Source organism: Phalangium opilio, unplaced genomic scaffold (assembly GCF_054372755.1).
Source record: "Phalangium opilio isolate 3A_F unplaced genomic scaffold, DU_Popi_V2 ptg000043l_1, whole genome shotgun sequence".
In the NCBI taxonomy this organism is placed as follows: domain Eukaryota; kingdom Metazoa; phylum Arthropoda; class Arachnida; order Opiliones; family Phalangiidae; genus Phalangium; species Phalangium opilio.
In genome coordinates this window covers 1,422,761-1,494,644 of record NW_028324167.1, presented here as the reverse complement: position 1 = coordinate 1,494,644, position 71,884 = coordinate 1,422,761, and the positions used below count along the sequence as shown (strand labels likewise).

General features: G+C 38.7%; 2 protein-coding genes and 1 long non-coding RNA gene across 3 annotated transcripts in view; 2 read left to right on the top strand and 1 right to left on the bottom strand.

Moving 5' to 3' along the window:
- The first annotated feature begins 27,019 nt into the window (after positions 1 to 27,019).
- LOC149677292 (uncharacterized) lies at positions 27,020 to 27,392 on the top strand. The gene is made up of 2 exons (XR_016366408.1): positions 27,020 to 27,170; positions 27,251 to 27,392. It is a non-coding gene; the product is annotated as an uncharacterized LOC149677292 (long non-coding RNA).
- Positions 27,393 to 32,497: 5,105 nt separating this feature from the next.
- Positions 32,498 to 33,620, bottom strand: LOC149677291 (uncharacterized). Its single transcript, XM_089837441.1, has 2 exons — positions 33,287 to 33,620; positions 32,498 to 32,968 (listed from the first exon to the last, which is right to left on the bottom strand). The coding sequence occupies exons 1-2, from the start codon at positions 33,390 to 33,392 to the stop codon at positions 32,772 to 32,774; spliced, it is 303 nt and encodes a 100-aa protein (XP_089693567.1). The 5' UTR covers positions 33,393 to 33,620; the 3' UTR covers positions 32,498 to 32,771.
- A 29,022-nt stretch (positions 33,621 to 62,642) lies between these two features.
- Positions 62,643 to 71,884, top strand: part of LOC149677290 (uncharacterized) — an 18,156-nt gene continuing 8,914 nt past the window's right edge. Inside the window, 5 exon segments of the mRNA XM_089837248.1 lie at positions 62,643 to 63,791; positions 63,839 to 64,535; positions 65,565 to 65,750; positions 71,072 to 71,160; positions 71,544 to 71,884. The exon segment at positions 71,544 to 71,884 is cut by the window's right edge and continues 1,582 nt beyond it. Coding sequence (XP_089693374.1) covers positions 62,643 to 63,791; positions 63,839 to 64,535; positions 65,565 to 65,750; positions 71,072 to 71,160; positions 71,544 to 71,884 — 2,462 coding nt within the window.

Below are 71,884 nucleotides of genomic sequence, written 5' to 3'. Positions count from 1 at the left end.
ATATCACTTCTTACATTTAATTTTAAAATCATTCGGAGATATTCCCTGGATGTTTCACTACGCAGACAGGTCTTATAATATTTAGAAGAACCGATAAATAAATCACTTGGTTTTCCACTTCACCCTCCCTTTAACTCTACGGTGATATAGTTTATGAACATTTCGCTTAATTACTCTGGCCCTGATTATTGTAACACCAAGTATTTGGTATCATTCGAAAGGAGAGAAACAGGACTACAACATACTCAAAGGACATCCCCGTATCTCTTATAGACGCAGAGTTATGAGCCTCCGAAGTGCATGGGCAATCGAAAGGAATAAAATGTTTCTACAGAGCTTGTTTATCAGCGTCACTCCTCAAAGTCAGTCTTTCTACGTATAACGGCTTTTTAACTAAAGCAACAAACTCCAACGATCTTCTTGAACTGAGAGAAAGATTTGAGCGCGGAAAAAAAACCTAGATTCCAACTTCTTCCCTGTTGTATAAACTCTCTTATCTCGGGTTCGCAACGTGTTTCTGGAGAGTACGAGAATTTTAAAACGCAACTTTTATCTCTTTCAGTTTGAAATGGACGCGGGGACAAATCTAGTATACGAATCAAGACTGTAGTCTAACGATCCCCAAAAACGTTTGAACGGTGGTGCTGGTGCTAAATCCCACCGCGCTCTGTTTGCGGATTTGAAATGGTGGTATTCTTGGCGGGATAACTTTAAACTCGCGCCTAAAAAAACCCGCACCCACCAACAACCGCTGGCCCGATAAGGGAAGAGAGATTGGTGACCAAAAACCGAGAACCCAACCGACGTTGGTGGGGATCAAAGATGCTAATTTGCGAGTACGAGGAAACTGGAAATCTTCAAGCTTAAATTCGAAATGAAACTGCGCAAAATAAGGGGCCGCAGTATGATATAGGGCTTCGACAGTTACCAAAAGTCCTTATTGCTCGAAACCATATCTTCCTTTGCGTCTGTCTTTGTTGACCACATACCCTATCATTATTCCCTCTTAAGACAACAAGGTACTCAACAACAACACAGACTCTCTCTACACCCGACATTTGAAACCAGAGTTTATGCGAAAGTACCATGTTGGGTGCACGATGATCAACATTTTGTCCTATAGAGCTATTTCAGTGGGGGAAAAATTTCGTCTGCTACGAAAATTGGGCCTGCCTTTGAGAGTGTAGGATTGCTCCAGAGTTCACTCTGTCTTAAGATACGAGATGATGAGGAGAAACTTTCATTACTCTCCAATAAAGACTCATCCCCAGAAATTTTACCCACTAAAATCAAATTCCCCGACTTTTCCCTGACTATGCTGTAATTTTTAAAATTCCCTGACTTTTCCCTGACGTTTTCAGTCCATTTTTAAATTCCCTGACTTTTCCAGGTGTTCCTTGACCCGTGGCAACCCTGTTCAATGACCGACATTACTCTGAATTAAATTACAATTAATTGGTTACAATTTTGCCACACAATATTTTGATACACTCCTTTCGAGGCTATTTTTCAAATAACTTAAAATAGGTTTATCGCAATACTTAAAAGCTTTTTAAGTAGGCATAATAGTTTGTTGAAATGTTCTTGAAATGGAAACATTGAAAATCCATTTTCAGCCGATTTCTCCATTCGGTTTTAAAGTTAAGTCTTGAAATGAAAATAAAACATTAGAAAATAAATTTAAAGGATTAAATGATTTCGGGGAAAGCCAACATTCAGGGTTTTTGAGTTTCACGTTAATCCCTATTGCCCCTGTAGAAATGTTTACACTGCCTTACTCTCACGTTCAGGGAGAAGCAACCCACCAGGAACCAACGCTACAAAAATGAGATAAATATCTAATCCACCTTATGTAATTGGGTTTCATTCGAATTATTGTAACATTAATGGGTTTCATTCGAATTATTGTAAAAGCAATGGGGTTCATTCGAACTATTGTAAATGTAATGGGTTCAATTCGAATTATTGTAAATGTAATGGGTTCAATTCGAATTATTGTAAATGTAATGGGTTCAATTCGAATTATTGTAAATACAGGAATGTAATGGGTTGAATTCGAATTATTGTAAATGTAATGGGTTCAATTCGAATTATTGTAAAATTAATGGGTTCGATTCAAATCATTGTAAAATTAATGGATTCGACATTAATTTGTTTTTCCAGATTTGATGTTTTACCAATGAGATAGGAATATATGTATTAAATCTAGAGTGAAAATTCAAATCGGCTTACCGCGAAACACATTGTTTTAATCAAGCACGTCTATCTATTTATTAGATTAAAAAGGACTAGAGTTTTTATTAGTAACTCGCGTATTTTATTTAACACGTTTAAAAAACTATCTTGACAGCTTTTTACACAGATTATAGCAGCAGGCGGTAATAAAAAGTTCAAGCGATTAATAGGTGGCGCCACCCGTATTTGATAAAGATTCATGCTCGACAAAAAGTGTATCGCGAAACGTCGATCTCGAGATCTCACGTTGTGACTCTAGGTTTAATACATATATTCTATCTCATTGGGTTTTACGCAGCATGTGATATTCGAATTTCGTCAATAGTAGAGTGGGATATAGACCGAGTGGGGAAAGGTAAAGCCCCGCCCATTGACATGCGCGGTAACCACTGGATGTTTTACTTCCAACAGCAACACGTAGATGGCGGGAAATTCTACACTTTGGCGCGAAATTTAAAATGCCTCGTTTTACAACATTGGTGTAAATATAAATAATGTTAGTCCAAATCTTAATAAAAAGGTGAATATTTGTGTTAAAATATAGATTTTAAAATAAAAAAATGTATTTCCCACCATGATTTAAACACAACATACAAATTGTTTATTACTAAACAATAAAAGTAAATATGTTTAAGTTCATGAGTTTTGCAATATTAAATGTATAATTATGGGAGTAGTTGGTCTTTCGGATTTAAATTTATTATTTCTTAAATAAATATGGGTTGTAACTGCACATTTTCGAGTTTCAGAAACACAGAAGTGAATGTATATTTCCCAAATAATCCCAACGTTAGGAAATTTATCAGTGGACCGAGCAATGATGCCTTAAAATGAAAGTACCGGCACTTCCGTTTTTGCATGGTAATGTCTTGTTTTATCAATGAAAGAATAATAGTTTTCTAATAACCAATTCGTTTGAATGTTGCTGAACTTCTACTTAATTGACTCCAAACCCATCCGCACAGCAACTCAAACTAAAGATTTGGGTACTATATTCGACGCTAAGTTACGTTTTTGTAGGCAGGTCACCAAGACTATTAGCTTATGTCGTCGCTCCTTAAAGATTTCGCTTAAGTTTTGTGGTCAGATGAAATCTCTGCGTCATTTCCACATCTTATATTTCAGCCTAGTTCGTTCCAGCAGGTTGCTGTCTGGTTGGGTTGCCTGGGGATAGCTGAAGCCAATTTCTATTATACGATTTTCGAGTGAATTCCGTCACCAGTGGTGGGCGGCTGTCAACCCCGTCCCCAATGCACTGGAATAAAAAAACTTAGGCTTTTGGCCTTTGCACGGCGCCCGTGGTCTGCTAAAATTAGAGGCAGTTAAGAATTGTGCAGCTGCTGGACACTGGCTAGAGTCAGTGGACTGTAAAATATGTGTTTTTCAATCTCAAAGGCCACACGGAACATATCTTCACATTCGAGACTATAATTTAGACGGGGAACACTATTTTACCCCGAAAATATTTTTGCCGAACTTTTGCCGAATTACCCCAAAATCTAAAATAGTAGAAATCTCCCATGCATCGTCTGCTAAAACATCCTAAATGACTTATGGCTTCGCCTTCGGCTATTCGGGGTAAAATAGTGTCCGTTTCGGCACTTTTCGGCAAAAAAGAGTGGGGTAAAATATAAAAATACGGGGGGCTACACTAAACGTCGAAATTAAATCAAGTTAATCCTTTAAATGCATTTCAGAAACTAAATAAGCCTAACTAAGCTACCCTGTCTTGCCCCAACGACACTTATAGGGATTTTTCGGCAAATATCAAAAACTCAACTAAACATTGACATTAATATGAATTGTTTATTGAATCTCAATTTATAAGCTAAATCTACTCTGCCGAACCACAATCCAACGTTAATTTCAACTTAATTAAGCATAATTAACGTAAAATTCGACCAAAAACATAAATTTTTGGGACAAAAATTAAAATAACTTTTAATTGAACTACATAATTAAGATTAAAACAAAGCTAGAAGCTGGTAAAGCTCCTTTTTTACTATTTGACACTTAAATTAATTTATATTATCTTTTAAAAACATTAATATTCAGGAAATTCTAAAGTTTGGGGTAAAATAGGGTTTTTTCGGCAAGGATTGAATTTTCAATTAAACAATGATATTAATGTGAATTGATTATTGAATCTGATTTTATAAGCTAAATCTACTCTGCCGAACCACAATCCAACGTTAATTTCAACTTAATTAAGCATAATTAACGAAAAATTCGACCAAAAACATACATTTTAGGGACAAAAATTAACTTTTAATTGATCTACATAATTGAGATTAAAACTAGGCGAGAAGTTGGTAAATCCCCTTTTTTCCTATTTAACACTGAAATTAATTTTTATTATTTTTAAAAACATTAATAAGCGGGAAATTCCAAAGTTTGGGGTAAAATAGGGATGTTTCGGCAAAATATTACGGGGAGAAATGAAAAAATATGCCGAGTCGTTGAAGAAGTGCGAAATTCCAAAGTTTGGGGTAAAATAGGGATTATTCGGCAAGGATTGTATTTTGAATTAAACATTGACATTTATGTGAATTTTTTATTGAATCTCAATTTATAAGCTAAATCTACTCTGCCGAACCACAATCCAACGTTAATTTCAACTTAATTAAGTATAATTAACGTAAAATGCGACCAAAAACGTACATTTTTGGGACAAAAATTAAAATAACTTTTAATTGATCTACATAACTAAGATTAAAACTAAGCTAGAAGCTGGTAAATCCCCTTTTTTCCTATTTGACACTTAAATTAATTTATGTTATCTTTATAATACATTAATATTCAGGAAATTCAAAAGTTTGGGGTAAAATAGGGTTTTTTTGGCAAGGATTGAATTTTCAATAAAACATTGATATTAATGTGAATTGTTAATTGAATCTCAATTTATTATCTAAATCTACTCTGCCGAACCACAATCCAGCATTAATTTCCACATAATTAAATATAATTAATATAAAATTAGACCAAAAACGTACATTTTTGGGACAAAAATTAAAATAACTTTTAATTAAACTACAAAATTAAGATTAAAACTAAGCTATAAGCTGGTAAATCCCTTTTTTACTATTAAACACTGAAATTAATTTATATTATCTTTATAATACATTAATATTGAGGAAATTCAAAAGTTTGGGGTAAAACAGGGGTTTTTCGGCAATATATTATGGGGTGAAACACTATTTTACCCCGAAGTTATTTTTGCCGAACTTTTGCCGAATTACCCCAAATTCTAAAATAGTAGATATTCTCCCATGCATCGTCTGCTAAAACATTCTAAATGACTTATGGAAACAAACTGCAAGTGTTTATTAAACTCAGGTCACGTGTCACCAAAGAGCCGCTATGGAACAGTTTACCCGTCATTTTCTACTCTGAAAAATTGGTTGCTGTAATTTTCACCAACAGCCGGGAGTGTGGCGTACTCCTGTAAGCTAAGCTTCTGGGAGGCAAAGTTTGAGGGAATAAGACACATGTCGGCGATCCTACCCTATAGGTGCCGACTGCCCCGTGTCCGCCGGAGGTGACTTGACCCCCACACCCCATCCGTCACCTCCCAAGTAAACCTCATTTCCTTCCCCTGCTTACACACATAATGAAACCTGACTAATCACATCCTTGCCGAGGTCCTCTGACCCGCTTGCATTGAAACCTCCAAAAAAAAAAAAAAAGAACATTTCACCAACATGGAAAGTTATGTAGAATTAGAACCCTTTGAAGAATGGCGCAAACATCCTCTTCTGTTAGATTTAGTTATTTATTATATTGAAAAATGTAGCGGATTTAATCGAGATGGTGCCTTAAGACTTCATTAATAAAAGGCTGTTTCTATTTAGGCCCAAGTTTTGGACTTAAAAAAGCCAGGAACACTATTTAGGACCACCCTCTCTTAATAAAAATCAATATTTTACTTTGAACAATTGAATTTATTCTAAAGACATGTAAAATTATCAAAATAAAAGAACTAAATTTTGTACAAAAATTACAGACAATTAAAAATATAAACAAACAAATGAATTAATAAAAGTGATAAATAAAAATAACTAAAATCATGGCGTTGCTTTTGCCTCCTCTTCATGTTTAAGAAAAGACATAAGAGATTCAGATCTGATTGGGCAATGGGACATGAGAGCCTGTCATATTTGAAACTGTGATTTCAGGACCAGTTAGGGTTAAATTATCCGCCATTAAATCTTCTTCATCCTAATTGGTGGAAATACAGTGTAATTTTACTAATTTTATTGTTAAGCTGCTAAAAAAAACCAACTTACCCAATTGTTCCTTTCATCTTGTTCTTTAACGGGAGTTGACTGACAACTAAAAGAAAAATAAAATAAAATTAACTTATAGATTTAACAGATTTACAATACAATTAAATAATTTATACAAACTCAGGACTGAAATTTGACAATCTAGATGCGGTATTTGATGCCATGCCTGACTTGGGCGTATAATTTTCTTTCAATAAATCTCCCCATCTTGTTTGAATTTCATTTGAGGTTGATTCAGAAGGGTCAGCTTCGGTAGTTGTTGAATTAACTAATTTCATAAAAATCGTTTTCAGTCCTTCTTCTTCCGTTGGGTCACTACTCTTATAATCGTTTATGAATCTTCCCCTAAACATTTTTGCTGCATTTTCTTGACTTCTTGAACTAACGCCCAATTCCTTCGCTATTTCTCGAAAATGAACAATTTTGTGAATCTGATCGAGGGGCACTTGTAAATTTAGGTACCGTTGGTACAAGCACCTTGCTATCATCTTATTTCCTATTTTCTTATGTCCGGCTTCGAAAACCATATTAGTTCCTGTTAAAACTTAAACAACCTTCTCTAAATGGCCTAGCAGCTAAAATAATTTGATAACATACGAAACGCCTATCATTTCAACTCGGTAAAGGGGGGGACCTTTTTTATCGCTTTTATCTATAAAGGTTTCACTAAATTTCGTTATTGATTTTTATGTGATTATAAATCGATGAAAAAACTGTCTGACCATTTCATTATGCCTTTAAAAAAACCCTGATAAAACAGATTTTTTTATCTCACTCTTTACCATTCCGAGTGACGATGACGTCATGGAGAGGTATTACACTGGGCGTATCTGTGTGTATATTTGTGTATGTATGTCGATTTCGAGAATGATGATTTCTTCGAATGACCGACCCTTCGTGCTATGCTCAATCCCTTGGGTTATAGTCAATTAACTAACACATTTTGTTAGGTCTCAATACTAGTTTTATTTTATCAGCGATCATCGATTTTCAGTATATTTTATTCTCCTTATAGAGCCGAATACTCAAACCTAACTGTATATTTTTAATAGAAAGTAAAATGCATCCTATGAAAAACATTAACATGTACAAAAATGGGCCAAGCCTCGCCTCGTGCCCTTTCCGCTGTAAAACGTTCTGAGATCCCATGTAGAGCCAAGTCTGCCTTTTGATCTCATTCAATCGCCAATTGAACAATTATGTTATAAATTAAGTCCTTTTCCTAGTTAATAACCAATATTCTTTGACTCTATCATTATTATAAATCTTTGTTCGTATCAAAAATATCGTGACTTGGCAATCGCAGGTAAGTAATATTAAAAGGAAGTCGAGGGGAAATTCACTAAATCGTTGCCGATTTTAAAATAATCGAAGGGATATTCACTAAATCGTTTATGGTCGAGGGGATATGTACAAGTTTATAAGAAGAGTCATGCATAACCTTATATACACGCGCTTGCCAAGTCACGATATTTTTGATACGAACAAAGATGTATAATAATGATAGAGTCAAAGAATATTGGTTATTAACTAGGAAAAGGACTTAATTTATAACATAATTGTTCAATTGGCGATTGAATGAGATCAAAAGGCAGACTTGGCTCTACATGGGATCTCAGAACGTTTTACAGCGGAAAGGGCACGAGGCGAGGCTTGGCCCATTTTTGTACATGTTAATGTTTTTCATAGGATCTCACTTCTTTTTGTAGACCCTCTCGTTATACTTCGGTAGTTATATTAAAACAAGACCCTCTCGTGGTACTTCGTTTGCCAATATAATCGCTAACGTTTGTCCATATTTACGCTGAATTACCCCTTTCGACCCGCAGAGAATATGTAATAAAGATTGTACGCGATATCCTATAAATAAAGAACTAAAGAACAATTTTATAAAAATTTCGGGATGTTTTAATTTTTCTGTGCTTTATAAAATAAATGAAAACTAAATCCTGAATTTTAAGTTTCTATCTCCTCTAGAAGTACCTTAGAATTTTGATGATCGGTGAGTGAGTGAGTGAGTGAGTGACAAAATAAGGTAAATTTCACCTGCGATATTTCGAAAAGTATATAGGGTAGGAACTTGAAATTTGGAAACTAGAGCTAGGATTGGCAGTCCTCGCGGCAAGCAAAATTTCAGACTTTTACCTCTAACCATCACGAAGTTACAGTGGGTTTAAAAGTGCCACGAGTTGCTTCGAGAAAAGGATGTCAGTGCTCGACTTGGCTGGGAGCACGGCAGTGCTCCCAGATATGCGTAATGTTATGCAGATATTTCACAATAAAATACTTTTACTAAAGGTATTTTGGTGAAAAAACTAAGATAAGCAACTTCTGCAGAATCTCCACGTACTACGTCACAGAGAGAGTCAGGGCGAGACCAATCAAATAATGAGAAAAAATCGAAAGAAAACGGCGGGATCGAGGCAACCTTATATAGCGCTTTCTTTACGAACCTTGCACCTCGCGTACCTATCCTATTCATTTGTATTTTTGCTCGTGCGTTTTGGCGCGCCTTTTTTACTACTACAGGGAGCTAACTGCCGTGCTCCCAGATATGCGTAATGTTATGCAGATATTTCACAATAAAATACTTTTACTAAAGGTATTTTGGTGAAAAAACTAAGATAAGCAATTTTTTAAAATATTCAATGTTTAATAATCATGTCTACAAAAGTCAAAATTTGAATTTCTGTTACTTCCGGCAATTATCTCTTACTTTTTCTCATCTTTGTCGCAAAGACAGTTTTTATTAATCAAAAATGTCTTGATTAGAATCAAGACCTAAAAAGTATCGATAAGTCTGAGGTTATCACTTGTCTGAAGGATCAGATATTAATTTTTCTATTTAATTGAAACTTAAATGCATGCTTAAGAAAAAACAACGTTCCATTACCGTTTTCCGTTGAAATAAATTATTTTACTGGTAATCAATTTCAAAAATTTACTTATCTCGGCTTTTCGACCACAATTCCATTCCCCGAAAACATTTTATCATTACATTAATTACTTTTGGGAGAGTACGTGTATGGTTTTGCGTTTTAAAAGGTTCCTAAAGACGTAACATCCCCATTCGTGACCGGCACGCTTCGCAGTGGAACATTTTAATTATTCTAAAACCAATGGCGCCAAATTCAATAGGGACAGTTAGATTTTTACTCGCGGTTTTGCAAAATGATGTAATATCAAGTGTACTTTAGTCAACCGTCGTATTGTTCTTTCTCATAGTTCAGGGCATGATCAGTGTTACTGCCCAATTTCTCTCTCTAGTTTCTAACAATGGTTAGAGACTATTTGATATGGCACGGACAACGTTTTATACATTTGTAAATTTTAAGTAGCACAAAAGGAAAAAAATCCAATTTTTTTATATTTTGGTTTGAAATAAATAAACTCATGATAGTAGTTATAACGAACAAAAAGTCAAGGGAATGGCACCGGTAATGAGCAGCAGAAAGAGAGGAAAGTTTGCTTCAAGTTAGCAGAGGGACATGGTAGTGAAAATGGTAATCTTGAATTTTGTTCGTTCAAACCTTAATATATCATGAAAAATTCAAGTGAGGAGGCGGCACTACCTAGAAAGATTGATTTTGGCAGATAACAGCGAAACATTATGTTCTACACACACTGGGACTATGAGAGAGTTTCAAGGCCGAGGTCGCACATGATGAAATAGTTTGCTCAGGTCCTGTTAGTCTCGAAAGGGTTATATAGTGCTTGTAACTTTTAAAAGGTTCTTGTCATGGCTAAACAGACCGCTATTACAGTTTTTTATTGTTTTATAGGTTATTTTGACACGTTATCTCCCAAAAGTAATTAATGTAATGATAAAATGTTTTCGGGTAATGGAATTGTGGTCGAAAAGCCGAGATAAGTAAATTTTTGAAATTGATTACCAGTAAAATAATTTATTTCAACGGAAAACGGTAATGGAACGTTGTTTTTTCTTAAGCATGCATTTAAGTTTCAATTAAATAGAAAAATTAATATCTGATCCTTCAGACAAGTGATAACCTCAGACTTATCGATACTTTTTAGGTCTTGATTCTAATCAAGACATTTTTGATTAATATCTGTTCCTTCAGTCTTCATTTTAATAAAGAATGTTAAGAAACAGTTTTACATTTTCAAAATCTGCACTAAGCAGAAACATATATAAAGGGGACCATAAATTTAGCTCAATCAAACATTTATTTATAATAATACGAAGAATTTTCCATCTCCTCAAGCGCTTTTTTTCTCTTTGTAGCTTAACTTTCAAATTTGCGACTCATAGTTTTTACTCGTCTAAACCCACTGACCCTTGCGATGATTTAGGATATTTTGAAGTTTGACAAATATAGGCCTGAAAAATCCATGCGTGCTCAAACTAAAACCGACTCATTTAAGAGAGCAAAGTTCATAACTCCAGTTTGGCCTATCACTCACATTTACATCGCTGCATTATCCCCTGCATAGCGTTTGAGGGACAATGCGTCACGTTATCAGTTAGCGTTAGGAAAGGTAAACAAGAAAAGTCCATTAGTGTGGTTTATTGAAAATTCAAAATGAGTGTATAAATAATATAATTTGGTAATCAGATTGTACTTGTTGTATGTTTGTACTACGTATACATTTTATATGGGATATTTTTACGAATCAGGCCTAATGCGCTCTCGCAAATATTCATGTTTTAAAGAATTAGGTACAATCACGTTTTAACTTGTAAGCATCGATATCGAAGAGCATTTGGGTTTTCTATCTATTTTACCGCGAGATGGCATTGCGAGCTGGACCAAAACGTGCGCGAAAATGAACATTTCAAATTTCAAGCTAGGGAAAATGCTTATTAGCGAAGCGGCAACTCTATAGACCTTGGGGAAAATGAACATTTCAATTTCCTTAAGTCCAGCTAACAGCGCTCTCGGGTGAGAGAATTCGGCAACATAAGTTGAAAAAAGAAAAATGAAAAACGGCGTTGCGCAGGCCTTGATTAATGTAGGCAATATATAAAGTAACAGATTAAGTAAAGTAGAGTGAAAAGACAGTTTAGATTGAAAGACATTGAGTTGATTGGATTTAATAAACCGTTTGAATTCGGCTAACAGCTAAAGCAAATCAGACTGATTCTTTGATGTTACGAACGGGAACTATATAGTGTTTTGATTTTTCAGTCGGTCGGAACACTAAAAAAAATTTACCTGTCCTAAATTAAAGTCAACGGAGTAAGAGAATAGAACGATGACATGCATGCAGCTTAGGCTAGGTATACTTTTCTCTCAGTAAACATGTGTGAATTCATCTGAGAAGGGTGGTTGTAGCCATGGAACCTAGTGTAGGCCATGAACCTCTTTAAAAAGGGGGTCCACAGAGATTTTGGTTAGAAAAATTGTTCACAACTTAATATTCCCTCGAAGCGTGACGGTCATATTTACGTATTGCCAACTTCTTGAACAAGAAATCTGGGGCCCTTAATTCACGCGGGGCCCTGGGCTATAGCCCATATAGCCCATGCCTTAAGACGGCACTGGTTTGAAGTTTACTTTGCGAAGGCATCCGACGAATTTGGGCCTTATTTTGGCTCCGACATTGGAGCTGGTTTTATCGCTGCCACCGACGAATAGAACGCTGCTCGATAACAGGGAAAAGGTCCCGGCTGTCGAACCACGTTGCGTGTAAACTCCATCCACCGTAATCGAAAACTAAAATAAGATCAACACACCTAAATTAAAACAAATTTAGTAGGCAAAAATAAAACGCTTCGCTATACTTGCAGTTGCACCATAGAGAGCATAGAGTAGAGGAGTAGGCACTTTAGCCTTAACCAATACACAATCTTGCCAAATTTTTACTGTTCATTTCCAGATTTTTCCCATTGGGTGATTACTTATTTTACTTACACATTGATAGTAACCACGAGTCTACCAATTATCCGAGTGCTGGAAGTAGCTCCAAAAAATATAACGAGAACTGAACATAACAACTGTCTACTCCTCTACTGTATACGAGATTTACGAGAGGTATTTCCATGGGCGCTGCCATAACCTGTCGGCGGCCTTTAGTTAGTGTCTACGACTCGACGTTGACCATCTTTGTGGACTTGACTCAATACAGCTCCTATCCCAAATGAAGATGAATCCGCTGATACGATGGTCTTCAAACAAGGATCATAGACTGCTAATACAGGGTGATTGATCAAGAGCTTTTTGATCAGTAGGAAGGCTTGCTCTTGTGAAGGTCCCCACGACCATTCATTCTTTGTACTCAGCAAGTCATGTAAAGGCAATTCTTTTTTTCGGTTTTTAGACAGCGAGACGATCGGTCGCTTTTCTTGCGCTCCGCTAAACTGTCGTTCACAACCACGCTCCTCTAGATCTTTCTATTCCCACCTCCACTTTCCCCTGGAAAAAATCAAAGAGTGACGCAATGAAAAAAATGCGGCAGTTCAGATCGTTGAGTTCTGAAGTATTTTTCAAAATAAATTAAAAACAAAAATAACGTTTTTTATATTTTATTTCCAATCTGTCAAGGAGTATTTTGACTTTTACGCACGCTCCCTCGAACTTGATATTCCTTAAGTTCTTTACGCGCGACCCAGTGACCCCTAAACTTAAAAATACACATTTTGAGAAGACTTCTTGAAAAATATTTGAATTTTCTGTAGATTTCGAATTTTGGAAAAGGCCATTCAGTTACTACCTTGAAAGAAATTGAATATCTCTTATTTAAATTTATAAAATAGATCTCTATCTGTTCCGAGGGAGTTACAATATACTGGCTAAATATATTTTCACTAAGTTTTAGTTCAAGCAAGAAGTGATATCTATTTTACTAGGGAGAAGTTATAAGATTCCTAAGTGTTCGCGCGCCATAGTCCCAGTCCCCCTTTCAAAATACAAGGGGGGGGGGGACGTAAAAGTAGGCCAGGCTATCATAGAGGGTAGAACTAGAAAGAGGGGGAGTAGAAGGCTTGGCTGGAGTGTTTTCGCTTTGAAAGTTTACCTCTAAGCTTGCGGTGTGCGCGCGCATCTTTCTCTGCCCTCTTATTGGTTGAAATACGGCGAACCGGATATTAGGAGGGAAGTATAACAAATAAATAAAAAAGAAAAGCGAGAACACCCAAAATGCCTTATCAAAGCCGCTAGCTTCAACTCCCCCTCTTTGGGTCTATTTCACCTCTCCTTTGTCGGAAAATACGTAATTTTCGTCATTAGCGTCGTGCTGACGTGAGTTTTCAAGAACCAACGAGATGCTGGTTGTAATTTAGAGTCGGGGATTAACTCCGGACCTACGTTTGGACTGGAGATTTACGAGAGGTACTTCCATGGGCGCTGCCATAACCTGTCGGCGGCCTTTAGTTAGTGTCTGACATTCCCTGTCGTCGAACGCGCTCCGTAGCCTTGGCAGAACAACTCTCCAAAAAGGGGGCGGTAATCTCGTAAATCCCGTATATCCTCTTTGATATGAACGGATAAAAATACTTCGATCGGTCGTGCAAATAATTGAGGGTTACTTTTTACTAGGTTAATAGAGAACTCTTAAAACACGAGCGTACATTACTAACGATAGCAAAATTTCTACCATATTTAAAGACTAAAACGAAATTTAAAAGTACCGCTATCAAGGGCTTATGGTCTGTCTCGAGTTCCACCTGAATTCCGGTTATATAAGCGCGGAATCGGTTACACGCCCATGCTAACGCAGTGGCTTCCTTTTCTATTTGCGCGTAGCGCTTTTCAGCATCGGACAATGTAGTCGAGGCATAAGTTATACGACTCGACGTTGACCGTCTTTGTGGACTTGACTCAATACAGCTCCTATCCCAAATGAAGATGAATCCGCTGTTACGATGGTCTTCAAACAAGGATCATAGACTGCTAATACAGGGTGATTGATCAAGAGCTTTTTGATCAGTAGGAAGGCTTGCTCTTGTGAAGGTCCCCACTACCATTCATTCTTTGTACTCAGCAAGTCATGTAAAGGCAATTCTTTTTTTCGGTTTTTAGACAGCGAGACGATCGGTCGCTTTTCTTGCGCTCCGCTAAACTGTCGTTCACAACCACGCTCCTCTAGCTCTTTCTATTCCCACCTCCCCTTTCCCCCTTATGACCAGAAAACGGAAAAAAAGCAACGCGAAGCCTCGGCCTCTCCCCAAACCGACGATGATTCCCACTCTGACACGGAACGAGGACACACCACCGACGACTTGGAACCTTCGGTCGCCTCTGCTCGGGTCAAACCGTTGATCTTACAACCCGCCGTTACCCGCGAAGGGCCGATCGCCACGGATATACCAGGCAGCAATGTACTTACCTTCCATGATGTCGACTTTATTTACCTATGTAAGTATTTCGAAGACTCCATCGGCGAAGTGAAAGACCTCCGGGTCTTGAAAGGAGGCGCTCTACTGGTGGTGCCCGTTTCGCAAACGCAACATGATGAAATCCTCAACTGGTCGACTTTTCGATTTCCTCCCCGGGACCGAACCACGAACCAGGCAACAAAGGGGTTATATATCGGGTCCCCGATAATCTCGATGAAGCCCTCATTAGCGATGCACTAAACCGACAGAACATTCCATGCGCCCAAGTGTCCCGCTTAGGGACCACCACCACCTACTTGATCAACTTTGGACCAGCAGAGATTCCTTCCGAAATCCGAATGTACTACCGCCACTACAAAGTCTCCCCGTACCAACGCCAACCGCTCCAATGCAAAAACTGCCGCCGTTTTGGACATCCTCTCAAGTACTGTAAGAGCCCTTTCCGCTGTGTCACGTGTGGGGTCAGCCACGCGGATGCTCAGGATTGTAAGGGCCCGACGCAGTGCGCTAACTGCGGCGCCATTGACCATATTGCCACAGCCACGCATCTCATAAACAATGATTTTATAACCTTCACCATAAGTAACATTAATAACCCAAAAGTATACCACTTCCCATCCCATGGCATTGTTAGCGGCGCAAGGTGCAACAGGTAGCGAGATAAAATTCGTCATATATAATGATTAGTTTAGCTAGCTCTTCAAACAAAATCCGCCTAGATACGCTGAAAAATTACCTGGCTACACAATACTTCCTATTAGCTGCCTTAATCGTTGACTGAGTGTCAACTTATTGTTTTTATATTACTTATGATTTAACTAAAGGCGTAAGGACACCTTTTGACGAATAATTTCATCACATTTTTGGTGATTAGAGCGATTTTAGTGGCGTCTAGTAAACTTGCCACATCCATTATAGTATTAATTATTCTTACACCCAAATTATAAATAAATTAATTCTAATTAATATTGATAATTTACAATTAAAAATACCACCCCGGGACAACTTTTGGAAAACAAATTTCCCATAGATTTCCAGGTTTTCTCCCCATATATTTCCGTGAGTTTTCCAGGTTTTCTCCCGCATATGGGGTATCTTATGGAGCAAATGTAAACGAAGTAGGGAGGGGGGCAAATAGGACTAAAACATAATCAAAGGACATCCCCGTATCTCTAATATAACAAGAGTTATAGCCTCCAAAGTATAGTGTAATGTTAATCTTATGGAGGGATTGCTCACGAACATTTTGCTTAATTACTCGGCCCCTGTTTGACGCAAATTTCCCTGATTTCCCTGAATTTTACTAAAAACTCTAAATTTCCCTGAGGTTTTTGTCAACTACTTATTTCCCTGATTTTTCCAGGTTTGTATGAACCCTGCACCTATTATTTTATACACAGAAAAATATAAATTTTTTCCCCTTATATTCTTTGGTTTTAAAACTCAAATACTTCACATTCTCTCAACCAAAACACCAAGTCAAAATTATCTTTGCTTCAAATAGTTGCTCAAATTATTTCAAACTACGAAAAAAATGTCCTTTAAACGATAAAAAAAACTTAAGGCAACCACACCCAATGTAATCGTCGCTCAAAAAAATATAAAAACTTTGAAATTAAAGCGTTCAAAGATTCAATTCCACGTGATATGGAGCGATTCACCCTTAATATTCAATAGCTATAAAGCCCATCCCATTCTGACTTCAACTTATCTCTGCAAAGCCCAAGTCAAACAGATAAGGTACCTAAGACTACATAAAACAAGTCCTTTAAAGAAACAATAACAAAAGAAAAAAAAACCGTCATCAAAGTGCCATTGAAAGAAAAAGTCACCTTTGAAAAATAAAAGAAATAAAATTGGACTCTTGAAAAAGGGAGATAGCCTTGCCTGATTCCTGATACGGTTCAAAGAGTGAAAACGTGGATGTTGCATTTACAGGGGATACACCTTAATTTAGTAGGGAGAGGTAAGGAATGGATCCTTAAAAATACCCTCAAAATGGCGGAGAATATTACACCACCGAGTGGCTATATGGGCCTGGGACCTTTAGAAAGCCCTTTATACCAACAAATTCTATAAATTAGAACACGAAATCATACGGCATACCCTCAAAATGGCGGAATTTAAATTAAAACAGGAAATCATACAGCATACCCTCAAAATGGCGGAATTTAAATTAAAACAGGAAATCATACAGCATACCCTCAAAATGGCGGAATTTAAATTAAAACAGGAAATCATACAGCATACCCTCAAAATGGCGGAATTTAAATTAAAACAGGAAATCATACAGCATACCCTCAAAATGACGGAATTTAAATTAAAACAGGAATGCATACAGCATACCCTTAAAATGGCGGAATTTAAATTAAAACAGGAATGCATACAGCCATAAGTTCATAAGATATGTTCCATAAGTTTATCACTGGCTACAAACTGGAGCTTGTCATGAAGTGACAACGTAGGTCGTAGATTCTCGAAAAGCGACGGCTGATAGTGCTGTCAAAGGCTTAGTAATGCAGACTAAATAGGAAGATGGAAGTCATGCAAAATTAACCGAGTGTAGCCATTCAATTCTCGCTTGCCGTTCCCGAACTATCTCGAGCTGTAAGTCTCTAGCATAAGCATTACGAAGTATGGGTAGTGCAGTGTTCAGTTTAAAATATATCAGTATCAATTAGTTTTTAATAAAATTTTCATTCGATAAACAATGTAAATACCTATAATTAAAAATTGCCTGCAATTATAATCGGTCTCGAACTTGAGGCGGCCATATTAACTAGAAGAATGTCGGAGTTCGCGCCGGCGGTTGGGTTTGGCTACGTACACAGGCACTGGTGGTAAATAAATTTCGCGTTTATGACGTCAGTCAATTCGAGTAAATGGCGAGAAATTACGGGAATTCGAAATTTAAAACACAGATAAGAATATTTAAAAGCACTAGGCCTATCTTAGCATTTGCAGTGACGAAATTAACTATGCGTTTTGTTTTTTAGGCTTGGGCACACCAAGTCCTTTATTATATAATTTATTCAATTGTTTTGAATAAATTTTTGTCACAATAAAAAAATTGATGTTGAGTCCATAGACAGGGTACAATTTTATTGTGTAAAGTAGGCTTTAAGGCAACTCCCCTTGCCCCTGTAAAGTAGGCTTTAACGCAACTCCCTTTGCCCCTGTAAAGTAGGCTTTAACGCAACTTCCTTTGCCCCTGTAAAGTAGGCTTTAACGCAACTTCCTTTGCCCCTGTAAAGTAGGCTTTAACGCAATTTCCTTTGCCCCTGTAAAGTAGGCTTTAACGCAACTCCCCTTGCCCCTGTAAAGTAGGCTTTAACGCACCTTCCTTCGCCCCTGTAATGTAGGCTTTAACGCAACTCCCCTTGCCCCTGTAAAGTAGGCTTTAACGCAACTTCCTTTGCCCCTGTAAAGTAGGTTTTAACGCAACTCCCCTTGCCCCTGTAAAGTAGGCTTTAACGCAACTCCTTTGCCCCTGTAAAGTAGGCTTTAATGCAACTTCCTTTGCCCCTGTAAAGTAGGCTTTTACGCAACTTCCTTTGCCCCTGTAAAGTAGGCTTTAACGCAACTTCCTTTGCCCCTGTAAAGTAGGCTTTAACGCAACTTCCTTTGCCCCTGTAAAGTAGGCTTTAACGCAACTCCCCTTGCCCCTGTAAAGTAGGCTTTAACGCACCTTCCTTCGCCCCTGTAATGTAGGCTTTAACGCAACTTCCTTTGCCCCTGTAAAGTAGGCTTTAACGCAACTTCCTTTGCCCCTGTAAAGTAGGCTTTAACGCAACTTCCTTTGCCCCTGTAAAGTAGGCTTTAACGCAACTCCCCTTGCCCCTGTAAAGTAGGCTTTAACGCAACTCCCCTTGCCCCTGTAAAGTAGGCTTTAACGCAACTCCCCTTGCGTTCACCAAGATATCAGGCTATTCTTTAATTTAAATTACTCAGGTTAAGTTTCAAAAGAAGATGAATTTTATTTTTTTCTGACACCAAAATTGGCAGCTTCTTTGCATAATTCCCGTTACTTATAAGGCTACAAAACAACGCTCCCCTGTGGGCTCGAACCACCAGTCTTTCGGTTATCAGCCGAACGCGCTAACCATTGCGCGTCACGTATTTTGGCAAAAGATTACAGAAAAAAGTACAAAAATAATGGTTTCAGTCGTTATATTTGAAAATATACTTGATTTGGAAGAAATCTTTCTAGATTCTAACAGTTCTGAATTTACTAACTCATCGATAAGTTTTCTTCTTCCTCTACATCTGGCTCTAGACTCTCTTGCTTCTGAACTTTTCACACACACAGACTGTTAGTATGGTAACTTCATAGAAGGAACTGCTCTTGAATTTAACCGTCTTTTAGGCTTCGTTCCCATCAGTTCAGCTTTAAAATCTCTTACAAAATCTTCGTCTTTGAAATGTTCCGAGCATATTCTTGCATAAGTTAAGTAGTATTAATTTTAGGATTGTAACATTTAGAAATCCATATTCTTCTGATTTTTGAGTCCTTTGGTAATGTAAAGTAACTGATATGATTCTTGTCCACATTTTTAGAAGTTACGGAACATTTATTATCACATCCAGTTATTGCACACTTTGCTCCACCGTACGGCATGTTAAATATTTTATTTAGGTCATTAAAACAAGTTAAAAAATAGGAACTAATCAAAATTAATTGATTTTATCTAAGCCTTGTCCATAACTTATAGCCTCTACGCTGTATATTTGAGCTATGGTCGTCTGCAGAATCTCCACGTACTACGTCACAGAGAGAGTCAGGGCGAGACCAATCAAATAATGAGAAAAAATCGAAAGAAAACGGCGGGATCGAGGCAACCTTATATAGCGCTTTCTTTACGAACCTTGCACCTCGCGTACCTATCCTATTCATTTGTATTTTTGCTCGTGCGTTTTGGCGCGCCTTTTTTACTACTACAGGGAGCTAACAGTTCTGACCCTGAAACTTCTCTCAATGTTCCTAGTCTTTGGGCTTTGGCTGTAGACGCCATGTAAAATGAGAAGCACACGACCCTCCTCTCAACCTTTACAAGAACCAACTAATCAAAAAAGAGCTTTAGGGGGTCAAAGTTTATATAAAATAGTACTCTGTGGTGGGGATCCAAACTTTTAACGGCTCCTATATTGAGGCTATTGTACTGAAGATCAGCCAAAGTGGGTTGCTAGTTATAACACGAGGAACATAAGTTACACAGCAATTATGTCTTTAATCATAACTTTATTACCACAAGTAATTGTAATTTCTTTCCATAATACGCGTTTAAATTATATTTAAGAAAAAAAACTAGAGGTATCTCTGGTGGAAGAAAACTATGGCTTCATATTTTTTTTCCTTATTTAATTCATGACTTCCGGTTTCTATATATATATATATATATATATATATATATATAGACTCGATCAATAGACAGGTTTTTTTTTACTAAAGGGGTAGAGAAAAACTCCTCCCTCTATCTTATGGACGAGGGGTAATATTAAAAGTTCATAGATGGAATCAAAAAGTATACTTCTCTCAATGTTCCTAGTCTTTGGGCTTTGGTAGTAGACGCCATGTAAAATGAGAAGCACACGACCCTCCTCTCAACCTTTACAAGAACCAACTAATCAAAAAGAGCTTTAGGGGGTCAAAGTTTATATAAAATAGTACTCTGTGGTGGGGATCCAAACTTTTAACGGCTCCTATATTGAGGCTATTCGCGTGTGTTCCCTGTGCCGCGGTCGTGAAGTTAATCATAGGCAGGGGGGTCGACACTATGCTGAAGAGTAAAGGGGGTTTCTTATATTACACGGCGCGAGAAAGCTTCACTGAAGTATACGTTTTGCTTTATCTATGAACTTTTGGTAATACCATAAGTATTACTGACAAAGATGCAAAATGTACGCGTGAACTTTAACTCTAAAGATGTAATTTTTGCGATGTTAAGGGAAAACATTTATTTCATTTACTTCCTCACCGCGCCTACTTTAAAAATATTTTTAAGTAACCTCGATATACCAGATAAATAGCGAAGCAATAAACTTAATATTTTACGTTCCTCCGCTCGCAAAGCTTTAATGAACTTGATATATTTGAACACTAATCTCATGCTGGTGCATACCGGGATTCGAGGGGATAATCACCTGAATAATCAGGAGTACAAAACCGTAGAAATCGATTACTTGATTTCTAGAATTCTTAGAAAATCATCAGTAATCACAAGCATTCTTGTGGGTAATCAAAGGTAATCCGAAATCTCCGATAATTCCTGGAAATCACGTGAAATCTTGAGAAAATCAAAAATTATCACACGATTTACTAGTAATATTTTGTAAACACCTCGGAAATCACACATTTTGTGAAATAATCACACATAATCAATCGAGGAATTCGAAAATCCAAAATAAAAATCATAATCAGTTGAAATAGAAATAATCACTGCATTCATCGTAATTCACGAGGAATCCAGTTCACCAAAAAGTCACCGGAATTCATTTGAATTCAAACAGAAATCACAAGTTATCTACGGCAATAACAGGAAATTAGTGTAAAGATTATGGAAATCACCGAAAATAATCGTAATCACGGAAATCAAGGAATTCGTTCAGTAATCATCGGAATTCACATAAAAATTTAGAAATCAGTAATCAGGTGTACAAAATTTTGGAGAATGACTAGCCCCTGTCCGTGATTATTGTATCGAGAAAGAAATCACCAAATTTTCCCATTCCTTATAGGGTTTGAAAGAACCACGGTGTACGCTGAGTTACTGACCCCTCGCTATTAGCATTAAGGTCAGTGCAGTGTTGTCAGAACTGTCATCCAGAGAAAATATAGCAAGATAAATAGAATTGGCCTCTGTCAAGGAATTATAAGTAAAAGTAATGACTGACTGATTGATTGATAATCAATGCCCAACCCAAAACCAAATTCCTTTACAATGGAAGCTGAACACTTGTTTTGCAGGGACGTTCATTTACTCTTATAGGGAGGGTGAAGTGCAAAATCAATTTTTTTTTTCGATTCTTAAACTAATTATATTAATGATATTAAAATTAGGTTCAGATTTTATGGATAATTTGAAATAAGGACCTCCGACAAATCGCGTAACGCCCTGCCTTCTTGTTAACAAAATTCTCGTGGCACTCTCCTTTGCGGTAAATTAATATGCCCTCCTCTTCCATCTTACAAAATAGCGGCCCAAAAAGCAATGTTCTAAAATGTCCTAAAAGGCATAGCGGGGTTCTTTTACTGCTGGCATTTATTCAAAACATAAGTTTATAAGATATATTCCATAAGCATGACACAACCTATACTTGGCAATGCTAGAGACTTACAGCTTGAGCTAGTTCGAGAACGCCAAGCGAGAATAGGGACTTTGCAATTCTGGCTTAACTCCGCCCCCAGCGCCATTATGGTATATTTTTTTAACAGAATGAAAGCTACATAAGCCCCTCCTCCTGGTATGTTTTTTAGCACTAGTGGAAGGTAGCCTGACGTAGTACTGCCAAGTCCCCATTGAAGACTACACTCGGGTTTTGCAGGGCTTAGACCTTCCTATTTTGACTGCATTACTAAGCCTTTGACAGCAGCACCTCACCAGGTATCGCTTTACTTTGAATCTATGACCTACGCCACTTCATATCAAGCTCCATTTTGTAACCAGTGACAAACGTATGGCCAACATATCTTATAAACTTATAATCAAAACCATAAAGTTCAGAGATACTTTGTTGAACCAAGAAGCGATATCTAGTTAACTAGGGAGAAGGTATATATTCGCCACATTCCAGCTTATCTCCAGTCCAAACGTAGGTCCGGAGTTAATTCCCGACTCTAAATTACAACCAGCATCTCGTTGGTTCTTGAAAACTCACGTCAGCACGACGCCAATGACGAAAATAACGTATTTTCCGACAAAGGAGAGGTGAAATAGACCCAAAGAGGGTAGAAAGAGGGGGAGTTGAAGCTAGCGGCTTTGATAAGGCATTTTGGGTGTTCTCGCTTTTCTTTTTTATTTATTTGTTATACTTCCCTCCTAATATCCGGTTCGCCGTATTTCAACCAATAAGAGGGCAGAGAAAGATGCGCGCGCACACCGCAAGCTTAGAGGTAAACTTTCAAAGCGAAAACACTCCAGCCAAGCCTTCTACTCCCCCTCTTTCTAGTTCTACCCTCTATGATAGCCTGGCCTACTTTTACGTCCCCCCCCCTTGTATTTTGAAAGGGGGACTGGGACTATGGCGCGCGAACACTTAGGAATCTTATAACTTCTCCCTAGTAAAATAGATATCACTTCTTGCTTGAACTAAAACTTAGTGAAAATATATTTAGCCAGTATATTGTAACTCCCTCGGAACAGATAGAGATCTATTTTATAAATTTAAATAAGAGATATTCAATTTCTTTCAAGGTAGTAACTGAATGGCCTTTTCCAAAATTCGAAATCTACAGAAAATTCAAATATTTTTCAAGAAGTCTTCCAGGGGCGTCGGAAGCCGGGGGCAGGGTGGGCTCAAGCCCCCTCGATTTTTATTCCTAGACAACAAAATAGGCTGGTAGAGGCGACGATTACATTGGGTGTGGTTGCCTTAAGTTTTTTTTATCGTTTAAAGGACATTTTTTTCGTAGTTTGAAATGATTTGAGCAACTATTTGAAGCAAAGATAATTTTGACTTGGTGTTTTGGTTGAGAGAATGTGAAGTATTTGAGTTTTAAAACCAAAGAATATAAGGGGAAAAAATTTATATTTTTCTGTGTATAAAATAATAGGTGCAGGGTTCATACAAACCTGGAAAAATCAGGGAAATAAATAGTTGACAAAAACCTCAGGGAAATTTAGAGTTTTTAGTAAAATTCAGGGAAATCAGGGAAATTTGCGTCAAACAGGGGCCGAGTAATTAAGCAAAATGTTCGTGAGCATTCCCTCCATAAGATTAACATTACACTATACTTTGGAGGCTATAACTCTGGTTATATTAGAGATACGGGGATGTCCTTTGATTATGTATTAGTCCTATTTGCCCCCCCTCCCTACTTCGTTTACATTTGCGAGTGGTTTAAGGCGCTGGTTTAAGGCAGCAGTCTCTTTGGGGGCGTGGGTTCGAATCCCGCTTCTATCAGCCTATTTTGTTGTCTAGGATTAATAATATGAAGCTTTTGCTTAATAGACTGAGTTTCCTTTTGCTTCTAGGTAGAGTGGCCGAGTGGTTTAAGGCACCAGTCAATTCGGGGGCGTGGGTTCGATTCCCGCCTCTATCAGCATTGAGCGCTATTATCCAGAGACCAGATTGAAAATTTTATCGGACCGGTCGGGTCGGGCTTTTCAAATTTTGCAAATTAAGGGGCTGACCCGGGCCGGGCTTTCGATTATTTTTTCAAAATTCGGGCCGGGCCTGACTTTGTTCTGCTTTAATTCATAATTCAAATGAAAGATAATTTAAACGAGTATGAGCTTCTTAGAACAAATGTGACGTTGTGACGGACTATTATTAATAAAAGTGAATAATACGCGACGCTAAAGCAAATATCAATTCAATTCATTGATGATATTTAAAAAGAAAATAGCAACGTGGCTGGTCAATTCTTGCAATCGACGGGCCGGGTCGGAAAACCAACTTTATACTCGGACCGGGGCCGGGTTACGGATTTTTCAAGATGCTAGATCCCGGGCCGGGCTCGGATCGGGCCTGAAAATTCGGCTACTATCCCTTTAGTTTCCTGGAATTTTCCCAATTATTCCAGGGCTTTTTGAATGATCGTGGAATTAATTATTTCCAATGTTTTAAGTTTAGTTATTGGTTAAATTATAATTTTAATTCGGTCAATTTTAAACCCAAGGTCCTTACGCCTAACCTAATCTAAACCTGCCAAGGGAGAGACCTATTCTTCCAATTAATAAAAAAAGTAACTTTGATGACAAAGCCTTGAAAATTAAAAGATAAGTGGTCAAAATCATTTGGGTGAAGTAAGGTATAATACAAAAATTCAGTTTTAAAGGCAACATAAATTACTTGAAAGAATTAGGCCTACTTATCATGTTTCTTTTTTGACCAAAATCTTTCATTTAACGAAAATATTTTTCAACCTAAAAGACAAAGAACTATGAGGGACTTTTCCTATGTACTTTTCACATTTTTCTATGAAATGTGCTTCTCGGAAGAACATGGGCTCTTCCCGGATAGTGGTGAATCATGGCCGGGGCTTAGGTGAAGAGAGAGTGCCGTTTGAAGAAAACATTTACTTTATAAATGTTATTTTTCAGTGGTTTCTAGCTATTTTGAGGGTGCTGAACACAACACGAATATGGACAAGTGCCCTCTAAACTGCACTTGTTTCATTTTCCTTTCTTAAGGGTCACGTCCAGCGAAACCAAGAATGATGATGGGGGTGGGAAGGGATGCGAAATCTGAGAGAAATCGGCCTGCGCGTCTCCAGTCCGAACGTAGCCTGTCCGGGGTTAATTCCCGCCGCCTCTAAATTACAACAAGCATCTCATTGGTTCTTGAAATCTCACGTCAGCGCGACGCGAATGAGTACGAAAATTTTGTATTTTCCGACCGAGGAGAGGCGAAATAGCCCGGCCTCCTTTTACGGCCCCCCTTGTATTTCGAAAGGGGACTGGAACTATGGCGCCCGGTGAATACTTGGGCATCTTATACCTTCTCCCTAATAAACTAGATATCACTTCTTGGTAAAATGTTATGATAGCTAAATTTTTCCTTTAAAAAAAGTCTAAATTTTAAATGTAAAATTGGTCTAAAAATTAGGTACAAAAAAATTAAATTTGAAAGCTAATTATCAACTTGGATATTTTTAATATAGAAAGATTAGTTTTTTCTCCCAATCTGTAATATTTTTTATACTGAAAGTAATGAATGCTTAGTTAAAAAATATAGTTAAAATCGGAAGCTTTTAAACAAAAATTTTCTTATTGTCGAATTGTACGCGGACCCAAATGGTCACAGACTTAAGCCCTCTACAAATTAGAGAGATGGCTCCGGAAGAGCAAGCTTTATTCTACTAATTAGATAATTTAATTTAAACTGGATTTATAATATAATAAGTTAATCTTGTTTAAAAAGTTTTTATTAAATTTCAAGTAACAATAGCTCCCACTGTGCGCGACACACTATTCGATTAAAATATTAGGCCTAAGTTGCCACAACGTGAAGGAGAAAAACCTGGAAAATCAGCAGATATCAGTAAGTTTTAACGAAGTCAAGGAATAAGGCTGGAATAAAATATCTAGGGTTTTCCAACGTTGGCTAAAAACTAGAGGAAATCTTAAGGTTTCTATCTGGTAGTATTATCCTTTTTCCACTCCGAGTGACGATGAAGACACTGAAAGGTATTAAACTTTCTGTCTGTCACCTCATTTATAGTTGACAAATTTTAGCAAACTTGTTCGCAATATCCGGACCGCTTTCACAATTCACAGAAAGCAATATTTACATCTACTCAATTGTTATCGTTAGGGTCAAGATGTACGCGGCGATCGGGTAGGGTTACGAGAAACGTCTAGCCCCCTCCCAATGGCAGTTCTTCCACCAAAGGTTCACGCAATTGCGCTATTTATTACCCCCTTATCTGGAATCAATCGCTTTATTTAGCCTAAATTTCCAAAAATTGTTAAAGAGGCATAGCTAGAATTGAAACGTCAACAAAAGAGCTATGTTTAAAATGATTTTAGGAATAAAGATTCTTAGAACGATTTAACTAGAAGTAAGGAAAATTACTGACGATTAAAATAATTAATATCAATTATATTTATTTATTTTTTTAAGAAAAACCTCTTAAGTGGGTAGATAGCCCTCGTCTCGACTCGGAGGTTTATTTTGGTTAAATTGGGAGTTACAATGTCTACATTTTATTTAAAATTAATTTATATCATGAATTTTAATTTTTTTCTTCCAGTTGGTAAATGAATTTATATTGATATCCAATCTACGAGTATGCCTCCTAAAGGGAAAAGGCACTCTTGCGGCCATTGTCAAGATAGTTTTCCGACTAAATCAAAGCTCCAAGCTCATTTACTGACGCATGCTGAATCGCAAAATGTTGTTGAATCAACATGACTTCTTCCACCTTGGCAAAAAGAGGATTAACATGGCGTGCTGCTAATAAATCTACTGCTGTAGCGACACTTGCCGATTCTGTTCGTCAGAATCTGCCACCACCAATTACCGCTGCCATTTCAAAAAAACAACGCGACGCCGCTGCCAACAAAGATGTTAAAGATGAGCTGGAGTCTGCAAAGTTTAGAAAATTTAAATGCAACAAATGTGACAGACAATTCACAACTTCTGGTTCGCGCAAAAGACAACAAGCGGGATGTAAAGCGACCACTAAGGTATAAACCAAGTTAGAAGGACCACTCAACCGGGTCACTAATTTGCAATCATGACAAACTTTTAACCCTTTCTTTAACAGGTAGTTCAGTTAAACGAAGATGACACGGAATCGGACGATTTCGAGGATATAGAATCTGTCCCGTCTTCCTATTTTATTCCATTTTATTCTATTTTATTCCATTTTATTCTATTTTATTCCATTTTATTCTATTTTATTCCATTTTATTCTATTTTATTCCATTTTATTCTATTTTATTCTATTTTATTCTATTTTATTCTATTTTATTCCATTTTATTCTATTTTATTCCATTTTATTCCATTTTATTCCATTTTATTCCATTTTATTCTATTTTATTCTATTTTATTCCATTTTATTCTATTTTATTCCATTTTATTCTATTTTATTTTATTTTTTTTTAATTTTATTTTTTTTACCGCGAAAAAAATACACCCAAGAAATCCAAACAACATTTTATTCTATTTTATTCTTTTTTATCCCAGATCCTGTTGATCAAAATTGATTCCCAATTATATGACATTTTATTTTATTTTATTATATTTCTTTAATTGAACTTTCATTCATTTTATTTCTCCTCATCTCGGATTTTATGGGAATTTCAATTTTAGAAATATGACAAGAGGTCATTTTAATTATGTTCGCTCAGTGCAAGCTATGTATTTGTTTAAGGGTCAACATGAAATTCCGCCAGGATCAAAATATTGCTTAATTTGTAGGAAGTATACTTTGTAAAGCCAAATAAATTAATAAAATAAGTAAATAAATCTCGAACTGGGACTTGCACGAAATTCATTGCTGATTAGCCTTTTGGATTGAAATTTAGAACTAGTACCGGTTTATGGCAAAGAGGCTATTTGTAAGTTAACTAAGTAAGATTAGTGGCTGGAAAATTTCACGCGTTTTAGATATTATGTAAGTTAATCATACAAGAATAAATTTTTATATTAATCTATTGTCCCCAGCAATAATGCAAGTTTTTTATATATGAAAATTATGGTAATATTTGATTTACACGCTGGTAATTATTGGTGGAATTTTGCTATTGAAAATTCCAAAATTATGTCCAGTTGATTTTTATCCCTGGGTATATTATTTTCTGAAAACTAAAAGAAAGAAAGATGAATTTCTGATCAATTTTAACTCTGAATTTATTATGAAATAATATTGGTAAAAAGAAAATAAACTCTAAGATTAACTTTGGAGTTAATTATTTTATTTAGTCAAAAACAAATTTTACAAGAAATTATTTAATAACAAAATGTTACAGTTGACCTTGCTTATCTCAAGATCAGCAAATGAAATGAACCAGGCTAATGTAAGTAAAATTAGGGGGGTTTACACAATTACAGCATGGATTAAAAAAGGGAAAAAATTAGAGCATTTAGTTTTATAATGTGATGGTTTTTGAAAACTTTTCTCAGGACTTGGGAGTTGCTGCTAATTTTGGAAATGGTGTAACAATGTTACGCCTTTTCCAAAAATTAATGTTTACAATTATCTTCTTCCGAAATAAAATAACCTTTCTGGAATTATTTTTCTATCCTGGTAAGAGAACTGTAAACTGATACTTCCCGAAGAATAGTACAATATTTAAGTGTACTTTAAAAAAATTTTCATAAACACGATCCGTTAGTAGGTCACATTACTGATTAAATGATCACAGAAAAAGGTAGTTTTTGAAACCAACGAATACAACTGTATTGTTAAGAAATGCGCAAAACTCAACACAAACACTGCTATTTCCCAAAACAGCAGCCGCTATTTCTAAAACAGCAGTTTTGAAAAACACCGCTGTTTTTTTAGAATCGCGGTTGCTATTTCAAGAACTGCTCTACCGAGAACTGCTCATATGAGGTACACCCAATCTGGCCAGGACCATCTTGTTTAAAGGATTTTTAACGGTAATAAAACCATGAAAATATTTAGGTTTTGGTAGCTTGTTGCTATTGTAGTATTAGTATTGAATCGCGGACCACAAATCTGTAGAAATCATGTCGATTAATTTAATCATTTAATGTTGGTAAAGGATGGATCTCGGAGTGTAGTTTCGAGTGTCCGCAAAGACTCCCAAAGGTTTTTATTAATTTGGCCAAACGAAGCTATTGATGTTTATTTCGTGTGCTCGAAACTTCTCCAGAATTTCTCCTCCTCCTTTGTTCCTCGGAAGGAATTGAAACCTTATTTTGAGAGTGTTCGGGAGAGAGGCATTAACTTTTAATTGGCATTAACTTAAACGTGCCAAATGGAGGGGGGAGGGGAATCTTCATATCATATCCTGGCTAAGCTAATGTAAAAGGTATGAGTCTTTCGAGTGGGTTGTTATTTTCGTTGACTACCTGTCTTATCTTCAAAATTGATAAGTGGAATTAAACTCAAAAATATTTCGTATCTGGTTAATTCTTGGGAAGAATGACACTCTTCAGTTTGGAAAGGTGAAGGATTACGAATGATAAAATCATGAAGCCGCGTTCACACTGACAACTGAAACCAGAAGTAAGATGAGACTAGAAGTAAAGATCATTGGTAGTAGATCCTGGCACCAGTGAACAGATTTGAGGATTTTATTCGCCGCATCCATCGCGCCTACACTAGACTGAGAAGAAAATTGGTTGAGTTCCAAAAATATTTCCTACCCCCTTCCCCTCATCTTAAAGCCGCGGAACACGGACGAAGCGGGTGCTTGAATCTAGTTCGGTCCTCTACCGCCACGAGCGTCTCACGTTTTGTAGGGAGAATTGAGAAACCGCTACCAGAGGGCCAATCGTTGGTGTCTTATCAAGAATATTCACTTTCGCCAACGGAATAATTTGGTCAGCTCAGTACTTCTAGTCTCATCTTACTTCTGCTGAAACCCATGACGAGGCTGTCGCGATCGCTTCGAAGGGAGATTTCAAAACGATCAGCGCCAAGTGTGATCTTACCACGAAAATCAATGGAGTGAGGCGCTTCTCTAATCTCCGATAAAAGAACTTATCAAGGTAGATTTATTACTATGAGAGGGTGAAAGATAGGTTAATCAATTAAGGACAAATTATGCGGATTCGAGAGAGAAATGGCGTGACTTAATCTAACAAAGATCACGTGATCCATGAAACACTTGAGGTTGATAAAAGGGGTCACCTTGGTTTCGTTGGGTTACAATGGTGTGTCGCAATTTCGACGTTTAAAAAGCGTTGCTCGGGGAGAGGCGAGCGTCGGAACGGTGCTCATCAATGTGCGAATAGGAACCAGGTCCAACAACTTAGAGACATCAAAATGGTAAGTGATGCAGTTTGGAGTACTTAAGTAAATTGCGCGAATCACGGGGAGTCGAACGAAAAGTTGAAAATTCCTTTTGTACGTGAAAAATAGGATATTTGTTTTGTAGAACTTCAGATCAAACAATAACTAGTTTAAATAGCATAGTTTAGGAAAAATGGAACATTGGTTTCGTTTCTGCTTCATAGAATTTCACGAGAATGCCCATTTCCGCACAATTTTAGAGAATCATAGCTCAATTTCGCGCAAATTTTTGGCCCACTCGCGCACAGTTTTTTCATTGCAATTTTAGTTCATCCTTTTTTACCATGACCCATTTCCGCAAAGATTTAGGGTTACAGGATTCGTACAAAATTTTGGGAATGAAATTCCCTGACTTTTCCGTGTTTTCCCTGACTAAATTCCACAAATTTCCCTGACCATTTGCAATAACGTGCATGGCGTGAATATATGAAAACCAATCTAAATTCACTCGAATAATTTTTGCACGAGTTGTTATTGTTATTAAAATAAGCCAACTATTTCGTTTCAATTTAACTTTATCTAAGGAAATACTAAATACCCGGAGCGAGTTCCGCCAATTTCGGGCTCTGCTCAAATCTCAGACAACACATTTTCTGGTCACCCTTATTCGGACTCTAAATTTCCCTCCAATACATTTTCCCCTGACTTTTCCCTGGTTTTTTTAGGTACATTTCCGATTTCCCTGACTTTCCCCTGACCTTTTAGCTGCATTTTCAATTTCCCTTACATTTCCCTGAACTTTTAGGCCCATTTCCAATTTCCCTGACTTTTCCCTGACATTTTAGGCCCATTTCCAATTTCCCTGACTTTTCACTGACCTTTTAGGGCCATTTTCAATTTCCCTGACTTCTCCGGGCTTTCCAGGTCGTGTACGAACCCTGGCTTAGCTTTGGTTTGGGTAGCGTGTTGTTAGGTAGCTATTCTGCAATAGAGGCTTGCTATTTATCAAACTTGAGATTTGACCATCGCAATATCACCATCGATATAGAAAAGTGTATTAATAGACGAAACCATTGAAACAAGTGTTTTTTTTGTTAAGCAATAAAAGTAAAGATGCATTTTTTTAATTCCGTTTGTAAAAACTGAATTAAAAGTAAATACATCATTTAATAGCATCGAACATTTTACGATCATAAAACTCAATTGGTTATTTCCGGGCCAATGGGAAAGCGGTTTAAGTTTCAGGGTTTTAAAATGTAATCAACAAGAAAATAAAAATGTTTTACTTGCGAACTGTGCTGAAATGAGGTTTCAAAAATTGTGCTGAAAGGGGCTATGGGTTTTTAATGTGTCAAAAATAGAACTGCGCGGAAACGGGCCACCTCCGAATTTCAGATGAGAAAATAATGAGGTTTTATAGGAGTAAAATTCCGCACACTGTAGGACTATTGTTGTAGAAGATCTATCGAACTTTCGTGGGGAAAGTAACGTGGGAAATTGATGGGATATTGTGATTGAAAATGGAATTCGATAGCTTCTGTTCAAGGGACAATTCTCAATTAAAGGCTAAACGGTTTAGCTGGCACATTCAAAATACAGTTTTTTTCAATAAATATCATCAGAAGTGAGATTAGACTAGAAGTACTGAGCTAACCAAATTCTTCACTCGGCGAAAGTGAATATTCTTGATAAGACACCAACGGTTGGCCCTCTAGTAACGGTTTCTGAATTTTCCCTCCAAAAGGTGAGACGCTCACGGCGGTAGACGGCCGAACTAGATTCAAGCACCCGCTTCGTCCGTGTTCATTCCCGGCTTTAGGATGAGGGGAAGGGGGTAGGAAATGTTTTGGAACTCGACCAATTTTTAGCCATATCGTAGTATACAATAGGCTCTTAGTTTGACCCGAGCCGTAGTAGTAGTAGTAGTAGTAGTAGTGGTACTTGTGGCCGGAGTTTTCGCTTTCGTTATCGTTATTTTTTAGTTTAAAAGAAACTCCACATTACCACAACCCACCCATAGGGTAACTGGGCTCGGTTAGAGATTTAATATTAATTAAAATCTTTTTCGGATCGCAGCCGGGATTCGAACCCGGATCGCCCACGCAGTAGACAAACATTCTAACCACTGAGCTATAAAGACTTGAAAGAAACTTCGAGTTTTTTATTATTTATTTTTATCTCTAAAATGTCGGGGTGATGTGGGGTGGGGTACCTCTTAATCTGTGGGGTCGTTTTCATTCGGTAGTTAAATAGATAACGATTTTCCCCGTTTCGTTCTCGTTCGGTAGCTATCGCCATCTATGTTATGATGTTTTGGCGGTTAATTCAAATGTGGGTTTAGATAAAGCTAACATAGTGTTAAATGAGCGTGTCGGATACTTCTGAACCTGTATCTTTGGGGTCGGATACTTCTGAACTTGTATCTTTGGGGTCGGATACTTCTGAACTTGTATCTTTGGGGTCGGATACTTCTGAACTTGTATCTTTGGGGTCGGATACTTCTAAACTTGTATCTTTGGGGTCGGATACTTCTGAACTTGTATCTTTGGGGAAGTCTTAAATACCCCACCAAAATTCATTAAATTGAAAGTTGTGAATTTTAATACTTATAACCGGGCTGCATCTATAGGGAGCTAACAACTGGCTAGGGGGAAGAGATAGTCTGACGTCACTTAGCCCTCTCTGGTTGGAATTTTTGCACGTAGAATGGGAAGAGATAGTCTGACGTCACTTAGCCCCTCTCTGGTTGGAATTTTTGCACGTAGAATACTGTTTCCAACCGTTAGGGGGGATGAAACTCCAGTAAGAAATAGAAGGGTGTAACGTTTCAGGGTCAGAACTGTTAGCTCCCTATTGGGAAAAACTATTTTTACCCATCCATCGAATGTCCCCTAGCTCGGGACTAGCAGGCACCGGCCCGGACTGCCCGAGGCAATCCTCTTCATTTCTGGACTGAAATTTCAATGCAGAGGTGTACATTTTTCAGTCACTGAGTATTTTTGTGTATAAAAACGAGAGTTAAGTTACACCGTAAAGTTTTTCTACCTTTTAAAGTGAAAGACTGGCTTAGTGTTTGGTTAATCTGTGGAAATCTATTAACTCTGATTTTATGCACGGTAAATCATTTAAGCATTGTAAAAGATGGCGCTATTCACTCATTAGGGTAAGGTATAAGGGGTTATCCACTCATTAGGGTAGGGTATAGAGGGGCTATTCACTCGTACGATATGGCTACTATTAAGAGCCCTTGGGCCGTCTTGTTTTCTCTCTATTGTAGGCGCGATGGAAGCGGTGGCAAAAATCTTCAAATTTGTTCACTAGTGCCAGGATCTACTACCAATGCTAGAGTTCTTTACTTCTAGTCTCATCTCACTTCTGATATCATTTATTCAAGGTTAATTATAGGATATTTTGTTAAAATTAAGGTGCGGAAATTAAATAAAATATTTATTTTCCATATTTTTCTATATTTTACCCTTCATATTATTGGTTAGGTTTGGCTAGGTTATATTTTTAGATATTTTATGGTATTTGGTGGCTAGGATTAAGGAACTGGTCGGGTGGTTTTTATGCTCATGAAAATATTGATTTAAGTTAGTTTCCGCCGCGACTTAAATGTAATTAATTATCATATAATTAACCTCCAAGGAATGATATTTATCGAAAAAACTATTTTGATTGTGCGAGCTAAACCGCAAAGTTTTTCACAATTAAATCGTAACATTTTAAATACGTTTATTACCTATAAATACGGTGCCTTAGATAAGTGAAAAGTCTACGAAAAATAATCCTTGGGTTTAAGTCTCATCTAAGGCTTAATTTCGTTGCTAAGCCTAGTTTGAAACTTTGAATTGAAGCACGCGAGGGGCTGGCTCTCGACCTCTTACGTCATTTTGACGAGGAATTGAAAAGAAATAATTTCCGCGCATTGCGATTATCACAGTCGATTAGTGGGTGAAACCGAGTTTTAAATTATTTAAAAAAATTCGAAATGTTGAGCGATTTTAAAGAAACTTGTCTTATTTTAAAGATAAATAGACCCCCCTAGTCACCTACCCTTAAAATGTACACTGTTAAAAATAATGGTTCATAAATGGTATAAAAAGGGTATATCCTCTCCCGCTGCACCATTAATGGTTTAAATTTAGCTAGACAATGGTGTGATTATGGTTTGCTTTGATTGGCAAACCATTGATGGTGTATGAATGGTTTATCTTAAATGTTTGACTGTTCCATATAAGTGGTTAAAATATGGTTAAGAAATGGTTTATGATAAAACCTTTTGACCATTCCATACATGGTTTGATAATGGAAAGTTGGATATATGGTTCGAATTTGGTTTAAAAATAATTAACCATTTTTTCTCTATTCCATATATGGTTTGGTAATGGAAAGTCAGGATATCTGGTTAAAATATGGTATAGACATAGTTATATATTGTTCTATATTCCATATTAGGTTTGATAATGGAAAATTAGGGTATATGGTTAAAATTTGGTTTAAAAATTTTTACTCTATTCCATAACATGCAAGCATAAAATTTAAACGTTGGCACATTAGTTTAAATTTAAACTGTTGACACAGCCATAGTTTTTCCTTCTCAGAGTGACAATGACGTCACGGAGAGGTATTACACTGGACGTGTCTGTGTGTGTCTGTCTGTCACCGCGTTCGCAGTTGGCAAATCGGAGCTAACGTGTTCGCAATTTCCGGACCGAGTTCGCAGTATACAGAAATTCAGAAAATTTTACTTCCTTGCTTTATCCATCTTATTTAACGCTAATCATTAACTATCCATTAAACCTTCATCTGCTGTCTAACCGCCATTCTTTCACCCAATGCCAACCGCTATTTAATGGCTTCTAACAACAACTTACCGCAAGCACAATGATCTGTTCTTATTGTCTTCTAACACCACCATCTACTGGTCTTTCGTCTATACCACATAGACACCAATCTGCGACATTGGCTTCTACTCCATCATCGTCGTTAGGCTTAAAATGTACGCGGCGAGGGGCTAGGGTTAAGATAAACGTCTAGCCACCCAATGGCAGGGCTTCCACCAAAGGTTCACGCAATTGCGCATTTTCTTATCCCATAGTGTGAATCAATCGCTTTATATACCCTTAACTTACAAAAGTTCTGATATAGGTGTTCCCTAGAAGTATAACGTTAAAGATATCTGTGTTTAAAATTATTTTAGGAATTAAGATTCATAAACCGACTTAACTAAAATTAACATAAATTACTGTCGATTAAAATATTTAATATCAGTTACATTTATTTAATTATTTAAGATAAACCTCTTTCTTTGGAATGACACAAGAGAGAGTTTATATAGAACGAGTAATGAAGATTGCATCTGAATCGAAACACTACACGCATACCAAAGTTAATATCATGTTAATATAAAGCGAGTAGGATGAAAAGATCTGTTACAAAACGGTAACATTTTCTTTTTGCAGAATATTGAAAGGAAATATTTTAAATATTTTTCGGCATTACGATTCTTTTAGTAGTTGTGTAGGTATAAAACTCTGTTTCATGTCAATATTTAAGAACATCTTTTGATATTAACATTTCAAATTTGGTGTTTAATTTTTAATTCAGCTTTACTACATTTATATATAGTGTAAACATAAATTGTAACTTCAGTAGATGATATGTATATTAATACTTCATTTTACCAGTGTTGAAACGACCGGTTCTATGAAATAATATATCTTAGATAAAAACGAAAATTGACCTTGTTTCGTGCCCTCTTTAAGGAGGTCTTTACGGTTCAGAGTGAGCCGAAAGTTAAATCCACATTTAAGTGATAGATATTAGCTTCGCATTAGAATTGAGGATACATAGAAAATGATTATACGCTTCAACCTTTACAAATGCCCTTGGCAATAACTCGCCAAATGCGAACTATGTATGTCCGGTTTTTCTCATTGACTAATGGACCTGTGTTTAAAAAGTAAATTTTTGTTTGAAAGAGTACGCCCTCGTCTCAACTCGGAGACGTTTATTTTGGTTTCCCAACTTTTAATGAAACAATTTATTTTTTATTAAATATCCAAGTGAATTATATCACGGAGAGTCCTAATTTCGACGTGTGTGTCTGTTGCTACACCCCAGGGGACCGCGTTCTCGGTTTGCAAATCGGAGAAAAGGTGTGCTCAATTTCCGAACCGCATATACAGTTCCCGGAAATTTCTAAAATTGTATTCCTCTTACACTGTCTAACACTACCAACTTCTTGTTTTTGTCCATCCCACATGGACACGAGTCTGTACTTACTGGCTTCAATACACGACCATCATCCGGTCTTTTGTCCTTACCACATGGACACCAGTCTGTGCTTACTGGCTTCTATCTCTATCATCATCGTTAAGGTTAAGACAGACGCAGTGATCAGCTAGGGTTATGAGAAACGTCTAGCCTCCCAATGGTGGGGCTTCCACCAAAAGTTCACGCAGTTGCGCTGCCCTTATCAATATCTGAGATTTGCATCATTTCTATACTACTGATTTGAGTAGAGCGAAACAGCAGGCGTATCCTTCATTTCAAACGTCAATATTAGTCAAGTCTCTCAAGAATGTCTAATTATTTTTTTTAAAACGATGTAACGCTCAACAGGGTGAATAATTAACGAGGAAAATATATAATATTAATTATATTTATTTTAGAATTTAAGATAATCTGGTTTATCAACTCAAAATTAATACAGAAAGAGTTAAACAGCAGTATATGTGTTTGTCTGTGTGTGTCTGTCCGTTGCTTACTAATGCTCTGCGTTAGCAGTTCGCTTGTGTAAAGAAATCTTACAAAACTTTAATATTTCCTTTTTTCGTAATAAAAAGTGATTTAATGGAAATATTTTCGTAATTTCGATTCTTTTAGTAGTTAGGTAGCTTTAAGGCTCTGTTTCATTTTGAGATTCCAAGGATATTCTTAAATATTATTATTTGAAATGGCTGTTTATATATTACTTAAGCTATACTACATCTGTATATAGAATAATCCTTGCTTTAGGTAATACAAAAAGAACGCGAAGGCTTATACTTCGTCGGAAAACTCAACCATTATCCATAATAGGCCTAGAGAATCAAAGAGTAGACAATTGAGGCCCGAGGTGAATTAAAATATGGGTTTTGTTATTCGTCTCTGTAAAGAAGAGACATTAACGGTTCAGAGTGAGCCGAAAGTCAAATATACATTTAAATAATCGGGTTTAGATTTTAATCGGGTTTAGATTTTAATCGGGTTTAGATTTTAATCGGGTTTATATTTAAAACTAAAATAAAGCATTATGGTGGCCATCAGATTACTGAACGGACCGGTCGTAATCGGTTTCTAGCTACTATGAATATAGTTGGGGTGAAACGAGAGGATGGTGTTTACACGGCAATCGAGAAGTCAATGTAGCTTTCATCATAAAGGGTATAAATATCATCCATGGTGGGAATAATAACGGTTAAAATATCATCGATTATGGGAATAATAACGGTTTAAAAAACATCCATGATGGGATTATTAACGGGTTAAATAACATCCATGGTGGGAATAATAACGGGTTAAGAAACATCCATGGTTGGAATAATGTTGGTTTAAATAACATCCATGATGGGAATAATGATGGTTTAAATAACATCCATAATGAGAATGATATTGGTGCTGTACCGATCCATTACATATGACCATAAGGGTTCAAAACCAAACCGGATAGGGTTTGGTTTTCTGACAAAAGTGATATATCCATTAATGGAATAGAAGTAAGCCATTATTTTTTACAGTGTACTTGAAAAGTGCATTTAAAAACCGGCTCGCCCATTTAAGTCCTAGAGACAGTCAGCCAATAATTATTTCGAGGCCAATAAGAGACTACTTCGGGTCACACACGCTTCTTATATTATGAAAATCAATTGTGACTAATTCCGCCTTTTTGAAATTGGAAAGTTGATCCGGAATTATGACGACGCAGAAACGCGTGTTATCATGTTATGGCAAAAAGGATAGCTAGTCTCATACTTACGAAGCACAAGCGTCTCTATCCTAAGCTACATTCGAGTATTGAATAGTATTGGTTCATTTGAGCGCCGCAGAGATCTCATGACCTCCGCGGAAAAATATGATCACGTGATTGTCCGTCATTAATGGAGTGAGGGATTTTCTTTTAACATGGCTAACTCGATCAGGCCCGTGAGAGGGTGGGCCGTGGTTCTAGTAACTGATTATCGTCCTCTTCATAATTGAGAGAACTAGAGGGCACAATTATAAAATTCTTTAAATTTTTACAATACTTTCATCCACGTTTACAAATTGAGGTCTCCAATTTACTTAAAGTGTTAGTGACATAATTTTCGTCTTCCACAAACTTAAAATGCGAAAAAAAAATCCTTGCAAAATCTTGTTTATTATGATATGTTTGCTTTTTTATTTGGTTTCATAGCAATTTATAAAATTGCAATAAAAGTATTGTGTTTGAAAAAGGCCTAGTTAAAATTTTGTTTCGCTTGATGACGTAGTAAGGAGAAATTTTCTCTCTAGATGTCGCTCACGTGACGCCTGTTAGTGTCTCAGCGCCGCGTTAAGCCTATTTTATTCAGATTCTCGCGGAATTAGTAGACTCGGGAGTCTCGGGTGCTCGCGCTTGGTATTTCCGCGCGAGATGCCGTGAGTGACGTATCAAGGAGACCCCGCCAAAAATCTCCTCCTGAAATTTTCTTTTGCCCCCCCCCAAAGTTCAGGTTTTCGAAGTGTTTTTTCTGTGTTTTCCCTGATATTTAAATATTGATCAAGCAAATTTTTGGAATCAGAAGAGTTTAAACTCTTAAAAAAGTGAGGTTTTCTTTAGATTTGAGATAATTTTAAACCACGTCACTATTCCTTTAAATAGTTTGGAAATTAAGCCAATTAAAATTTCCATAAACAAACATTAACCTTTACGCCGCATGTTCAGGTGTCTAAAAACCGAATGAATAGTAGCCGACGAAAATCAGTCCAAAAAAATAGTACGCCAAAAGTCTGGCAGCATTGCACCTCCGACAATGGCACTAGGTTTAAGCGAGCACCGTAGGAGCGGTGTTGCTTCAATATGGACCACGACCATTGGTACCGATTCTTGACTAAAGTGGTTAAACTGGAAATTTTCAGAATTTGGGAGCTGGTTGATGGCACTCGTCATTCGGGAACGTCAAAAAGCAGCGAATAAAGACACGAGCTTAGAGTATAGGTGGTCCGCTCCACGGAACGGCGGAGTGAAACATCCCTCGATTCTCCCTCAAAGAAACAAAGTCTTTCGAGGTAACTTCATCAAATTTTAGAGTTCTTTCTTTAGTATGGTTTTGCATTTTATTAATTGCGCCCATTTCAATCTTTTTCAAATTGCAGGTGGTCGTTCCTTCTCGGCAGTGTCAAGGAAGACGCCCAAACTCATTCAAAGTGCAACAATCGAGAGACGGATAAAGAAATGCTAAAGTTCATTTTCAAATAATCTTCTTATCTTAAATCTCAATCGACGACATCGAAATTCAAAAGGTAGAACTTGATTCTGGATAGGTTTAGTTCGGGAAACAACTTGTTCAGGGTTAAGGCCCATTTACACTAGACTAAAATCTTACGTTCACGTCGGCGAAGTCGCTTTGTTCGCTTCATTAGACTGTTCACACTTGTCAACGACTACGTAAAATATTGGCGGGTTCAAGGTTGAAAAAAATTCAATTTCGTCGGTCAGTGTTGAGATGGCAGCACCTCTTTTTAGCGCCTTTTCTTTAGCAGACGGCAGACGCGCTCTAGGGCTCTACTTAGTTTGGACCCTGTCCTTATTGGAATGCGATTCGGCTATTTTAGGATTTTAAATTGAATTTTTTCAACCTTAAACCCGCGAATATTTTACGTAGTCGTTGACAAGTGTGAACAGTCTAATGAAGCGAACAAAGCGACTTCGCCGACGTGAACGTAACATTTTAGTCTAGTGTAAATGGGCCTTTAGCAATAAATTCCCAGATTCCCCAAAATGATTCCTTCAAAATATTTTCCCTAATTATTCTTTATCTCAAAAGCTATTTGTCAATGTCAATAGGGATATTTCTTAAGAATGTTACTGAGTTACAAACAAGTCAACTCTTCATTTGAACAAATATCTTTTAAACACAAATTTATCGTGCAATTTTGCAATTTTCGTAAACCCAAGAACTGTTGTTTTCCACTGAAATCAAATTGCCTTCCCTGACTAAAATATTTTTAATTTCGAGGCATTTTTGGAGGCAATTTTTGGCGGTCAATTACAAAACTCAATGTATATTCCAGGGATTTCAATGACCCGCGGCCATCTCTAATACGCGCACCATGAAACAACGGAGTCTTCGGCCTCTCTAAACTGCGTCAAAGACATTTTCCAGGTAATTTCACGACCGAGACAATTTCAGTTCGGATAAACTACGTCGAATCGAGTAATTGCGGATGTTGAAGGTTCCAAATCACTGATTCATCTGTCTTACAGCGGACGACCATTTCTCGAGTTGGGAAAACAAGAATTTGAGGCCAATGGCGACATTTTCAACGTGCAGGTGAATGTCCCCACCCTGATGGACCATTTCAATCCAAGTGAGTGCAGTTTAGAACGAGAGAGCTATCAGTTGATAAATTTTAGATGAAATATGCTAGAGCTCTTCAATGTTTGGTTTTGAAGGCGTTTCTTAAATGATTTTTGACTCGCAATACGAACGCGCTGAAATGAAATGAGCGTCAACCGTAAACGAGGGACAAGATGGAGCTCCCGAACACTGTTACTTCCCTGTCCCTGACGTCAACACCCATTAGTGTACTTCCCCGTGTAAATACACGAATGTGTTGGGAGGAACAATGTCCCGAATTACGCAGTCATAAATCAGCCACACTTAAAATTGAGGTCCACAATCGCCCTCTCGCAAAGAAACTTTCTTAGGAATCAAAACCTTGGAATCTGATGGAGGTGTTCAGGATGATACTAGGCATTCCGAATATACACGAAGCTTCGCGGGATGGTGACGTAAATAGAGTGAAGACATTATTAGCGAGAGGAGAAGACCCCGACGAGCGGGAGGAGGAAAATGGTGGCACGGCGTTACACGTTGCTGCCGAAAATGGACATGTAGAAATTGTTAAACTACTTCTTGGAAAAGGATCCCGAATTGAGGCCATCGACAATGAAGGCAGAACACCCTTATACTGGGCATCCTGGGAAGGCAAATTGAATGTCGTCAGACACCTGCTGGAAAATGGGGCGCAAGTTAATAAGGTACACAAATATGGCTTCACACCCTTGTACGTCGCTTCCGGGAATGGTCACTTGAATGTCGTCGCTCACTTGATCCAAAATGGGGCGCAAGTCAATCAGGCCAATAAAGATGGCACCACACCCTTGTACATAGCTTCCAATAAGGGCCACTTGGACGTCGTCGGATTGTTGCTGGAAAAAGGCGCCGACATTAACTTGAAAAACAATGTTGGCCTCACCGCCTTGTCCTACGCGAAAGATTCCGTTAAAAAACAAATTGAAAAATTATTTGATGAACACGAAAAAAGAAAGGCGAAAGAAAGAGAAATTTCGAACGAAGGAGCGAAGAGCGAGGCGACGGGATCCAGATCCGTTCAGACAGAAGATACATCAAATCTCCCCGCGGATGTATCCGTTGTGAACGAAGACAAGGAAAGATTGGAAGGTCAAGTCTCGTCGCTCAGGATTGAAAAAGAGAAATTAGAGATTGAGATTGAAAAACTGAAGCGAGAAAGATCCGAATTAAGCGGATCGAGTGAGACACCCGACATAAACAGCGCCGGCCCTTCGACAAGGTACATTGACGAGATTGAGGCCCGGGAAAGGGATCTGGCCCAATTGACGGAGACCCTATCCAAGATGATGGCATCTCTGTTGGCAAAAGAAAAGAAGGGGGAAACCACAAACATTTCTGCGCCAGGGGATCAAATTCAACAGATCAACTTAGTGAATGAAGGAATCATAAGCGGCGGGTCGTTAAACATAAACATCGCCCTGATACAAGAAAGCAACCAAAACGTGGGATCCCACTCTGGACAAACGACCGTTAGTTTTTGTCAAGGTAAGTTAACTGAATACAGCGCGTATCTTGAATTAGTGGTCGGCATTTGGATAGGAAAATATCTGTTTGTTTTATCTTTATCCATAATTTGAAATTATCCACGGGAAGTCTATGATAAATGCAATTTAATCACGAATAATTATCTGATTATTATCCATGGATAACTGATTAACCAAAATTCTGTGGATTATCTTGTCCAAACGCCTACCACTATCTTGAATTTAGTCTCATTCAAAATACACCTTTTGAATCCAATTTATAGAGGTGGGGGGTCTCTTTCTCTTTGAAATAAGACAAGCTTCGTTAAAATGGGTTAACATTTAAACGAGATGCAAATTTTAGAAATAATTTGAAACTCGGGTTCACCCTTTTAATCTATTGTGATATTCGAAATGCGCGGCAACTAATTATTTTCCCAATGACGTCATAAATACGTAAGAGGATGTTCACGCGCTTAAATTAAAATTTTCAAACTAGGCTTAGCAAGAACATAATAGGAGCGGCTAAATATGCGCCTGTTTCTATCAACTGATAGATTTCCACCTTTTCCAAAATATCACTAAAATGGACATGTTTCTACACCAAATTATTGCTAAACATCTCATTTATTGCCACCTCTCACATTTTTTTCCTATCTTAGTTTCATTCTACCCTGAAAGGAGGCGCGCTTTTAGCCACTCTTAAAATCACGCTTAAGATTGAACTTAGTCTTATTTCTCTTACATTTTTCACCTTCTACGTCACAGGAAACTAACATCAACATCCAGTCGCCCTAAATTTTGAAGATCTTGTTTTGAACGGACAAATCTCTTCTTGTTTCATCCAAGTTAACGTAAGGTCGGTACAATTTTGAAACTCTTGAAAAGTTTCATTGTAACAGAGACGTTTCATTGTTTTTTACTTTCAGGATCAACGTCATCTCATCGTCACTCCGTAGAAGTTGGGAAGGATGAACGTGTACGCGAACGCGGGGGATGATTCCGGATGAAACGACACGAGTGTTCGTCGCGTACGCGTCAGAAGTCCAGACGGATGAGGTCGAGATATCAATTACAAATGAAGGGAAATGAACCGTAAGAGTTTTAGCGAGTGGAGGACCACGGGAAAGAACTACGTTTCCCATTTTGACCCCCTATCCTTAGAGAAGCAAAGTGACCGCATGCCAACTCAGGAAGCCTGACCTCGAGGAAGGGGAAACCTGTTAGAACCCATCAACCCTAATCCTCAATCAAACCAACCTTACCCCTCATCTAACCTAACCTCATAATTAACCTAAACCCAATATTTACCTTAATCCAAACCTCGCCCCTTCTACTGAGGAGACAGGCTCTGCTTGAGATTCAGGAAATTTTGGTCAAGCACAACCTGTGAAGGTTGTTAAAGGGGAAAATGGACAGACGACCACCATTATTAAATCTCTTTGGATTATAGTGGACAGTTCATTCTCCCTTTCAGGCAGTTCTTTCTCGTGGTTCCTTTCACTTTCCCTTCATCTGGAATTGTTGTCGACCACTGTCCCGACAACTGGACACCACCTTCTTCCCCCGACTAAACGGTGTCCGCAAAAGAGTCTTCCCTCTTCTATACTCTGACCACGAACGACCTTTGACCTCCCTCATCATTGAACTGCCTTCCAGTAAGTCACAAACTCCAATTACTCATTTCCTCAGTTCGGGATTCAACAATTTGACTTTGACGAATTGACGCCATTACCAATATATCAGTCTTTATTTATTTTGAAAAATTTCAAGAATTAGTGACGAGATTCATGAACAATTTAAACCATTTACGGATTTTAAAATGTTTAAATGAGTTTTCAACATTTTATTAATTTGTGTCGCGTCGTGTCTTGGTGAACGAACTTCCCGTGTAAGGTTTTGCGATAATTCCGGACCAAATAACTCAATCATTTCAAATCAAAGTTTTCGCCAAATATTTCAACTTTGTAAATAATTCACTAACTTTTTTATTCGCAAATGCAACGAGGACTTTATTTTCCGTTCGTTTTAAATAATGTCCAGCGAACTTAATGGACATTTTCAAGAACTAAAGAATCAGTTTATTTGCGAAATTTATTCATGCAACGTTTTCTCTTGAATTTACGAGTTTTTCCTATGAATATTAAAATATATTGAAAGATTTAGGAGAGCAAAAATCGAAACTTAAATTTTGTTTCAAATAAGAATTCAACAAACTTAATTATTTTCTCAATGTTTAATATTTTTAATTATTTGAAAACCCTTAATTTATTGTTGCTGAAATTGAGCGCTACTATCCCTTGAGTTCCCTGGGATTTTCCAAAATATTCCAGGACTTTTTGAATTATCGTGGAATGAATTATTTCCAATGTTATTTTTAAGTTTAATTTTTGGTGAAATTATAATTTTAATTTTTTCGATTTTAAACCCATTGTCCTTGCGCCTAACCTAATCTAAACTTGGCAAGGGACGGAACTATTCTTCCAAAATTTTAATAAAAAAAAGTGTCTTTAGTAACAAAGCCTTGAAAATTAAAAGATAAGTGGTCTAAATTATTTGTCTTAATTATAATTTTCAGTTTTAAAGGCAACATAAATTATATGAAAAAATTAGGCCTACTTAATCGTATTTCTTTTTCCACCAAAATATTTCATTTAAAGGCCGACTTCCAGCATCGCAAAGGACTCTAGCGAACTGAAAACTGAGACTCGAGTCTAACAATGGAGCGACCGTGCTGAATCCCCGCTGGGTCAAAAGATGGAAGGGTTCTCGCTAACTGAAAGCCGTGCAATGTGGTTCTAGCGAACTAAAGATGAACAATAGAAATCCTTTTCAATTTATTTCCTCTCGAATTTTTGCTTTCTCTCTATCGCGTATCTTCAGTTCGCTAGAACCACATTGCACGGCTTTCAGTTAGCGAGAACCCTTCCATCTTTTACCCCAGCGGGGATTCGAAAATCGGTGCACGGTTCTAATCCATTGTTAGTCTCGATGCTCGGTTTTCAGTAGGCTAGAACCCTTTTCGCTGGAAGTCGGCCTTTAACGAAAATATTTTTCAACCAAAAAGAGAAAGAACTATGAGGGACTTTTCCTATGTACTTTTCACATTTTTCTATGAAATGTGGTTCTCGGAAGAACATGGGCTCTTCCCGGATAGTGGTGAGTCATGGGGGCTTAGGTGAAGAGAGAGTGCCGCTTGAAGAAAACATTTTCTTTATAAATGTTATTTTTCAGTGGTTTCTAGCTATTTTGAGGGTGCTGAACGCAACACGAATATGGACAAGTGCCCTCTAAACTGCACTTGATTCATTTTCCTTTCTTAAGGGTCACGTCCAGCGAAACCAAGAATGATGATGGGGGTGGGAAGGGATGCGAAATCTGAGAGAAATCGGCCTGCGCGTCTCCAGTCCGAACGTAGCCTGTCCGGGGTTAGTTCCCGCCGCCTCTAAATTACAACCAGCATCTCATTGGTTCTTGAAATCTCACGTCAGCGCGACGCGAATGACGAAAATTTTGTATTTTCCGACTGAGGAGAGTGTAGCGAAATAGCCCGGCCTCCTTTTACGTCCCCCCCCTGTATTTTGAAAGGGGGACTGGGACTATGGCGCCCGGTGAATACTTAGGCATCTTATACCTTCTCCCTAATAAACTAAATATCACTTCTTGGTATAATGTTATGATAGCTAAATTTTTCCTTTAAAAATAGTCTAAATTTTAAATGTAAAAATTGGTCTAAAAATTGGGTACAAAAAAATTAAATTTGAAAGCTAATTTTCAACTTTGATATTTTTTAATATAGAAAGATTAGTTTTTTCTCCCAATCTGTAATATTTTTATACTGAAAGTAATGAATGCTTAGTTAAAAAATATAGTTAAAATCGGAAGCTTTTAAACAAAAATTTTCTTACTGTCGAATTGTACGCGGACCCAAATGGTCACAGACTTAAGCCCTCTACAAATTAGAGAGATAGCTCCGGAAGAGCAAACTTTATTCTACTAATTAGATAATTTAATATAAAGTTACCTTAAACTGGATTTATAATGAAATAAGTTAATCTTGTTTAAAAAGTTTTTATTAAATTTCAAGTAACAAGTTAAGGTATAGCTCTCCCACTGTCCGCGACACGCTATTCGATGAAAATATTAGGCCTAAGTTGCCACAACGTAAAGGAGAAAAGCCTGGAAAATCTGCAGATATCAGTAAGTTTTAACGAAGTCAAGGAATAAGGCTGGAATAAAATATCTAGAGTTTTCTAACGTTGGCTAAAAACTAGAGGAAATCTTAAGGTTTCTATCTGGTAGTATTATCCTTTTTACCACTCCGAGTGACGATGACGACACTGAGAGGTATTAAACTGGACGTGTCTTTGTTCGGTCTGTCACCTCGTTTATAGTTTTAGCAGCCGACATAATTTAACCAATAAAAGGCGTCGCTGCTTAGCCAATCAACAGAAACCGGATCTAGTTGTAACTCAAAAACCATGGCCGGGCTTTTCTAAAGCCTTGTGAAAGGCTAAACTTTCTGCTCCCCTTGGTATATTGTCTTTGGTACCCTGAATTCTTTAAAGGAATTCCCTTTATTTATTTTGAGCATGATTATCCTTGATGTATGTTTTCAGGGACGAGAGAGTGTTGATAGATGCCGAAGATGTTCAACAATTTACGACCGAGAACCTACTCAAACAGGTAACACCACGACCTTCGTCGATTATAGCGTATTTCATTTCCCGCTTGTGTTTAACTTGTAGGGCGTGGACTTGGTTTTGATTCCATACACGATGAACGCGGGATGGGACTACAAGTACTACGCGTACACGTCACCCATCGTCGAAGGGGATACCGTTATTTGGGCTTGCAAACCCCCTAAGCAAGACAAACATCCTTCGCCAGGTTCTACGTTTTCGATCTGCCGGCAAGTCACCAATTAACAGTACTTTACGATCTCAAAGTTTTGATAACAAAATTCGTTCGGTTTAATGCAATGCAATACCAATGTTAGAGTAGTTGCCGTCTTCTAGTTGTTATTGAGCGAAAATGTCTCTCCGTGCACTGAAATACTAAAGTTTCCTCTTCGAAAACCAGATTACTTGTCCATTCCTTTCCATATTATTGGGGGTGAACAAGCTAGTGTTATAAATAAAGACAGAAGGGGATAATAGAGGAAGCGTGACACTCTGTATCCTCTTAACACTTTAATTATGTAACGTGATTCTTCCCAGGTGAGGGAACCCTTTTTGTTTGCTCTCCTGCTCAACAAACTAAGTTCAGATGGGTAACCATCGCACCGTGCTAGGGTGAATTCTAATACTGTTTGGTAATTACTAAATCCTCAGCAATCAAATAGGCACAAACCTTGATTGTCTTGACGTGGATGGGACAAAAAACCGCACAAGCGCATGCGCCTAGGCAGCGCTAACTAATAGATGTAGTAATGATGAGGAGGAACTTTTTTAAATTTTTATCGCGTATGTGATTCGGTTTAGTAACCTTGTGGACACCAATTGTAAAATGATGTTGGGGTGAAGAATCATGTTACAATTACTACGCCCGCCATGTGTTGGTACAATTCTCTCAAAGAGAATTGTATTATGTACTTCTGGTATCGAGTATACTTAAGTGTTGGCGGGAAATATACTTTCTATTTGCGCAGGTGACGTTGTGTATTTTTTCGAGTTTATTGTGCGTCTCATTAACAACTTCTTTCATAACCAAACTCATCACTCTCAAAAGAAATAATTACGGTCGAATATTGGGTGGTCAACTTTGGTCCCATTTTTGGTCTTTTTTCCGCATTGGTAAGTTAGCCGCGGACATGTAGGCACAAAGTAACCAAGGATATGAATAAATTCTACCTTAAGTTCATAAGATATGTTGGCCATAAGTTTGTCACTGGTTACAAAACTGGAGCCTCTTATGAAGCGAGTGAGGTAGGTCATAGATTCAGGGTAAAGAGAAGCCTTGATGAGGCTCTGCTGTCAAAGGCTTAGTAATGCAGACTAAATAGGTGCAAGAATGTTGTATAGTAGAGGAGAGGCTGAGGGTATTACGGGGGGGGGTGACCATATAGCGGTCCGAACTTCACCTAAGAGGCAAGATCAGTTTGTAGCTAGTACGCATGGGCGGCGCGCTATTACGTCTTCACAGACGAAACTGACGACTAAAAAAAATGAAGAGGGGGCGCGCATGCGCATGAAATAAAAGTGATCTTGGCGAGACTCTGAGCGCTAACCCACAATCTAGGCGAATTCTCTTCTACTTTACAAAGCGTATAGACCTCTCCTCTACTACACAACCTTCTTGATAGGAGCTAGATGGAAGTCCTGCAAAATTAAACACCGAGTCTAGTCATTCAATTCTCGCTTCCGTCGTTCTCAAACTAGCTCGAGTTATAAGTCTAGCATTACCAAGTGTCATACTTATTTACCTTATCTTATAAACTTATGATAACACCTCTTATTTACACATATCCACGGTGTAGTCACGTGATTCCATGTTGACAGGCGTGCCACTCGTATCGAAACGAGATTCGTATCGCATTCTTTTGGCGTTTTGGTTAATGATGGTCTTACTCTTGAGCGTTCAACAGAGCTGTTCCTTCACGGCCAAGATGTCCTTCTCCACCTATTTAACTATACGAGAGTTCCTAGACATAAAACACTACCCTGACGCTATACCCAAGGTCATGAAAGGCAGCGTCGTCGATGAGATATACAAGGACAAGGTACTCCTACCAAATGTATATAGATATAAAAACAAAAAGAATCCTATACACTTCGTTATAACTTGCTGGCACTTGCTAGCTCCTTTACCAAACAGAATAGTGTCGACCCCCTTTCCCCTCTGCGTATGATTATTTACCTTCCCGACCGTGGCACAGGGAACAAGCCGTGAAAAGGCCCATAAAGTAGTTCTCAGATGCTAGCTCTAGTACCATAAATGAACGTTTTTATCGCCAGTATCACATACTACTTTCTCTAAATCTATGACGTCGAGAAGCTCTTCACTGATTGGTTTGTTCCTGTAAGCGGTTAATTTAACAGAGGGAACAAGTGAATAGGGTCATAAAGTAGTTCTCAGATGCTAGTTCTAGTACCAAAAATTAACATTTTTATCGCCAGTATCATATACTACTTTCTATAACCCTATGACGTCGGGAAGCTCTTCCCTGATTGGTTAGTTCCTGTAGTGAGTTGAGAGGAGTGTAGTTTCCTTATTTCAGTTTAAATGTCGTCTAGAGCCAAAGGCAGGAAATTGCTAATGAAGTGTACTTTTTGATTTTATATCTATATACTTTTGCTTATCGGGCAAAAGGTGTAAATCACAACATGGAAGTTAAACTTAGGGAAACATTGGCTTAGTCTTACTTACTTTAGTCTTTGATTCTTAATGGGAGCTGTTTGTTACTGCAATTGCATTGCAATTTTTGCAGACTAGGTCAAATTGGGATTTGTACATGAGGAAGCGTTATTACGTCATCGAGGATTTTGCGGATTCCAATACTTTACCGCGGATATCCGAAGGGAAGCAGATTATGGTCATCAATGACTTTTACCTTCCGACCATCGCGCAGTTGTTCCTTGAATCCAGCTCGAATTACCAGTTTCAGTTCTCGCCTCCTCAAGGAGCCATCCTCCAAGGATTCCTCATGTCCAGGAACTTGTCAAAGGCACTCACGGAGGACATAACATCGCGGTAAATCCAAACACCATTGCGTATAAATACCATCACCATAAGTTTATAAGTGATATGTTCCATAAGCATGACACTACCTATACAAGTTCGTAATGCTGCTCGAGCTAGTTCGAGAACGACAAGGGAGAATTGACTAGGCCTACACTCGGTGGTTAATTTTGCATGCAGGACTTCCATCTAGGTCCTATTTAGTCTGCATACGTAGTAGTTTCAGAAGCTGATAATAGAAGAAGGATGACACTCTGTATAATCTTTATACTTTAGTTACGTAACATGATTCTTCCCGGGCTCATGGCACCATTTTGTATGCTCTCCCGCTCATCAAACTAAGTTCAAATGGTCATCGCACTGTGCTAGGGTGAATTCTATAAGTGTTTGGTATTTAATAAATCCCCAGCAATCAAATAGGTACAAACCTTGATTGTCTTGACGTGGGACAAAAATGCACAAGCTCATGCATTCGCCTTGGCAAATAGTTAAGCAGTGATAATAGATAATGATGAGGGAACTATTTCTCGTGTATGTGATTCGGTTTAGTAACCTTGCTCCAAATGTAAAATGATGTTGGGAAGAATCATGATACAATTGTGGTGGAACATTTCTCTGGCAGTCCAATCGGGGTTCTCCCCAGTACTTCGCGAGTGTCCATCAACAAATCGTAATTGCTTCTTAAATTTTAGAATGGCTCGGTTCTACGCTTGCAAAACGTTCGATTCCGTTTTGATTTTGAGCAAAGTGTACTTGTTCTTGAACACGTGGCAGTCACCAATCAACGAGGACAAAGACCCGCCGGCTCTCAAGTTCAAAGACTTCTACTTGGGCTTTAGAGCTATCCTGATTGGACACGCCCTCTCCGTCTTTCTGGCCATTTTCCAGGCCTTACACAATCTGAAAGCGACTAAACGCCTACGAAATAAATAGAAAATTAACAATTATTCAAGCTCAGAAATTTTATTTCAAGTATTTTAAGCCTAATTTCAATATATGTGGTGACTGATTAGGCCTATTTTCTGGCCTACACGGTATTCACGGTGTGTTAGGTCGGTACAAACGGTAATATTTTAAAATCATTCCGTGTTATTTCTTGGAAGTTCCACTTGGAGGAGGGAGCTGAGTCTCGTGACACAATTTACGCCGCCATATTGGTGGGTTTAAAGCGGGGGAGTGAAGCTAAGACCACCCAACCAATATGGCTACCAAAACAGCGGTAAGACTTGGGAGGGTGTGACGTACTACTATCCCATCTGTAAGCTCTCTATACTTAGCAAAAGAATCGATAAGAAATGAATTTATTTTCCATTTCACCCTCCCTTTAATTCAGATGTCGCTACTAGACTTCCACCTGTTCTGTGATCCATAAGGGGCGGGGCTAGAATAGACTATAAGAGAAAAGGAAAAAATAAATCATTTGGTCAGAATCCCCGCGATGCCGTCCAGTTAAGTAACCCCAAGTAACATTCTTTAATACGCTAATATTACCCGCCCCTAGTCGTAATTACGTCGCGATAAATTGGAAGTCTCTCCTGACCGTTAATTACCCGCAACACGAGTTTAATTAAAATGAAGCTTAAAGGATTAAAGGCTAAACCTAATTATCACGGACTCGTTTAAGAATAATGGTAGAAGAGCCATTTGCGAAATCCCATTCTCTTATCCAGTTGTCACCGAAAATCCAGCGACGCAGTGAGGACCTAAGACACTTGTGACATTACCAGATTTAGGTAAGAAAAGGAACCGTGCCTTCAAATTAGAAATTATAGGAAAAATGGGATTCGTATTGATGAAAACACGCGGCTTTGCTATTCGCCTACCAAAATTAAGCAAGAAGTTATATCAGTATCTCAGAAGAGAAGGTATAAGATGCCTTTGTATTCGCGCGCCATAGTCCCAGTTCCCCTTTCAAAATACAAGGGGGGACGTAAAAGGAGGCGCCGGGCTATTTCGCCTCTTCTGTCTCCTCAGTCGGAAATTTTCGTCACTCGCGTCGTCGCGCTGACGTGAGTTTTCAAGAACCAATGAGATGCTGGTTGTAATTTAGAGACGGGGATTATCTCCGGACCTACGTTTGGACTGGAGATAAAGCTGGAAATCTGGCGAATTTATACCTTCTCTCTGAGATACTAGATATAACTTCTTGATTAAGTTAATACTAGGCCTATGTTATGGTTCTAAATATGGATAAACAATTTAGTTTGAATGGATATTATCATAAGTTAATAAAATATGTTCCGTTCCACAAGTATGACACTACCTATACTTCGAAATGCTGGTGACACACAGCTCGAGTTAGTTCGAGGGAGACCGATGCAAGTGAGAATTGAAGTCCTAAGTACACTCGGTGGTTAATTTTGCAGGACTTCCATCTAGGTCCTATTTAGTCTGCATTACTAAGCCTTTGACAGCAGCGCCTCACTAGGCGTCGCTTTACCTCGAATCTATGACCTATCTCATTAACTTCATGACAAGCTCCAGTTTGTAACTAGTGACAAACTTATGGCCAACTTATCTTATGAACTTATGATTTTATAAATGGAAACGTAAAAAAATTGGGGAGCGAGCGAACAGATTTTGAGGTCTGGTCAATAACATGTACCGAAAAATAGCAAAAATCAAAGAGATATATTTTTAAAAATATTAAAACAGTTGCTAGCATACAATCGAATCACCTGATCAGGTGAAACAACTTTAGCAACTATAAGAAAAAACCTTCAATTATAGGAATTTATAGGAAGGCATGGGGGATATGAAGTCTGGTCAAACCGAGGGGCTGATCACTTCCAAAAATCTGTACACTCGATTTCAGATTTCAAAAAATTCCTAATGATTTCGAAAGATTTTCATAAACTTTCCAAAAATTTCAACCAAGATTTCAAAAATTTTCCGAATTTCAACTAAAATTCTCGAAGATTTTAAGTCAGATTTCCAAAGTTTTCAAGATTTCCAAAAATTTTAAAATTTGACCCAAGATTTCAAAAATTTCAAGATACTGGAAATCAAATCTGTTTTCATGGTCGTTTGTACACTCGATTTCGCAAGTGGCCAGCCCCTCGGGTCAAACAGGAGGGATGGAGGGAGGAAGGGGAGGGTGGCGTTCAATAAAACATACGGAAAAAGAGCAACAAATGCGAGACAAAACACGCTTCGTTTCCATGGTAACGACAACATTGCCAGTTGTTCCAGCAGCTCCCGGGGAATTACGCAATTTTCCCCGTGAATATTGAATAACCCGAATATAAACGTTTAGAACAAGTTCCGAATCTAAACCAGGTTAGGAGATGGATTAAATCAGGGATAGATATAATTTGAGAAGTAGGAATGGAGAGCAGAGTAATGTGGGCGCGCGTCAAATTCCCGGACCCTCCTTCCACGGGACGGGGGGGGTATGAAAAAAGAGGCGGGTCATAGCGAAACAGGTAAAAAGGAATAACGTATTTTCTGCCGTCCCCGTCAGCAACCAGCAACGTCATCAAAGCGTAGTTGAAGTGAGCCAAGAAGATAATTTAAACTATCCTTTACGTGTTGGAGGGAGTGGCTCTATGCTGGGCTATGAAGTAAATACTAACCGTTCTCCAAATGTTCCTTCTTCTAATATTAAATCTGTCCCTGATTAAACTGAAAGTTCACTAATATCATTGAAAGGAACGATATTAATAGTTCAATATTCATGGAATTCGGAGCTTGGTTAGCACGCGCTTGATTAAAATGATTGGCCAATCAGATAGTTGCGGAGTGACGAGAGCAACAGGTCTAAAGGAGACATATTTTTGTATATGGAAATGATTATCAACTTGGATCAATAAAGGGAGAAAGAGAGAATTAATCCGCTGAACCCGCGATATATATACGCAAGCAAAGTCAAGGATAACGACTAGTTAACCAACTCTTATAGGAATAGTTAATTATTAGGTATGTTTTCATTGAACTATCGTCGGCGATTGGAAATGATCGAATGGTATCGGGAGCGGAGAGAGATCACGCCCCAGCAACTGGAAATGAACCAACGGGTCCTCCAACGGGAGCTGCGAGACAACCGTAAGCCAGTCAACACCAGCGCCACCAACGCCACCTTGGTCTGTATTCTCGTTTCCGGATCCTTATTGGTCGCACTAGGAATCGCCCTGACGTGCAGCGGAATATTCGTACCAAATTTAAAAGGTTTCGCTTTTCAAAAACTCCATAGAACCTCGGGGATATTAGATGTTTTAAGAGGGATTCGAAGGGATATAGGGAAATTGTGGAAGCGTTATGGGCGTGTCATGCGCAGTAGGACCGTCTACCGGATTTTTCCTCTTTTTAGTAGTACCATTCAAGGCCATGATGGTAAAGGTGAGAGAAATAGGCGGGCACTAACGGTGGAACGGCTTAGGTCCGGCGGGACGCAACAAAATGGGGAGAGGAATACTTAAACGGAATGGGACTTCAATTTGTCCTTGAAGGGGGAAAAGAAGCTAGAGGGCGTGTGGTTTAGACATGGACGAAATAATACTGAAGGACGGATGGCAGAGGGAGATACTTGAAAAATACTTGTTAATTCGCCTTCTAGCGGCAGATAGTAGCGAACCGGATAATGGGGGGGGGGCTTTCGGGGGAATCAACGTTCTAAAGAGGGAAGCACCTAGCGTCTTATTTTGTCTAGATGGCGCTAGCTTTATCCGGGATTTGACTCGGTATTTTTTATAGCCCCCCGTCCATTTTGGGGCTGAAAAGGGGAAGTAAGCTTAACGTTGGTTGTTTAGTCGCTTAGTATGGGGCTCTATGGGCTGCCATCGGTCCTTCAGTATTGGTTCGTCCATGGTTTAGACTCCCGTTAAATGATAAGCCTCTGCCGCAGACACGTCGGAATGTACTTGTAAAGGCACCAGAGCCGCTAATCCCTATGAAAACATCTAATATCCCTGAGAACATAAAATAACCTCGTCATCCTACCACATCCTAAAAGAGCTGACATTCATAGGTAACCCTACGCCCTGGTTAGTATCGGGAGCAACGTGTATCGTTATCGGCGTATTGGTTTTGCTATTATCGGTCGAAATCATTCTCAAAATAAGGAAAAAGGCCCTTGATGAGCAGGCGGTGAGCCAGGGCGGTAAGATATCGACGTTGGTCACCACGGTCAAGGGGAAAGCCTGGCATATCTGGCGGGAGATATTCAAAGTCAAAGGTTCCAAGGGTCAAGAGACATTGCCTTCGCCGCCCTTGTCGAAAAAAACCGTTGACGTCGAAGAAGAAGATGAAACGCTAGTGGCCGGATTTCCCTCTCAGTGCTCTTCTAGTTGCGGTAGTAATTCACCCACGGCTACGCCATCAACTGGTTCGCCATTGGCCAGTAAAAAGGACACGTCCTTAACCCCCTTAGATGTAACGGTGTCCCAAATGTTATTAAACCCGTCCAAATTGGACACGTGTCAAAAACCCCAATTACACTAGTGAATTTGAAGAATATACAAGCGAGACTACAAATGTGAGCCGGTAATTTACCGTCGGTTAATTACCGGTAATTTAATAAATACCGCCGCGTAAATTACCGATTTATATCTTACCGGAATTTTAAAATGGTAATTTACCCGTAAATTACCGCTGTAAAAATTAAGCTTGTGAAAATATTAAATACCATAAAATAAAATACGGTAATTTTTGTTATTAAAAAATTTTAATCGGTAACTAACCCGGTAAATTACCATTTTTAAAACTACTGTAATTTAACATCTCTAAATGACAGACTTGGCTCTACATGGGATCTCAGAACGTTTTACGGCGGAAAGGGCACGAGGCGAGGCTTGGCCCATTTTTGTACATGCTAATGTTTTTCATACGATCCTTATTAATAAAGATGGTACAATGTTCTCGATAGACGGACTGACGGAGCCTTACAAACGATGGGGCTCTAATCATTTAATGTCGATAAAGGATGGATCATGGAGTGTAGTTTCGATTGTCCGCAATTAGCCGCTCCCAAAGGTTTTTATTAATTAGCGCAAACGAAGCTATTGATGTTTATTTTGTGTGTGGAAATTGAGCTCTAAGCTTCGGCAGAGCTCGAGTTCCTCCTCCTCCTTTGTTCCTTTGAAGGAAATGAAACCATATTTTGGGAGGGGCTTGGGGGGCAGCATTAACTTTTAATTGGCATTAACTTAATCGTGCCAAATGGAGGGGGGCGGGAGACTCTTCATATCATATCCTGGCTAAGCTAATGTAAAACGTATGCGTCTTTCAAGTGGTTTGTTGTTTTCGTTGACTACCTGTCTTATCTTCAAAATTGATAAGTGGAATTAAACTCAATAATATTTCGTATCTGGTTAATTCTTGGGAAGAATGACACTCTTCAGTTTGGAAAGGTGCATGAAGGATTACGAATGATAAAATCATGAAGCCGCGTTCACACTGACAACTGAAACCAGAAGTAAGATGAGACTAGAAGTAAAGATCATTGGTAGTAGATCCTGGCACCAGTGAACAAATTTGAGGATTTTATTCGCCGCTTCCATCGCGCCTACATTAGACTGAGAAGAAAATTGGTTGAGTTCCAGAAAAATTTGCCACCCCTTCCCCTCATCTTAAAGCCGCGGAACACGGACGAAGCGGGTGCTTGAATCTAGTTCGGCCCTCTACCGCCACGAGCGTCTCACGTTTTGGAGGGAAAATTCAGAAACCGCTACTAGAGGGCCAACCGTTGGTGTCTTATCAAGAATATTCACTTTCACCAAGTGAAGAATTTGGTTAGCTCAGTACTTCTAGTCTCATCTTACTTCTGCTGAAACCCATGACGAGGCTGTCGCGATCGCTTGGAAGGGAGGGTTCAAAACGATCAGTTCCAAGTGTGATCTTACCACGAAAAACAATGGAGTCAGGCGCTGCTCTAATCTCCGATAAAAGAACTTATCAAGGTAGATTTATTACTATGAGAGGGTGAAAGATAAGTTCAATTCAGGTCAAATTATGCGGATTCGAGAAAGAAATGGCGTGACTTAATCTAACAAAGATCAAATGATCCATGAAACACTTGACGTTGATAAAAGGGGTCACCTTGGTTTCGTTGGGTTACAATGGTGTGTCGCAATTTCGACGTTTAAAAAGCGTTGCTCGGGGAGAGGCGAGCGTCAGAACGGCGCTCATCGATGTGCGATTAGGAACCAGGTCCAACAACTTAGAGACATCAAAATGGTAAGTGATGCAGTTTCGAGTACTTAAGTAAATTGCGCGAATCACGGGGAGTCGAACGAAAAGTTGAAAATTCCTTTTGTACGTGAAAAATAGGATATTTGTTTTGTAGAACTTCAGATCAAATAATAACTAGTTTAAATAGCATAGTTTAGGAAAAATGGAACATTGGTTTCGTTTCTGCTTCATAGAATTTCACGAGAATGCCCATTTCCGCATAATTTTAGAGAATCATAGCTCATTTCCGCACAAATTTTTTGGCCCACTTGGCAGTTTTTACATAGAAATTTTTGTTCATCCTTTTTTACCATAACCCATTTTTGCAAAGATTTAGGGATACAGGATTCGTACAAAATACTTTTGGGAATGAAACTCCCTGATTTTTCCGGGTTTTCCCTGACTAAATTCCACAAATTTCCCTGACCATTTGCAATAACGTGCATGGCGTGAATATATGAAAACCAATCTAAATTCACTCGAATAATTTTTGCACGAGTTGTTATTGTTATGAAAATTAGCCAATTAATTCGTTTCAATTTAACTTTAACTAAATAAAATCACAAATACCCGGAGCGAGTTCCGCCAATTTCGGGCTCTTCTCAAATCTCAGACAACACATTTTCTGGTCACCCTTATTCGGACTTTAAATTTCCCTCCAATATATTTCTCCCTGGCTATATTCGGGCCAATGGGCCAGCGGCTTGAGTTTCAGGGTTTTAAAATGTAATCAACAAGAAAATAAAAATGTTTTTCTTGCGAACTGTGCTGAAATGAGTTTTGAAAATTGTGCGAAAAGGGGTTTATGGGTTTTTAATGTGTCAAAAATAGAACTGCGCGGAAACGGGCCACCTCCGAATTTCAGATGAGAAAATAATGAGGTTTTATAGGAGTAAAATTCCGCACACTGTAGGACTATTGTTGTAGAAGATCTATCGAACTTTCGTGGGGAAAGTAACGTGGGAAATTGATGGGATATTGTGATTGAAAATGGAATTCGATAGCTTCTGTTCAAGGGACAATTCTCAATTAAAGGCTAAACTTTACGGTTTAGCTGGCACATTCAAAATACAGTTTTTTCAATAAATATCATCAGAAGTGAGATTAGACTAGAAGTACTGAGCTAACCAAATTCTTCACTCGGCGAAAGTGAATATTCTTGATAAGACACCAACGGTTGGCCCTCTAGTAACGGTTTCTGAATTTTCCCTCCAAAACGTGAGACGCTCGCTGCGGTAGACGGCCGAACTAGATTCAAGCACCCGCTTCGTCCGTGTTCACTCCCGGCATTAGGATGAGGGGAAGGGGGTAGGAAATGTTTTGGAACTCGACCAATTTTTTTCTCTCTATTGTAGGCGCGATGGAAGCGGTGGCAAAAATCCTCAAATTTGTTCATTAGTGCCAGGATCTACTACCAATGCTAGAGCTCTTTACTTCTAGTCTCAACTCACTTCTGATATCATTTATTCAAGGTTAATTATAAGATAATTTGTTAAAATTAATGTGCGGAAATTAATTAAAATATATATTTTCCTTGTTTTTCTATATTTTACCCTTCATATTATTGGTTTGGTTTGATTATATTTTTAGATATTTTATGGTATTTGGTGGCTAGGAAGAAGGAACTGGTGCCCGGGTTTTTATGCTCATGAAAATATTGATTTAAGTTAGTTTCCGCCGCGACATAAATGTAATTAATTATCATATAATTAACCTCCAAGAAACGATATTTATTGGAAAAACTGTATTTTGAATGTGCGAGCTAAACCGTAAAGTTTTTCACAATTAAATCGTAGCATTTTAAATACGTTTATTACTTAGTATTCGATGCTCTAGATAGGTGAAAAGTTGACGAGAAATAATCCTTAGGTTTAAGCCTCATCTAAGGCTTAATTTCGTTGCTAAGCCTAGTTTGAAACTTTGAATTGAAGCGCGCGAGGGGTTAGATCTCGACCTCTTACGTCATTTTGACGAGAAATTGAAAAGAATTAGTTTCCGCGCATTGCGATTTTAACAATCGATTAGTGGGCGAAAGCGAGTTTTAAATTATTTAAAAGAATTCGAATCTCGGTGAAATGTTGAGCGATTTTAAAGAAACTTGTCTTATTTTAAAGAGAAATAGACCCCCTAGTCACCTACCCTTAATATGTACTTGAAAAGTGCATTTAAAAACCGGCTCGCCCATTTAAGTCCTAGAGACAGTCAGCCAATAATTATTTCGAGGCCAATAAGAGACTACTTCGGGTCACACACGCTTCTTATATTATGAAAATCAATTGTGACTAATTCCGCCTTTTTGAAATTGGAAAGTTGATCCGGAATTATGACGACGCAGAAACGCGTGTTATCATGTTATGTCAAAAAGGATAGCTAGTCTCACACTTACGCAGCACAAGCGTCTCTATCCTAAGCTACATTCGAGTATTGAATAGTATTGGTTCATTTGAGCACCGCAGAGATCTTAAGAACTCCGCTGGAAAATATGATCACGTGATTGACCGCCACTTATGGAGTGAGGAATTTTCTTTCAACATGGCTAACTCGATCACGCCCGTGAGAGGGTGGGCCGTGGTTCTGGTAAATGATTGTCGTCCGCTTCATAATTGAGAGAGCTAGAGGGCACAATCATAAAATTCTTCAAATTTTTACTATACTTTCCTCCACGTTTACAAAGTCAGGTCTCCAATTTAGTTGAAGTGTTAGTGACATAATTTTCGTCAACCACAAACTTAAAATGCGAAAAAAAATCCTTGCAAAATCTAGTTTATTATGATATTGTTACTTTTTTATTTGGTTTCATAGCAATTTATAAAATTGCAATAAAAGTATTGTGTTTGAAAAAGCCCTAGTTAAAATTTTGTTTCGCTTGATGACGTAGTAAGTAGAAATTTTCTCTCTAGATGTCGCTCACGTGACGCCTGTTAGTGTCTCAGCGCCGCGTTAAGCCTATTTTATTCAGATTCGCGTGGCATTAGGAGACTCGGGAGTCTCGGGTGCTCGCGCTTGGTATTTCCGCGCGAGATGCCGTGAGTGACGTATCAAGGAGAAAACCCCGCCAAAAATCTTCTCCGCAAATTTGCTTTTGCCCCCAAATTTCAAGATTTCAAAGTGTTTTTTCTGTGTTTTCCCTCATATTAAATTATTTATCAAACATATTTTTGCAATCAGAAGAGTTTAAACTCTCAATAAAGTAAGGTTTTCCTTAGATCTGAGATAATTTTTAAACCACGTCGCTATTCCTTTAAATAGTTGGGAAATTAAGCCAATTAAATTTCCATAAACAAACAATAACCTTTGCGCATGTTGTGTCTAAAAACGGAATGAATAGTAGCCGACGAATACCAGTGCAAAAAAATGGTAGGCCAAACGTCTGGCAGCATTGCACCTCCAAAAATAGCGCTAGATTTGAGCGACTGCCGTAGGGGCGGTGTTACTTCAATATGGACCACGACCATTGGTACCGATTCTTTGACTAAAGTGGTTAAATTGAAAATTTTTAGGATTTGGGAGCTGGTTGATGGGGGAGTGGCACTCGTCATTCGGAAACGTCAAAAAGCAGCGAATGAAGACACGAGCTTAGAGTAGGTGGTCCGCTCCACGGAACGGCGGAGTGAAACGCCCCTCGAAATCCCCCAATGTAACTTCATCAAATTTTTAAAGTTCTTTCATGGATGAAGGATGCGCGTGAGGAAATTTGTTTTCACTCTACAGGATAGGCAACTCCCTATCTCGAGCGACAGAATATTCTGTTTTTACTCTGTTACAACGTCGGTTGTCAGCACGCGCAAAGCAAGGTCTCTAAGTAACGTAGCCTTGTACGTGCTGTCAAGAGACAAAAAACTTCAGGATCTTCAGGATTTAAAATACCCGCGAGAATTTTAGCTCGAGGCTCGTCTCTGGTCAGCAGGCACAAAGCTAGGTTACATAGAGACCTAGCTTTGCGCGTGCTGACATCCGATGTTGTAACAGAGTATATACAGAATAAGCTGTCGTTCGAGATAGGGAGTTGCCGATCCTATAGCGTGAAAACAAATTTCCTCACGCGCATTCTTCATCCATGGTTCTTTCTTGAATTGTGGTTTTGCATTTTATTAATTGGGCACTTTCCAATCTTTTTCTAATTGCAGGTGGTCGTTCCTTCTAGGCGGGGTCAAGGAAGACGCCCAAACTCATTCAAAGTGCAACAATCGAGAGACGGACGTCGAAATGCTAAAGTTCATTTTCAAATAGATTCTTATCTTTAATGATTAATCTCAATTGACGACAACGAAATTTAAAAGGTAGGACTTGAATAAGTAGAGGTTCAGTTCGGGAAAACAACTTGTTCAGGGTCACCACTAAATTCCCAGATTCCTCAAATGATTCCTTCAATTTTATTTCCCTAATTATTCTTTAGGTCAAAAGCTAGTTGTCAATGTCAATAGGGATATTTCTAAAGAATATTATTGAGTTACAAACAAGTCAACTCTTAATTTGAACAATTATCTTTTAAACACAAATTTATCGTGCAATTTTGCAATTCTCGTAAACCCAAGAACGGTTGTTTTCCACTGAAATCAAATTGCCTTCCCTGACTAAAATATTTTTAATTTCGAGGCATTTTTGGAGGCAATTTTTGGCGGTCAATTACAAAACTCAATGTATATTCCAGTGATTTCAATGACCCGAGGCCATCTCTAATACCATGAAACAACGGAGTCTTCGGCCTCTCTAAACTCCGACAAAGACATTTTCCAGGTAATTTCACGACCGAGACAATTTCAGTTCGGGCAAACTACGTCGAAGCGAGTAATTGCGGATGTTGAAGGTTCCAAATCACTGATTCATCTGTTTTACAGCGGACGATCATTTCTCGAGTTGGGAACTCGAGGTCAATCGCATCATTTTCCCCTTAAAAACACCGACGGGCCGGTGAAAGTCCCCACCCTGATGGGCCATTTCAATCCAAGTGAGTGCAGTTTAGATCGACATAGCTATCAGTTGATAAATTTTAGATGAAATATGGTAGAGCTCTTCAATGTTTGGTTTTGAAGGCGTTTCTTAAATGATTTTAGATTCGAAATGCGAACGCGCTGAAATGAAATGAGCGTCAACCGACAACGAGAAACAAAATGAAGCTCCCGAACACTGTTACTTCCCTGTCCCTGACGTCACCAGCCATTAGTGTACTTTCCCGTGTAAATACGGGAATGTGTTGGGAGGAACAATGACCCGAATTACGCAGTCACCAATCAGCCGCCCTTAAAATTAAGGTCCACAATCGCCCTCTCGAAATGAAACAAGAACTTTCTTAGGAATAAAACTCTTGGAAACTGATGGCGGTGTTCAGAAGAATACAGCATTCACCGAACTTACACGAAGCTTCGCGGGATGGTGACGTAAATAGAGTAAAGACATTATTGGCGAGAGGAGAAGACCCCGACAAGCGGGAGGAGGAAAATGGTTTCACGGCTTTACACTTCGCTGCCCAAAATGGACGTGTAGAAATTGTCAAACTACTTCTTGGAAAAGGATCTCGAATTGAGGCCATCGACAATGAAGGCAGAACACCCTTATACTTGGCATCCATGGAAGGCAAATTGGACGTCATCACTCACCTGATCCAAAACGGGGCGCTAGTCAATCAGGCCGATAAAGATGGCTTCACACCCTTGTTCGCCGCTTCCCAGAATGGTCATTTGAACGTCGTCACCCACTTGATCCAAAATGGGGTGCAAGTTAATCAGGCCAAAAATAATGGCGCCACACCCTTGTACATCGCTTCCCAGATGGGTCTCTTGGACGTCGTCACTCACCTGATCCAAAATGAGGCGTTAGTCTATCAGGCCAGGAATGATGGCGTCACACCCTTGATTCTGGCTTCCCTGAATGGTCACTTGGACGTCGTACGTCTCTTGATCGAAAATGGGGCGCAAGTCAATCAGGCTCGTAACGATGGCGTCACACCCTTTTTCATCGCTTCCCAGAATGGTCACTTGGACGTCGTCACTCACTTGATCCAAAATGGGGCGCAAGTCAATCAGGCCAAAAATAATGGCGTCACACCCTTGTACGCCGCTTCCCATAATGGTCATTTGAATGTCGTCACCCACTTGATCCAAAATGGGGCGCAAGTCAATCAGGCCAATAATAATGGCGCCACACCCTTGTACATCGCTTCCGAGAATGGTCATTTGAATGTCGTCACTCACTTGATCCAAAATGGGGCGCAAGTCAATCAGGCCAATAATAATGGCTTCACATCCTTGCACGTCGCTTCCCAGAATGGTCATTTGAACGTCGTCACACACTTGATCCAAAATGGGGCGCAAGTCAATCAGGCGCGTAAAGATGGCACCACACCCTTGCACGTCGCTTCCCAGAATGGTCAGTTGGACGTCGTCGGATTGTTGCTGGAAAACGGCGCCGACATCCACTTGACTAACAATGTTGGCCGAACCGCTTTGTCCTACGCGAAAGCTTCCGTTAAAAAAAAATTGAAAAATTATTTGATGAACACGAAAAAAGGAAGGCGAAAGAAAGAGCAATTTCGAACGAAGGAGCGAAGAGTGGGGCGGCGGAATCGAGATCCGGTCAAACAGAAAAGTCAAGTGAGAGCGAACGGGAGAAAGAGATTTGGAAACTTCGAGCAAGTGTATCGAGCTTGAACGAACAAGTGACCAAACTGGAAGGCCAACTGTCAAGGGTCAAGAGTGAGAAAGAGGAGTCGGACAGGGAGAAGGCGGCAGAGATTGACGAATTGAAGCGAGAACGATTGGAACTAACGAGCCGACTGAACAGATCTCTGACCAACACCGCGGGCTCCTCGAGTAACGACATTAACCTCCAAGAACAAGTTACGGTCGAACTGACAGAGTCCTTAAGTAAGAGGAACCAACGCATCGCGTCTCTCTTGGCCGAAAAAGACAGCTACGATCGGAAAAAGGAGGCCGAAATAAAGGAACTGAGAAATCGGCTGGAAACGAAAATCTCCGAGAGGGACGCCGAAATAGCTCGTCTGAAGGCCATCATTCGGCAACTCGAGGACAAGGTCCAAGAACTGGTCGGATTAGTGGGCGATCGGGACAGGGAGATCGAAAGACTAAATCAGTTGATCGGGAAACTGCACCTGGAGACAAACATTACCAACGTCTACGCGCCTGTGCAAGTAGTCAACCACAACTACGCAGCTGAAGCCGGACAAGCCAACATAAACATTTCATCTAAATGTTGAGGTGAGTCCGTTCAAAATATGCTGTATTTCCATAAGAGCTTGGTTCACGCGCGAGAATTCGCGTGTCGCGCGCTTAAATTAAAATTTTCAAACAAGGCTTAGCAAGAACATTACAGGCGCGGCTAAATATGCGCCAGTTTTTATGAGAAATGGGCCGATACCGATAAATCGGTTGTGCCAAATATCGGAACCGATACCGATATTGGTATCTTGATTATTGTCACCTCTCACATTTCTTCCTATTTTAGTTTCATTCTACCCTAAAAAGATGCGCACTTTCAGCCACTCTTAAAATAACACTTAAGATTGAGCTAAGCCTTATTTCTCTTACATTTTTACCTTCTACGTCACAGGAAACTAACATCAACTACCGGGTGCGGTAAATTTTGAAGATCTTGTTTTGAACGTAAGGTCGATACAATTTTGAAATTCTTGAAAAGTTTCATTGTAACAGAGACGTTTCATTCCTTTTATTTTCAGGATCTACGTCATCTCATCGTCACTCCGTAGAAGTTGGGAAGGATGAACGTGTACGCGAACGCGGGGGATGATTCCGGATGAAACGACACGGGTGTTCGAATCGTAAGCGTCAAAAGTCCAGACGGATAACGGATACGGTCAAGATATCAATTGCAAATGAAGGGAAATGAACCGCAAGAGTTTTAGCGAGTGAAGGACCACGGGAAAGAACTACGTTTCCAATTTTGACCCCCTATCCTAAGAGAAGCAAAGTGACCGCACCAACTCAGGAAGCCTGACCTCGGGGAAGGGGAAACCTCATTCAACCCACCAACCTTACCCCTCATCTAACCTAACCTCATAATTAACCTAAACCTAATATTTACCTTAATCAAAACCTCCCCCTTTTCTACTGAGGAGACAGGCTCTGCTTGAGATTCAGGACATGGTGGTCAAGCACAACCTGTAAAGGTTGTTAAAGGGAAAATGGACAGATGACCACCATTATTAAATCTCTTTAGATTATAGTGGACAGTTCATTCTCCCTTTGAGTAACTTCTGGCAGTTCTTTCTCGTGGTTCCTTTCACTTTCCCTTCATCTGGAATTGTTATCGGCCAATTCGACTACTGTCCCGACAACTGGACACCACCTTCTTCCCCCGACTAAACGGTGCCCTTAAAAGAGTCTTCCTTCTTCTACACTCTGACCACAAACGACTTTTGACCTTCCTCATTATGGGACTGCCTCCCAGTAAGTCACAAACTCCAATTACTCATTTCCTCACTTCGGGATTCAACAATTTGACTTTGTCGAATTGACGCCATTTTCAATTTATTAGTCTTTATTTATTTTGAACAATTTCAAGAATTAGTGACGAGATTCACGAACAATTTAAACCATTTACGGATTTTAAAATATTTAAATGAGTTTTCAACATTTTATTAATTGACGCCGCGAGTCTTGGTGAACTTTTTCAAGAACTTCCCGTCTAAGGTTTCGCGATAATTCCGGACCAAATAACTCAATCATTTCGAATTAAATTTTTCGTCAAATATTTCAACCTTGTAAATAATTGATTAACCTTTTTTATTCGCAAATGCAACGAAGACTTTATTTTCCGTTCATTTTAAATAATGCCTAGTGAACTTAAAGGGGCTGGCCGGAGCTGTTGGGGTGAAGGGGGGGGGGTCAAACTGTTGGTTAGCATATTCCTTATGGCCAAAGAGCTGGGTGTTTTCCCACTGAACTAAGGGCGGTCTCCCCCCGAACAGCACCGAATAGCCCCTTTAATGGACATTTTCAAGAACGAAAGAATCAAATTATTTGCGAAATTTATTTATCTTTTCTCATGAATTTACCAGTTTTTTTCTATGAAAATTAAAATTTATTTTTCGTAACGATTAAATTTAATTTAAAGAGATAGGAAAGCAAAAATCAAAACTTAAATTTTGTATCAAAGAAGAATTCAACAAATTTTATTATTTTCTCAATGTTTAATGTTTTCAATTATTTCGAACCCTTTATTTATTGTTGCTGAAATTGAGCGCTACTATCCCTTGAGTTCCCTGGGACTTTCCAAAATATTCCAGGACTTTTTGAATTATCGTGGAATTAATTATTTCCAATGTTATTTTTTAACCTTAATTTTTGGTGAAATTATAATTTTAATTCTGTCAGTTTTAAACCCATTGTCCTTGCGCCTAACCTAATCTAAACCTGGCAAGGGACGAACCTATTCTTCCAATTAATAAAAAAAAGTGTCTTTGATAACAAAGCCATGAAAATTAAAAGATAAGTGGTCTAAATCATTTGGGTGAAGTAACAGATATTATAATTTTCAGTTTTAAAGGCAACATAAATTATTTGAAAGAATTAAGCCTACTTAATCGTATTTCTTTTTCCACCAAAATATTTCATTTAAAGGCCGACTTCCAGCATCGAAAAGGGTTTTAGTGAACTGAAAACCGAGAATGGAGCGACCGTGCCGAAGCCTCGCTTGGTCAAAAGATGGAAGGGTTCTCGCTAACTGAAAGCCGTGCAATGTAGTTCTAGCGAACTGAAGATGAACAATAGAAATCCTTTTCAATTTATTTCCTCTCGAATTTTTGCTTTCCCCTGAAGGAAATTCTCCATCGCGTATCTTCAGTTCGCTAGAACCACATTGCACGGCTCTCAGTTAGCTATAGAACCCTTCCATCTTTTACCCCAGCGAGGATTCGAAAATCGGCACGTTCCCAACTCCATTGTTAGTCTCGATGCTCTGTTTTCAGTTCGCTAGAACCCTTTTCGCTGCTGGAAGTCGGCCTTCAACGAAACTATTTTTCAACCTAATCAGAAGAAAGTACCATGACTTTCCCTATGTAATTTTGACATTTTTCTATGAAATGTGGTTCTCGGAAGAACATGGGCTCTTCCCGGATAATGGTGAACCATGGGGGCTTAGGTTAAGATAAGAGTGCCAATCGAAAAAAACATTTACTTTAAAAACATTATTTTTCAGTTTTTCATAAAATTTTTCAGTGGTTTCAAGCTATTTTGAGGGTGCTGAACACAACACGAATATGGACAAGTGCCCTCTAAACTGCACTTGTTCCATTTTCCTTTCTTAAGGGTCACGCCCCTCACTCTGACAGCGAAACCAAGGATGATGATGGGGGTATGAAGGGATGCGAAATCTGAGAGAAATCGGCCTGCGCGCTAACTGTGGAACGGCTCAGGTTGGGTGGGACGCCAGAAATAGGGGGGGGGGGAAGGAAATAATCGGACTCAATTGTAATTGGTTCCTCCGTAGCCCTTCTTGACCAATTACAATTGAGTCCGACTATTCCTCCCCCTTTTCTTGGCGTCCCACCCAACCTCGGCCGTTCCACAGTTAGCGCGCTGACCGATTTCTCTCAGATTTCGCATCACCCTTGGCGAAACTAGCGTTCACCTTCCTGGGGTAAGCAATCGAGGGTTTTGGGCTTTGCATTGATGTAGAAGTAAAGGCTTACCGCTTTTCAATACCCCTCCTCCATAGATTATCGCCTGTCATCCTCTTCCATTCACGCAAATGCCAATTGCCGATTGTTGGCGCAACGCGAGCACTGCGCGCTAGCTCTCACATTTTACTCTTCGTCGAAATCCAAATACTAGAACAATTCCACATCGGCAGTTCGCCACTCACCGAGTTACGCGCAGGAAAACTTTAACGATAGTCCAAAATTTTCTTTTGTTTAAGGAACCAATTTGAAGAACTCGAAGCAGACGACTCTTCTCGATTCATGTCGTTTTCCGGGGCCGGAAATAAGCACTGGACTCTGGAACAATAAAATTTCGAAATGTTCCATAATCAGTCTGGGAAAAAAGGATATTTTTTAAACAAGTCCTTGGGACCAGTGACCCCCTAGTGTCCTAAATAATAAACTGGTCTCCGGACTGGTCCCCGCCTTTGTTCTCCTATAGATCTGCAATTAATAAACCCCCACTTTTTGAATTATAAAACTAGTCCAAGCAATTAATAAACTGGTTTTGGACCAGAGGAAGTTGATGTCCCAGACTGTCCATAATATAAGAAAAACAAGTCGACCCAAGGGCTCGTATTCGTACGAGTGAATAGCCCCTCTATACCAACCCTAATGCGTGGATAACGCTATACCTTACCCTAATGAGTGAATAACGCTATCTTTTACAATGCTAAAATGATTTACCGTGCATAAAATCAGAGTGAATAGCCCCTCGATGTCCTACCCTAAACAGTGATAAAAACTTCTGCCCGGTCGGTAAAAATTTATTTAATATGCTTTTGCCTCTCCAACCGCGAAGTTATATCTCCTGGCCTCGGATAGGATCATGACTCCTAGTTGAAGAGATAGAGGGAGAGAGAGAAGGGGACGGTGCCTGTGACAAATCTCTCTCTCCGACTCCGAGTATAGCGCTTTATTCGAGACCGTTCCTTAAAGGGCGACTTCCAGCGAAAAGGGTTCAAGCGAACTGAAAACCGAGCATTGAGACTGACAATGGAGCGACCGTACCGATTTTCAAATTCCCGCTGGGGCAAAAGTTGGAAGGGTTCTCGCTAACTGAAAGCTGTGCAATGTGGTTCTAGCGAACTGAAGATGAACAATAGAAATCCTATTAAATTTATTTCCCCTCGATTTTTTTCTTTCCCCTGAAGGAAATTCACTATTGTGTATCTTCAGTTCGCTAGAACCACATTGCACGTGACGGCTCTCAGTTAGCTAGAACCCTTCAACCTTTTACCCCATGGCGGGGATTTGAAAATCGGCACGGTCGCCCCATTGTTAGTCTCGATGCTCGGTTTTCAGTTCCGAAAGTTTTACTAGCTTGACTTCATGGTCAATCCCCAGGGATCAGTTACTTTACCCAGAGGGTTCGTTCAGTAGCCCTCTTTGATGACAGTGCTTACAAAGCGATGTCGGATTTTCCCTACTGTACGCTTTTTCCGCGTTTCCGGTTTTGACGTCATGATGCTCAGTGCTTGCCCATCAAATAAACCATCTTGACTTTTGAAATCTTGACAGACGAAAAGATGGCTCGGGACTTCAAAATTAAATTAATACAGTAATTGTATTAAAAACTTCTACCATTCAAATGGACATAATTTTCTTAAACAATTTCATTATTCGCAAGCTCGTTAATAATTGAAAAGAGACATATGCGCTTCGTAACGTTTTGAGGGCCAGTAAGACGTTTCCCCAACTCCATTTTCGAAAACAGCGCTAACTTCAAAATGTCCCTTTTCCGTTCAACAACCTTTTACGTCACTGTGACGCCTCGAGCCCATCAATCGTTACTGAACGTACCCCTACTCCCCTCTTTGCAAATGATTTTTAAGTTTTTTTTTTCTTTCAAAATATGCCAATATACTATATGAAAATTGCAATATTTTGGAAAAGGACAAATCCTATAGGAACTGAACCTGAACCTAACTTGAACCCTAACCTATCCTAACCTAACCTAACCTAACCTAACCTAACCTAACCTAACCTAACCTATCCTAATCTAACCTAACCTAACCTACCCTAACCTATCCTAACCTAACCTAACCTAACCTATCCTAACCTATCCTAACCTATCCTGACCTAACCTAACCTAACAGTAATATTTTGGAAAAGGCATATTATTTGAGATTGAGAAGTCTATGAAGCTAAACATGAATATTTTGGAAAAGGCGTACTATAGTTAAACTGGGCTATTTTGACGTAATGTGCTACCTTTTTTTTTTAAAAAAAAATCATTTGCGGTGCAAAATTTTAACGGAATCGTGTTCCTCACCTCATTTACTATCAGAAATGAGTACAAACTTTTAAAAATCCGTGGGGTCCCTATACTACCATTTGGCCAATAAAATATTTATTTTCCATGTTTTATGTTTATATTTTACCCTTCATATCATAGGTTTGGTTAGGTTATATTTTTCGATATTTTATGGTATTTGGTGGCTAGGATTAAGGAAGTGGTCGGGTGGTTTTTATGCTCATGAAAATATTGATTTAAGTTAGTTTCCGCCGCGACTTAAATGTAATTAATTATCATATAATTAACCTCCAAGGAATGATATTTATCGGAAAAACTATTTTGATTGTGCGAGCTAAACCGTAAAGTTTTTCACAATTAAATCGTAACATTTTAAATACGTTTATTACCTATAAATACGGTGCCTTAGATAAGTGAAAAGTCTACGAGAAATAGTCCTTGGTTTTAAGCCTCATCTAAGGCTTAGTTTCGTTGTTAAGCCTAGTTTGAAACTTTGAATTGAAGCGCGCGAGGGGCTGGCTTTCGACCTCTTACGTCATTTTGACGAGGAATTGAAAAGAAATAGTTTCCGCGCGTTGCGATTATCACATTAGATTAGTGGGTGAACCTCAGTTTAAAATTATTTCAAAAAATTCGAATCTCTAATACGCGCACCATGAAACAACGGGGTCTTCGGCCTCTCTTCTAAACTCCAACAAAGTCATTTTCCAGGTAATTTCACGCCAGAGACAATTTCAGTTCGGGAAAACTACGTCGAATCGAGTAATTGCGGATGTTGAGGGTTCTAAATCACTGATTCATCTGTCTTACAGCGGACGACCATTTCTCGAGTTGGGAAAACAAGAATTTGAGGCCAAACTGGCCAATGGCGACATTTTCAACGAAAAACACCGACGCGCAGGTGAAAGTCCCCAGCCTAATGGGCCATTTCAATCCAAGTGAGTGCAGTTTAGAACGACAGAGCTATCAGTTGATAAATTTTAGATGAAATATGCTAGAGCTCTTCAATGTTTGGTTTTGAAGGCGTGTCTTTAATGTTTTTAGCCTCAAAATGCGAACGCGCTGAAATAAAATGAGCTTCAACCGACAACGAGGAACAAGATGGAGCTCCCGAACACTACTTCTTCCCTGTCCCTGACGTCACCAGCCATTAGTGTACTTTCCCGTGTAAATACGGGAATGTGTTGGGAGGAACAATGACCCGAATTACGCAGTCACCAATCAGCCGCCCTTAAAATTAAGGTCCACAATCGCCCTCTCGAAATGAAACAAGAACTTTCTTAGGAATCAAAACCTTGGAATCTGATGGCGGTGTTCAGGAGGATACTAGGCATTCCAAATATACACGAAGCTACGCGGGATGTTGACATAAATAGAGTGAAGACATTATTGACGAGAGGAGAAGACCCAGACAAGAAGGAGGGTGAAAGTGGACGCACGGCTTTACACTTCGCTTCCGAAAATGGACATGATGAAATTGTCAAACTACTTCTTGGAAAAGGAGCTCGAATTGGGGCGATCGATAAATATGAAAGAACACCTTTATATTTGGCATCCAGGGAAGGCAAATTGGATGTCGTCAGACACCTGCTGGAAAATGGGACGCAAGTTAATCAGGTACAAAA

Coding starts and splice junctions, on each gene's coding strand:
- LOC149677291 (XM_089837441.1), bottom strand. CDS start 33,392: ATGTACACCTCTGCATTGAAATTTCAGTCCAGAAATGAAGAGGATTGC. Junction 32,969..33,286: donor AGGGGACATTCGATGGATGG/GTAAAAATAGTT, acceptor GGGGTATTTAAG/ACTTCCCCAAAGATACAAGT.